This window comes from Populus alba, chromosome 10, assembly GCF_005239225.2.
Source record: "Populus alba chromosome 10, ASM523922v2, whole genome shotgun sequence".
NCBI lineage: Eukaryota > Viridiplantae > Streptophyta > Magnoliopsida > Malpighiales > Salicaceae > Populus > Populus alba.
Window position 1 is genome coordinate 3,937,525 of NC_133293.1, and position 53,369 is coordinate 3,990,893.

A 53,369-nucleotide genomic window follows, 5' to 3' on the forward strand; every position below is an offset into this window, starting at 1 on the left:
GTGCACGTTTTTCTTCCTCCTTTATGAGCTGTTTCTTTCTTCTTGTTGACCCAAAATAATGTCACAATGTCCCCTCCAGCTTTCCATCCATGTGCTTGCCCTCTTGAATCAATTAATTGCCCAAAATAAATCAAATATTATTTGTTGTGTGGACATGTAAGATCATGGATTGTGCTTGGGCTGATTTGGAGGCTGATTTGGGGGCTGATTTGAACATCAAATAAGTATACAATTGTACCTATTATTTGGGCTAAGATTGACATTGAAACCTTGAGTGTTTGATGGTTGAAGTTTGCACACAACATAAGGTAAGTTTGGGCTTGAAATGGATCATATGATATTATTTTCTAGAATTGGAAAATAATTGATTTTTTGGGCAAATTTGGAGCACTTATTTGAACCAAGATTTGCTTCAATCTTCAACTAAATTTCTCTTCAATTCTTTGTTCTGAATTCCGACGTTGAATTTTCTGAAATAATTCATTTAAGCTCCAAAAACCTATCGAAACATTAAAAGAAACTTCATTACTAAAAAGCACATCACTTATTATAAAAAATTCAAATAAAAACAATAAAATACATATGTAAAATAAAAGACTTAATGATACTTTTGATGCACAATCACACCCCCAACTTAGATTTTGCTAGTCCTCAAGCAAAACAAAACATAAAACCTTTGAAATAAAAAGAATAATAATAACATAATTAGGCTCGACTCATCACACTTAAAGGACCTATCATGCAAACATTGGTATCTTTAACTTAGTGTACACAATACCAAATAAAGAAAAATAAGCATACTCACATTCTCTAAATCAAACATCCATACAAAATTCCAAATTCAATCGTATTTATCATGCAACCAACATAATTGATTCACGCGAAAACTCAACTTGTAATCTTCCCTTTTCACTACTACAAACAAGGTAGCAAACTAAAAGAAATATCTATATATATTTTTTTCCTTTTTTTTTTTCTTTTTTTTTTTTTTTGAAGATATTATTTATTCTTTTTCTTTAAGTGGTCACTTCCCTTTTGACGCGAATACAAACATTTGTGATGAATGCACCCGGTTACTCACAAAGTCACAAACTTAAAGTGCTTTGCATACTCATATTTCAAGCTGCCTTTTGACGTAAAGATAAACATTTGTGATGAATACCCCTAGTTACTGAGCAACTCAAAACATTGGAGTAGATAGAACTTTGTACACATTTATTTATTTATTTGTGTAATAATTATTACTTTATTTACTTAAACCTTGTTTAGGACTAGATCAAAAGGGATAATCACAAGTAAAGCATCACACTCATCTTTCATGCATAATCGCACAACTCACACAACTTTTACAAGGAAAGATGTACTTCAATAATCTTTTAAAAAAAGAATGCTATATCTTGCTTTATAAGATATTATCTATCCCAAATTAAAGCATGCAATGTTCAACACAATAATAAATCCAAAAATGTAATGTTGATCCTAAACAAGTCTCATTCACATTCGAATGCAATTTTTTTTTTTTTTTTAAACAAGCATGGTTATCTCAAGCATTCAACATAATCAAATATCTAAAATTAAGTTTTACATTATCCTCAATAAAAAAAAAGAAAGAGAAGAAAAGTATAACGATTAGAAAACTGTTACTCCCCTTTTGTTTTTCAAGGATGAATGTCTGATTGACTTGGACATGAGCTGACTTCTTGCTTGATTTTTTTTTTTAACCTGCATATCACAACTAAAAGAAAACATTGATTTTTTTTTATTTTTTATTTTTTTGTGAAAATAAAGAACCTCACACCCCCCAACTGAAAATTATGCATTGTCCCTAATGCATGAACAAGAAAATATAAGAGATGGAAGAAAGAAAATAAAAATGAAAATGAAAAATAAAATAAAAATAAAAACTCATTACTTCTGATACTACAATGGTATTGGATCTTCAAGATCCAATGTCTCAACTTCAGCCACAACGTTTTCAAGATAAGGTTTCAATCGATGACCATTTACTTTGAAAACATTTCCATTCTTAGGATTTTCTACCTCAAATGCACCATGCTCAGAGATGGATTTAATCACAAATGGACCAATCCATTTTGTCCTCAACTTCCCAGGAAAGAGATGTAATCGTGAATTATACAAGAGAACCTTTTGACCAACATGAAAGGATTTTCTAAAAATATGTTTATCATGCAAAGCTTTCATCTTATGTTTTGAAATTTTTGCATTTTCAAATGCATCATTTCTCAGCTCCTCTAATTCATCCAATTGAAGCTTTCTATTTTTTTCAACCTCGTTTTCATTGTCATTGAATTGCCGGATGGCCCAATATGCACGATGCTCAATCTCGACAGGGAGATGACAAGGTTTTCCATAAACTAGCCTATAAGGAGACATTCCTAAAGAGGTCTTGTAAGCAGTGCGATATGCCCACAAAGCATCAACTAGTCGTAGGGACCAATCCTTACGGTTTGGATTGACTGTTTTCTCTAAAATGTTCTTGATCTCCCTATTTGCCAACTCAGCTTGGCCACTAGTCTGTGGGTGATATGGGGTACTGACCTTGTGAATTACACCATATTTTCTCATCAACATCCCAACGGGCTTGTTACAAAAATGCTTTCCCCCATCACTAATCATAGCCCGGGGCATGCCAAAACGAGAGAAAATATTTTCTTTCAAGAATTTGACAACAACTCGATGGTCATTGGTGCGAGATGCAATGGCCTCCACCCATTTAGACACATAATCAACAGCTACAAGGATGAAGTGGTAGCCAAATGAACTTGGAAAAGGTCCCATGAAATCAATCCCCCAACAATCAAATATTTCCAAAACAAGAATGGGGTTAAGGGGCATCATGTTACGCCTAGTGAGGTTACCTAGTCGTTGGCATCGGTCACATGCAACACAGAAGGCATGGACATCTTTGAACATAGTGGGCCAATAAAAACCACACTGCAAGATCTTGGCAGTGGTTTTCTTGGAAGAGAAATGCCCACCACAGGCTAATGCATGACAAAAATTAATGACACTTGGAATTTCATGATCAGGGATGCACCGCCTAACAATTTGGTCAGGGCAATATTTAAATAGGTAGGGGTCATCCCAAAAAAAAGTACGCACGTTGCGCAAGAATTTTTGTTTATCAAGTTTAGACCAATGAGAAGGAATCTGACTTGTGGCTAGGTAATTTGCTATGTCAGCATACCATGGAGAGCCAATGTAGGAAACAGTACCTACACAAAATAAATTTTCATCAACAAAGAATTCATTTATTGGAGATTCATCAGTTATGGTCTCATAGCTTGAAAGACGGGACAAATGATCAGCCACTACATTCTCTACTCCCTTTTTATCTCGAATTTCAAGGTTAAACTCTTGGAGTAGGAGGATCCATCGAATCAAACGTGGCTTGGCATCCTGTTTTGTGAGCAAGTATTTCAATGCTGCATGATCAGTGAAAACAATAACAAGAGATCCAACCAAATAAGACCTAAACTTGTCTAATGCAAAGACCACAGCTAAGAGTTCTTTTTCGGTTGTAGTGTAATTCAATTGAGCATCATTCAAAGTCTTGCTAGCATAATAAACGACATGAGGCTTCTTATCTTTTCTTTGCCCTAAAACAGCCCCTACCGCAAAATCACTAGCATCACACATCAGTTCAAATGGTAAAGACCAATCAGGAGCTTGCATGATTGGTGCAGTGGTCAACAACCCTTTAAGATTTTCAAAAGCTTCTTGACATTTTGATGTCCAATCAAATTGGACATCTTGTGACAACAAGTTACACAATGGTTTGGCAATGGTACTAAAAGAATGAATGAATCTTCGGTAAAAACCAGCGTGTCCTAAAAAGGATCTCACATCTTTCACATTCCTAGGGGCAGGTAATTTTTGAATGACTTCAACTTTTGACTTATCCACCTCTATCCCTTTTGAAGAGACAATGTGACCTAAGACAATGCCATGTGTCACCATAAAATGACACTTCTCCCAATTAAGTACAAGATTGCTCTCTTCACATCTTTCAAGAACTTTTTCTAAATGCATTAGACACAACTCATAAGAATCCCCATAAACTGAAAAATCATCCATGAAAACTTCCAAAAAATTTTCCACCATGTCACTAAAGATACTCATCATACACCTTTGAAAAGTGGCTGGTGCATTACACAAGCCAAAAGGCATTCTTCTATAAGCATAGGTACCAAAAGGACAAGTGAAAGTGGTTTTTTCTTGGTCTTCTAAAGAAATCTCAATTTGGTTGTAACCTGAGTATCCATCAAGAAAACAATAGAAAGCTCTTCCGGCTACTCTTTCAAGCACTTGGTCTAAAAATGGAAGCGGAAAATGGTCCTTCCTAGTCACCATGTTCAACTTACGATAATCAATGCACATACGCCATCCAGTTTGGATTCTAGTTGGTACTAGCTCATTATTTTCATTCTTCACTACCGTGACTCCAGATTTTTTAGGAACAACTTGGGTTGGACTAACCCATTTTGAGTTTGCAATGGGGTAAATGATACCCGCATCAAGCAGTTTAAACACTTCACCTCTCACTACTTCCTTCATGTTTGGGTTCAGTCGTCTTTGCATTTGCCTCACAGATTTAGCCTCTTCTTCAAGATAAATTCTATGTGTACATAAAAGAGGGCTAATTCCTTTCAAGTCAGTGATTGTCCACCCAATTGCTTTCTTGTGTTTTCTCACCACTCTCAAAAGTTCTTGTTCCTGCTCTATGCTAAGTTTTGATGAAATCACAATAGGATATGATTCATCTTCCCCTAGAAATGCATACTTAAGATCACTCGGTAAAGGCTTCCTTTCTGGTTTATAAGGTCGGACAAGAGATGCCTCCACTTTCACTTGGGGTGAAATCAAAGGCTCAAACGATGGGGTCCATTGACCTATTGACATAATAGGCATTGGATCCAGATAAGTCTCGAGTTCTTTTACTTCCTCATCAACACATTCCAAAGAATAAAGTCTTTCATCATGAATTAAAGTTCTTTCCAATGGATCCTTTACCCATTCTCTCTCAAAGTGTTCTTGACAAATTGTTTGGATCAAATCTACCTCTCTAATGTCCTCATGTTCACCAATTTGTTTGGAGACATTGAATATGTTCATCTCCACAGTCATATTCCCAAAAGACAATTTCATCACCCCATTCCTACAGTTAATTAAAGCATTGGATGTAGCTAGGAAAGGTCTACCTAAGATGACTGGGATGGGAGCATTAGAACCTTGAATAGGTGCGGTGTCTAACACTACAAAATCAAACAGGAAAGTAGAATTTATCTACTTGGACCAACACATCCTCAACAATACCCCTAGGAATCTTGATTGACCTATCAGCTAATTGAAGGGTGATTCGAGTAGGCTTGATTTTCTCCTAAACCTAACTGTTCGTAAACAGTGTAGGGTATCAAATTCACACTTGCTCCTAAATCCAACAAAGCTTGGTCTATCTTATGACTTCCAATAATGCATGAAAATGGTAGGACAACCAGGATCTTTGTATTTGGGAGGGGTCTTAAACTGGATGATGGCACTAGCATGCTCAGTTAGAAAGGCTCTTTCTTTCACATTCAATCTCCTTTTGACTGTGCATAAGTCCTTAAGGAACTTTGCATAAGATGGGACTTGTTTAATTGCATCAAGGAGTGGAATGTTGACTTTCACTTGTTTGAACAATTCATAGATTTCCGAGTTCACAAGATCATGTTTAGGTTTCCCTAACCTCTGTGGAAATGGTGCTCTAGGAACAAATTCTAAATCACTCACTTTGACTCCAATTTTTCTTGAATCATCTCCTTTCTCACTCATCTCTTTCTCATTTATCTCGCCTTCTTTGTCACTCAAACTCTCATTTGTCACTTGTGTTTTGATTCCCTCTTCACTCTCCCTAGATTTCTCCTCCACAATACCTTTAGGAATCCCAAAACCTATAGCTTTGTCAACAATCTTTCCACTTCTAAGGGTAGTGATGGCTTGGACTTGTTCATGGTTTGAAGGTTCACCAAGTGAAGATTCACTCATGTGTACCTGACCTCTAGGATTTGGCATTGGTTGAGCTGGGATCTTTCCCTTCTCTTGAATGCTTAGTGATTGAGTCAACTTGGTTAGTTGACTTCGAATGTCATCTAAGGTCCTATTGGTCTGGTCTTGAAATTTGTAAGCTTGGTTGTTGATTCCTCCTTGTGTTTGCATGAATTGTTGAAGAGTATCCTCTAGGGATCTCTTATGAGGTGGTTGGTACGTGTTATGTGTGGGAGTATGAAATGGTTGGGGTGGAGGTTGAAATGTTTGAGGTACTGAAGAGCCCTCATTTCTCCATCCAAAATTTGGATGGTTCCTCCATCCAGGATTATAGGTCTCAGAGTAGGGATTGCCTACTTGGTTTGAAAATGGCTTTCTAACATTACTTGAATCAGAAGTTTGGCCATATAGCACTTCCTTGAAGGCTGGAATGGTAGGACACTCAGTCGTCCTATGCCCTTTGCTCTCACAAACAACACAACTTTCCTCTTGTTGTTCACTCATGACATGCACTTTTTTAATCTCAAGAGACTCTACTTTCCTAGCCAATGAGGCTAATCTAGCATTAAGATCATCAGTCTCTTTTAATTGGAACTTCCCACTTGAATGAGAAATGGTGTTTCTAGACTCAACATGAAGTGGGAGAGAAGTCTCCCATTGCTTTGTGTTTTCAGCCAATTGATCAAAAAAATCGAAGGCTTCACTTGGTTCTTTGTCATAAAACTCACCATTACACATGGTTGACACTAGCTTTTTAAAATCTGCGGTAAGAGAGTCGTAGAAGAAACTCACTAACCTCCACATCTCAAAACCATGGTGGGGGCATGCATTTAACAAGTCTTTGAACCTTTCCCAAGCTTGGTGAAATGACTCATTTGGGACTACAAGAAAAATTCATCATTTGACGTTGTAAGGCTGCCGTCCTATGAGTGGGGAAGTATTTTTTCAAAAATTCAGCTTGCATTTTCTCTCCATGTACCTATAGACCTAGGACGTAAGGAGTTTAGCCAAAGCTTGGCTTTATCCTTTAGAGAGAATGGGAACAATTTAAGCCGAATAGTTTCCTCAGTGCATGTTCTATCAATAAAAAGTATTACATACCTCTTCAAAGTCCTTAATGTGTATGTATGGATTTTCAGAATCCATACCGTGAAATGTGGGAAGAAGTTGAATCATGCCCGGTTTCAAAATTGAAAGCTTGTTGGTTAAGAGGCAAGATAATACACGAAGGTGTACTTTGTCTAGCCGGGTGAAGATACTCTCTAAGAGTTCGAAAATTAGGTTGATCATTAAATTGTGGAGGTCCATTACCTTGAACACTCCCTTCACCCTCTAGATCTTCAACATTAGCCATGATAAAATAATAATAATAATAATAATATAACAATTATATGAATACGAAAGGAAAGGAGAGAAAAAAAAAACAAAAACAAAAAAAACAAATAAAAGATTGCAAATAAAGTAAATGAAACGTACAAGATAAAGTAATGGCTCAAAAAATAAAAATACAACAAATTAAGAAATTCACTCTCCAACTAATAAACAATATTAACAACAATAAACATTAAAAAGATAAGTATAACAAGCATGAATAAAGAGGCGGTAATACCGGCCAAGCACTTCAAACAATAAATATAAAAAGAAATAATAACAACAAATAACAACAAAATAAAATAAACAAGAGGCGGTAATACCGGCCAAGCACTTTAGACAATAAATATAAAAGAAAATAACAACAAAAAATAAAATAACAAGAGGCGGTAAAACCAGCCTTATAATATAAATAATAAATATTAGAAACTAACTAGAATAAACAATAAAAGAAAAATGGTTGAAACCAACCAAAATCCAACAATTAATAGTCCAATATCCAAAAAGTTGAGGTCAAATTTTTTTTTTTAGGCGGTAAAACCAGCCATTTGATTTTTTATTTATATGAATTTTTTTTATTTTTCAATAATCAAAATATAAATTTGGTTACCTTTGCTTGCTAGCTCCCCGGCAACGGCGCCAAAATTGCTTGACCGCTTTTTTGTGATCGCTTGTTTTAACTCGCAAGTGCACGAGTGTGCGATGTAGCAATTAACTCGGTAAGATCGAGGTCATATCCACAGAGAGCTAGATCTGGAAATTAAGCTAGGTAACAACAAAAAAAACTCAAGAGAAATTAAATTAACAATAACTTGGTTGAAAATAATTGATGGATTTGTTTTCAAAGATTGAAAAAGTGTAAATAGATTTTAAAAGACAAGAAAAAGTAAGTCTTGGTCCAAATCAATTTTAATGGTGATGTATTGGTGATTTCTTCAACATATATAAGATAACTCAACCTAATATCAACGATGGTGATATTAGATCGGAAGATATTACAATGAAGTTTTAAAAAGATGAAGATTAATTATTGCTTAAGAATGAACAAGTACTTTCAAATTAAGTAAGACATTGAATCAAAGCAATCTCTATACCAAAACTAAGGTTTGTGCATAAAAATTCAAGATTATAACATTACCTAAATGATTTCTAAAATTTCTTGCAATAATAAAATATTCATGAAGAAGATGAGAAGATAATCATTAACATTCATTCATATCTTAAAAGAACTCACCTCAATCACCATCATCCTTGATTTGGATCCAAGAAAAGAGATTAGCCAACCATGATTATATATAAGAACACTTTAATAAACATGAAATAACTTGAATCAAACTGAAATAATAAGTTTTACAAACTAAAGAACCGAAATCTACAAAGAAAGAACACAACAGAATTTCAGTAAAAAATTCGGACACAAATCTGACTCTAACTTTGGACAGCAATTCGACCCTCTTAGAAGCCTCTCCTGGAGATGGCTATTAGATACATATTTATAGGCAATTCTATGAAGCTTTCCAGATCATTAAAGAACAGCTCATTTGGAAATCTGAGTCAAAAGTTATGGGCAAAACACCGAAAGATGTTCTGGAAAAATTAAATCAGGCCAGCTTGGAGAACACTTTGGTGCACGTTTTTCTTCCTCCTTTATGAGCTGTTTCTTTCTTCTTGTTGACCCAAAATAATGTCACAATGTCCCCTCCAGCTTTCCATCCATGTGCTTGCCCTCTTGAATCAATTAATTGCCCAAAATAAATCAATATTATTTGTTGTGTGGACATGTAAGATCATGGATTGTGCTTGGGCTGATTTGGAGGCTGATTTGGGGGCTGATTTGAACATCAAATAAGTATACAATTGTACCTATTATTTGGGCTAAGATTGACATTGAAACCTTGAGTGTTTGATGGTTTTGAAGTTTGCACACAACATAAGGTAAGTTTGGGCTTGAAATGGATCATATGATATTATTTTCTAGAATTGGAAAATAATTGATTTTTTGGGCAAATTTGGAGCACTTATTTGAACCAAGATTTGCTTCAATCTTTCAACTAAATTTCTCTTCAATTCTTTGTTCTGAATTCCGACGTTGAATTTTCTGAAATAATTCATTTAAGCTCCAAAAACCTATCGAAACATTAAAAGAAACTTCATTACTAAAAAGCACATCACTTATTATAAAAAATTCAAATAAAAACAATAAATACATATGTAAAATAAAAGACTTAATGATACTTTTGATGCACAATCACCCTCCTTGGTCAGTATTCTTGCAAATTCGGTCTCTACTTACAACCCCTCCTCTACTGACAGTCCTATGCTTGCGGCTACTTCGTCATCATCCTCTCCAGCTGGTCTATAACTTATGGTTGATCTATCTTCTTATCAGTTGCCATAGGTATCCTCAATGCCACCATCTTCCCTTACGTCTCCACCAGCAAGCAGTAGACATCCTGTGATTCTCATACCACGACAGCAAATCTAGTTGCTTCAGCTACCGCCACCTCTACCTCTACACGGGTACTGCATTCTCCCTCTTCTTAGCCTATTGCATTTTCTGATGTTGACCGGTATGCAATTTGGCATAATGCTATATGTGATGAGATCGCCACTTTACACTCTAATCACACTTGGTCTTTAATTCCCTTTCATCCTTCGATGAACGTTGTTGGCAGTATATGGGTATATCAAATCAAATGTCGTGTTGATGGTAGTATTAAGCGTTATAAAGTGCATCTTGTTGCTAGAGGTTTTACCTAGCAGGAAGGCATTGATTATTCTGAAACTTTCAGTCCAGTTATTAAGCAGGCCACCATCTGATTGGTTTTCTCTATCACGGTTTTGCGAAATTGGAAGATTCATCAGCTTGATATTCATAATGCCTTCCTCAATGACGTTCTTACTAAAGAGGTCTACATGAAATAGCCTCCAGGTTTTGTTGACTCTTCTCTTCCATCTCATGTGTGTAGATTGCACAAATCATTGTACGGTTTAAAACAGGCACCGAGAGCATGGTACACTCGTCTTAATGATTTTTTGCTCTTCATTGGTTTCCGAGCTTACAAGGTTGACACATCCCTGTTTATCTTATCTGATGGTACTAATATCTTCTATCTCCTGGTATATGTTGATGATATTCTGCTTACAGGTAGCAACTATGATATGCTTCATCACCTAATATAGTTACTAAGCTATAAGTTCACGCTTCGTAACTTAGGTGTTGTTCACTACTTTCTAGGTATTGATGTTCAGTCTATCGGTATGGGTTTAATGTTGTGTCAACATAAATATATTCTTGACATCCTCACCCGAGCTAGTATGACTTCCTACAAACCCGTTGATACTCTAGTCTCCCCTTCAAAAGTCACTATATTACCGGATCACTCATTCTCTGATTGTGTCAAATCATGGGTGCTCTTCAATAACTTACCTTCACCCGTCCAGATATATGTTTAGCTATTAATAGAGTATGTCAGTTTATACATGCTCCTACAAATTCTTATTGGGCCACTGTTAAGCGTATTCTACGCTATCTTAAAGGTATGGTTTTCATATTACTCGAGGCTCCTCTTTTGCTCTACATGGATTTACAGATGTAGATTGGGCTAATAGTATTGATGATCGCAAGTCTATGGGTGGCTATCTTGTCTTTTTTGGTCAGACACCGATTTCTTGGAAATCCAGTAAGCAATGCACATTTGCTCACTCCTCTATTGAGGCTAAGTATAAAGCCCTAACTGATGGTACCGCTGAAGTCATTTGGCTTCAATACTTGTTAACATATCTGCAGGTTCCCTCAGTTTCTGCTCCTACCGTTTGGTGTGATAGTATTGGCACGACCTATCTCTCAGCAAATCCTATATTCCATGCTCGTACTACGCAAGTTGAAGTGGATTAACTCTTTGTCCGCGACCGCGTTTCCAAGAAAGAGATTCAGATTTATTTTGTTCCATCTCAGGATCAACTTGTCAATGTCTTCACTAAACTGCTTTCTGTTGCATCCTTTACTGCTTTTCGATTCAAGCTTTGGGTCGATCCCCTACCCTCAACTTGAGGGGGCATATTATAGAATATTTAGCATGTATATATCAGAATAGGAAATTAATATAGAATTATTCAAATGTTGTAATCCCTACAGTTACAGTCGTATTTTCCCACATAGATATAAATAGGAAGGTTGGTTAAGGCACAACCTAACATATTCTATTATTCTCAACTTAAAGATTCAAACTTTTATTTGGTTGGCCATTTAACATAAACTGTGTACAAGATCTTTCTTATGTAATCTTCATCTATAATCCTTGGATCAGTCTTTTTGTCCATTGTGTACAACAATTATAGAAACCTAGATCATATATTGATTCACTATCAATTTGCTTGAAAATTATCGACCAAATTTTTTTCATGGTGAGTAATCTTTTGGTATGTTTCATACACACTTGATGAGCTACTGCATCAATGGCCAATGATGATTAAAGACAGGTTTTAAAGGATCGAAGGCATTGCATCTCTCTTTTTTGGTGTTCCTTTGAGCATTTGCTTAACCAGAAAATTTTGGTTTTCAATGATGTTAAACCAAATTTAAACTTATCTTTTTCTCCAACACTCCATCGATTATCTGTTGGGTTAAGAGATTGTGAATGTCAATTTTTTTACACGAGTAATGATTTTCATATCAGTGCTAGCTGCATTTTAAGCTGGAAAAATATCAAAAGACAACGTTGTCTAATGTTTGTATAGTAACTCTTTTGTTTCTATTTCTTTTCTTTTTGGGCACTTCTTTATGTAAAATCTTTAACTTTTCATGGTGGCCATCGCCTAATAGGCTAGCATGAGGTTTTTAATAAATCTTTCTATCATTAAAAAAAAATAAAATCATATTTCAGTAATCTACTTGATTACTTTCATAATTGCAGTGATTCTTTATATGGAATGATGGGAGCTGCACTTGGACATAAAAGCTCCTATTTTTTCTTACTCTTAATCACTTATTTAACAGTTTAGAATTAAGTATTTTTCTTATACTTGTATCTGCATGAAGAAAATAAAGTAATTCAACTGAAAACAAATAGATAAAAGCAGACTGTGACGTGAAAAATATCAATAGAAAAAAAAAAAAAAAAAAGATGGTGCTGGGACCTCTTGGCATTTATCTCTTCGTTTCATGCACGGTCGATCACTTTAATCGACGAAAAAACCTATGTGCTCGAAAGCGAGGGGAGGCTTAGCTCATCAGCATCCAGAAACTTCTTGCATGCCCAGAAGAAGTTTCTGACTTGCAAGAAATGCAGTCTATGCTTGCTCTGCTATATATTATTCTTGATAAATCTTGCCATCCAAATTTAGTTTGCTAATAATTAAGTTGATGGCTCTGTGAAAGGTCCATTCTTGATGAATTTGATGCGAATGTTAATGCAGTCTGAAAAAGGGAATTCCTCAAAATGCACTTTGGATATATAGGAGTTTGAAAATAAAAAAGAAAAAGAAAAAAAGTGTGCATGTGTAAGAAAGATTACATGCATGGCGTCACTACTATGATAAATGTAAAGCAACCGTACAAAAAACACGTCTCCATTTCCGTATGAAAGATTCTTTAAGGATATTTGCGGTGTTTGAAATAATATTTTAAAATAATATTTTTTTTATTTTTTAAAATCTTATCCAATCCCTATTTACAACGCAATACCAAAAAAGTGGCATCGTGCAGTTACTTTTGATACGGTGAAACGCTTGCATTTGTGTCATGCAACAACCAATTGGTGATTTTCGAAACCGACCCAAATATCTAAGAGAACATTCTTCTTTTTCTTCAAAATCAAATCTTTTTCTCTTTGCTACGTTCCTGCCAACGCCAATCCACCCAAACAACGCTTTCCCCAGAATTTTACCCTATATATACACATACGAGTCTCATGGAGTCAAGCACCTCGCAACAGCTTCCTAGCTCACACTGTTCTCTAGCCACATCATTTCTGACCACTGTTTCATTGGGCATTATTGTGCTCAGCTTTTTAACCTAACTTCCTGCTCGACGGCCGATTTGGAAATGGAGAGGGTGACAAAGTTGGCATCGGAGAGGCCAGTGGTGATCTTTAGCAAGACCACATGCTGTATGTGCCACACCATCAAGACTCTCTTCTGTGACTTTGGGGTGAACCCGGCTGTCCATGAGCTTGATGAGATGCCCGGAGGAAGGGAAATCGAGCAAGCACTCTCAAGGGCTGGATGCCCAACGTTGCCGGCCGTGTTCATCGGCGGTGAGATTGTTGGTGGAGCCAATGAGGTGATGAGTCTTCACCTTAGTCGTTCCTTAATCCCAATGCTTAAACATGCCGGAGCATTATGGGTTTGACCCATCGGATTATTACCTTCTTATCAGGCACAAACCAAATAAATGAGACGTGTTTTAGCTACTCTATACTATGTACGACGAGATTATTAATAACACACACGCACACATGCTAGTAATAATATTACTCAATAAATTATAGCAGGTGTCGGATGTGGATGTATTCGGAGACAATGTAGTTAGTAGTAGATCAAAGTGAGAATCCGTGTAATTGAATTTTGTAATTGAATTTACAAGATGGCATGCCCGTGCGTTACCGCAAGTTTATAAAACAAATATAATTGATAGTGTTATAATTATGAATTAACACTAGATAAATAATAAAAACTAAAAGTATAATGGAGCCAATATTTAATGACGAAAAAAAAGTTGTGTTGGTGAACAAAAACTATGAGACTAAACAAAATGATTTGTAGTAATCCATAGTGTTTTATGAGAAAAGATATTGTGCTTTCACTATATGATTTAGCTTTTCTGTTAAAAAAAAGCAAAAAAAATTACAAAGCTAAATTCTCTACCAACTTAATATTAAAAAAAAACCAACAAAGATAATTTTGAAAGGAAAAATATTGTAGCAATTGACAATGTTTTGTGAGGAAAAGTATAGTTCTTTCTCCAATAAAATCGACATAGATAATTTTAGAAAAAATCATAAAAAAAAATCATTTAGAAAAATATTATAGCAATTCACAGTGTTTTATGAGAAAAGCTACGACACTTTTCTCATATGATTTAGCTTTATTATAATTATAATTCTTAACCCAACTCAATATTAAAAAAAAAAATCAACAAAGATAATTTTTGAAAAATATCATATGGGAAAACACTACAATAATTCATAGTATTTTAAAGAAAAAAAAAAAAATTACAAAGCGAAATTTCTCAAGATGCTCAATATTAAAAAATAAAATCAACAGAGACAATTTTAGAAAAAAAAAAGGAAAAAAAAAATATGTTGGAAACACTGTACCAATTCACAGTGTTTTGTAATGAAAACTATAGTGCTTTCCCACATGATTTAACTTTATTTGTAATGACTTATAATTATAATTCTCAACTAACTCAATATTAAAAAAATAAAATTGACAAAGATAATTTTGAAAAAATCTTAAGAAAAAAAAATCATGTTGAGAGACACTCTAGTAATCCATAATGTTTTGTGAGGATAGCTACAATACTTTCCCCACATGATTAAGCTTTATTACAAAGTTAAATTCTAACCAACTCAATATTAAAAAAAATAAAATTGACAAAAATAATTTTGGGAAAAAATATTACAAAAAAAGAAAACACAAAAGAAACTGGAAAAAAAAACCATGAGGGAAAAAAATACTATGGCAATTCAAAGTAATTTGTGAGGAAAGGTACAGTGCTTTTCTCACATATTATAACTATAATTTTTAACCATTTTTAATATTAAAAAATAAAATAAAAAAAGATAATTTTAAAGAAAATCATCAAAAAAAAACCATGTAGAGAAACATTGTAGCAATCAACAATGTTTTAAAGAAAAAAATTACAAAACTAAATTCTCAATGAGCTCAATATTAAAAGAATAAAATCAAAAAGTATAATTTTGAAAAATAAAAAAAATAAAATAGAAAAACCATGTGGGAAAACACCTTAGCAATCCACACTATTTTAAAGGAAATAATTATAAAACAAAATTTTTAACTAGCTTGATATTAAAAAAGTAAAGATAACAAAGATAATTCTGAAAATAAAATGAACAAAAAAAGGGAAAGTTGGAAAAAAAAAAAGGAAAGTAATTTTGAAAAAAAAAAGAAGCAGAAACTATTGGGTATTGATGAATAGTGAATTCCTCACACCCTTTAAATTATTACTTAATATGTATTAATAAATAAATATATAAAAATAAGTTAATAACAATGATTGAAGTTCAATGTGAAATGTTAAAAGATAGATATAGATCATGATATATGATCTCGTAAAAAATAATATGAATTCGATTGTATTTAAAGATTTCTTTCAACTAATTTCTTATTAAATCAAACAATTATTAAAAAAGATACTTACAAAGAGAAAAACAACTATTTAAAATATAAGAGAGAAAAAAATAAAAACCATATAAGGACGTTGATGATTTCATCACAAGGATGCACCCTCCCTTGTTATAATTAATTATTAATTGCAATGATATCCATATTATTATACTGCAGATATACCATATTCAAAAGCATATTTTTATTGGCGTTTGGAATTCTCAAAGAGCTGGTGTTCCACTCTATGTTATCTTTGCAAAGGCCCCTTTCTGGGGCTTTGTTGCAGGCATTTCCCATTGCTGGAAATTTACTGGAAGCTTAAACAATTTGTGTGATGTTACTTTGTCCATTGTTTACGATTAACCTAAATTACTTTAGTTAACAATTGATATTTGCAATATTGCAAGGTCTTCTTTCTTCATTACACGACTGTCGACATAATTTACAGAACAGGAAGGGCCAAAAATGTCTGCTAGCTAAATGATCATATGTTCCTCTCCCTTTCACTTTATCTATACATCTTTTGCACATGAAGGAATATATATGGAGAATACAGCCATTTCTAAAGTGTGCCTCAACAACACAAAAACCCTAATCTGTGAATGTGATGCCACGATCCGTCCTCGCGGGCGATCCATCGCTTGCATTTTGCTTTCTTCTTTATCGTTAGTGCATAAAGCTTACATTCTTTTTCCACTCGCCGCCTACACTATTTCTCTCTCTCTCTCTCTCTCTCTCTCTCTCTCTCTCTCGCTGTCTCTGTCTCTCACGTTAGCCGTATATGCTGGCCAAGTATGTAATGCATGTGCATACATATTCTTGCACCCCAACATTCACAATGCATACATGTGCACTGGTATAATAGACATCCATCACCTATAATGATCAACCTTCTATTTGTTTTGAATAAATTTGTAAGATTTTAGGGCACACCTTAAAACTACTTCCTATGCAGGTAGTTTCAATTTTTTATCAAAACTATTTTTTATATTAAATTTACTATCAATTTTTCAAAAATTCTCAATTGAAAACATCCATCAAATTAGAGCTTTCATGCTAAAATCATGTAATGGTTTGAAAAGGATTTCAGACCTTTATAAGTCTTAGAGGTTGTATTGGCGGGATACATTCAACACATGACGTCTAGGCGTTTCACACAATAATCAAAGTCCAGTGCAAATAATCAGAATCCGCTTATTCACGGTTCTGTTCATTTCCCATGCGAAGCAAATGGTAGAATTGTTTTTTATTACATCCATTTTTTATTAGTCTTTTTTATAAAATATTAACTGATAAATATTTTTTATCTTGCAGGCCACGATTCTTAGACGTGAGCCAAGCCCAATCGAGGTATGTTGGTTTTCAACCTTTTTTTCTTATCTTATTATTTCCTTGAATTTGATGAATTTATTTTTTTCTTTCCAAGATCCACAACAAGAATTCACAGTTTTACCGATGGAAATATTTCGTCGGTATGTGATTGATAGTACGGTCGATAAAATAATTTACCGATAAATTACCGAAGGAATACGTCCGTCGGCTTACCTTTCGTCGGTGATTCCCATTCCATCGCTATATATCGGTCGGGCAAAACAAAAAAAACCAATTTACCGACGGTTTTAACAGACGGATTTGCGTGCCAAAAAAACTTTTCTCGCTTCAATAATACCGACGGATTGTTATTCCGTCAGTGATATCACAATTCACCGACAGTTACGTTCCGTCGGTAACTTAGTCGGTGAATTGTTGAAACACCGACAGAATATACCGTCTGTGAATTCGTCGGTAATATATAATACTGATGGAATTACTCCGTCGGTAAATCTGTTGGTGAGTCATGAAAACACCGACCGAATTTATCCGTCTGGAAATTTGTCGGTGATGGTCGCGACTACTATCTAATGCCGACGGATGTATTCCGTCGGTAAATCCCTTTGTAATTTTTATTTTTTTATTTTTTTTTATAATTATTTAGAATACATAAATATAAAATGATATAAATTAATGGTAATAAAAACCAATTATGCAAATTAAAATTTTATATTAAGCATCAAAACAAAAAATGAAAGATAAATATATTCATTACAAAAATGAAATGTTTCAAAAAAACATTAAATGAAATTTTAAATGTAAATAATGTTTATCAAAAATTAATATAAAGGAGGATGAGGAGGATCAGGAGGAGGAGGAGGCTGGCTGTTATGCGGCCAACTTGGATTGGGTGCACATGTTCCACCTTGTGACATGTTTATGACCATTTGACGAAGCTCTTCATAGGCTGCTCTTGGTTGTGCAAATTCTGCTGTGTATTGTTCTTTGAGTTTTGTGTACGCCTCTGATAGGTGGCCGCACCTTTGCTGCAAGGCCACAAGCTCCTTAGATTGGGAGCTCGATACTGATTGGGAGCTCCCAACGGTTGAAGCAGTACAGGTCGTCCACAAGTTGTCGGCCCTAGTGTTGGAGAGCCCGTAAACCCAATTCTTATCGGGTCCACCTGACGATCCAACCTCCATCCACAAATTCCGGATCGAATTCTGGATGGGTCGAAAGATCGTCCCCGTATGTCTCCCTCAACCGATTATTATAGGTCTCCTGAAAATAAAACAAGTAATCATCATATTCAATTCAATAAACATAATAATAACTTACAAAATAAAATGGATGAATAAACATACCACAAAATGTTGAGCGCGACTGTCAATGAACTGTTGCACCCCCTTTTGGTGGTCTTGACTTCACACGTGCGTCTCCACAAACAGCTCCATAGGGCTCGGCTCACATCCAAGAGACGTAGCCTATAATGAAAAAAAATTATTAACAACAAATTAATTGAACGATATATTTTGTTTAAATTAATCTTACCATCCGTTTCGCATGTGTAGCAAACGGAACGGAGCCGCCGGTGTGCGTTGTCACCGAGCCATGAATTGGCCGATTCCGGTTGCCAGCACCGGACTGTGAGCATCGTGTGAACCGTTCAGACGTCACGTGCTCAAGATAGTGCGGCCATATATCCTCCGGATGTATATCGGTTTGAAATCCCTCCAAAACGCAACATCGTTCTAGCCTTGGAACCCCCTATCCCTCGCAGTTTTTTTGTCTTTTTTTGGGCTTTGTACCAAAAATCACGCAACCTACTTAACGCAATCAAAAATTACATTTCAAAACATAAATTTTTTTGTAAAAAAAAGTTGTATTGTTTTCGATGTTACTTAGTTGCCGCGTGATTTTCCCATACCCTCCTCACAACATTGTTATGTTCGTCGTCCTAGCAGAATCGATTCTGTGTATAAAAAATAATTTTTAAAAATGTTAATAATCTATTTACAATTATATTAAGAATTTATTAGAAATAAGCTGAAAATTATATATTAACACGAACCTCAAATCTGGAAAACCATGCATTGATTTGAGGCATCCATTCAGGATGCCTGGATATCTGACTCCATTGAAACAATGGAATCTCCTTCAACGCTTTAAACGCCGATGATATTACTCGGGCGGCCTCAATGTTTGTGAACCTGAAAAAAAATGAAATTAATTAAAAAAAAATTAAAACCTTAACAAACTTACATTGAAAGATCGTCCTTCCATTGTGCCTCGTACTTGCGGGTCCATCGATTCTGCTGCGAAGGCATGCCGCTTCTGCGACGTGAAACATCGCTGGAAGAGGCAGCATCAGCTGACAGCGCAAGTGGTGTAGGTGCGTCTTCTTGAGAGGCACCTAAGGAAATGTCTCCATCGCTGCTAGACGAACTAGATGCGACCGTACGCGTACGTGCAGCTCTGGTTTTCATTCTCTGCATCTAACCAATTTTATATAAGTAATTATATAATTCAATTGAAATGTTAAAAAAAATTCGGCAGCACCTCCCCTGTACTTGGATGCTACCCAAATCCACAAACCTACAAATATTAACAATAGCCACAACAAATTGACCCAATCTATACTAATTATTCCAACATATTCAATTACTAATCCTAAGGTAAATTCTACATTAACAATTACAATTTAACAAATTATTCAATAATTATGTCAATACAAAAAAATTATAAATTCAAAATAAATAGAAACAATTAAATACAAATCATCAAGTTAGAGTAAAATTAATAATTCTTCCAACATATTCAATTACTAAATCTAAGATAAATTCAACATTAACAATATTAATTCAACAAATTATTAAATATTCATTATGGCAATACAATAATAAAATATATTTAATAAATTTAAAAAAATATAAACTAACAATTAAAAACATATGCAATTACTAATTATTCAACAAATGCAATTACTAATTCTAAGGTAAATTCAACATTAACAATATTAATTCAACAAATTAATCAATAATTATATATGGCAATACAACAATAAATTATATTCAATAAATTAAAAAATATATATAGACTAACAATTAAAATCAATGGAAATAATTAAATACAAATCATGCAATAATAAAGTAAAAATTACTAATTATTCTAACATAGTCAATTACTAATTCTAAGTTAAATTCAACTTTAACAACAAATATCCAATAAATTAACTAATGCCAATTATAACAACACAACAATAAAAAATATTCAAAAAAAAAAAAACCTACATCAAGAAAAGGAACGAAAATATGCATACCTTAATAATATGTCCAATTCAAAACTTTATCTACATTACAAAAAAAATACACCAAAACAACAAAATAACAAAAATAAAAAAAACTACAACTAAAATAAAAGAAAATAAAATAAAATAGAAAAAACCACATACCTTTATTCAAGTCTTGCAAGAGATTCAAGGTGAAGGCCTTGAAGGATTGAGAGCAAAAAACTGAAAATTATAGGGCAGTGGAGGAGAAGAAAAACGGAGGAGAAGAAAAAATGAGGGGAAGCGGCGGGCGCTGGAAGTTATAGGTTATATGATAGATTTACCGACGGATTTATCGACGGATATTTAAAAAATATTATTAATTTTTTAAATCCGTTGGTAAAAGGTCAACAATCCGTCGGTAATTTTTTAATTTCGCACCGAATTTTTTAATTGCCCTCCAAATTTTTCGTGGTCCGTCAGTGATTCCGTCGGTAATATGACACAGTCAAAGGTGCATTCAATTCACACCCTTTGGAATTCGCGCATTCCGTCGGTATTTTTGTCGATAAAATTTGCCCACCGACAACTTACCGACGGAATTAAGCCATCGGTATAAACGTCGATAAAGTCGTCGGTGATTGTGGCATTTCGGTGTAATTATTTTTGAAATCTCTATGAGATTCCGACGAACTACGTTTCGTCGGTATGGACGTCGGTGATTGTGGCATTTCAATGTAATTATTTTCGAACTCTCTATGAGATGTCGACGGACTCATTTCCGTCGGTGAAGACATCGGTATAAACGTCAGTGATTGTGGCATTTCAGTGTAAATATTTTTGAACTCTCTGTGAGATGCCGACGGACTACGTTCTGTCGATATGGATGTCGATGATTGTGGCATTTCGGTGTTATTATTTTTGAACTCTCTGTGAGATGCCGACGGACTATGTTCCGTCGGTATGGACATCGGTGATTGTGGCATTTCGGTGTAATTATTTTCGAACTCTCTGTGAGATGCCGACGGACTCCTTTTCATCGGTGACAACGTCGCTAAAGTCGTCGGTATAAACGTCGATGATTGTGGCATTTCGGTGTAATTATTTTCGAACTCTCTATGAGATGCCAACGGACTCCTTTTCGTCGGTGACAATGTCGCTAAAGTCATCGGTATAAACGTCGGTGATTGTGGCATTTTGGTGTAATTATTTTTGAACTCTCTATGAGATGCCGACGGACTAGTATCCATCGGAATGGACGTCGGTGATTGTGGCATTTCAGTGTAATTATTTTCAAACTCTCTGTGAGATGCCGACGGACTATGTTCCGTCGGTATGGACGTCGGTGATTGTTCAATGTCCATTAGGTGTTGTGTTTGTATTTTCTGTTTACCTTCCTGCAAAAAATTCAATGACAAACTGTCCATCGCACAAAACAATAGCAACAGTGCTTAAATAATAAATATATATTTCATGTTTCAAAATATATCATCCATAATGTAAATTACATTAAGAAAAGGGTTTTACACAGAATTAGTCAGAATTATGGATATCATCTTCTTCGTCATCAATTGAATAGCCATCACCTTCATCGCAATCTTCAATATGGATATCATCTTCTTCATCGACATTTGCTTGTCCGCTAGAGCTCAAAACAACGTTCAACTCCTCTACGTCAACATCAACAAGACTATCATCGGAAACACGAAAATTTGAATTTTCTTCCAATTCAATCAAAGGAGCAACTCGATATGGTTCAACCAACTCACTAACTTGAAAGACTTCATCTCGCACACTTGTTTCTTCGTTCTCATCCTGAACAACCTCGACACGACCCCGTGGTTTCGTTTTTAAAACAGAAAACCAATCAACTCTTGATCGATCCTTTCTAAATGAAGGGGTGTATGTGTAATAAACTTGTTGACATTGCTTTGCGAAAACAAAGACGTCGTTTATGTTGCGGAGTCTAGCTTTTAAGTTGATTTCGACCAAACCATGGTGCGTATCAACTCTGATTCCTATGTTTGTCGTGTCATACCAATAGCATTTGAATAAAAACACAGTATTATGCTCGCTATGATATTGTAGTTCGACAACCTCTTCTAAGCTACCATAGTAGTCAACTTCTAACTCACTACTTGTGGATCCTTTAACACAAACACCACAGTTGTATGTCTTTCTTCCTTGCCCGTATTCTTCAGTACGGAAAACATATCCATTAACAAAATACTCGTTGTAGCACTTAAATTTTCTTTCAGGCCCAAGGCTTAGTGAAGACAATGACTTAGACGCACTTCTTCCCATTTGATAAACCTTGTATACATGTAATGTACTTCAATAAACGGTAAATGAACAAGAATCTCGTAATGGCATGCATACGTACAATAATTTTGCAAGTTAGAATGAGTTTGTGATAGTGCTTACATGTGTTCTGAACCATGTGGCAAATTGTTCATCTTGTAATTGAAAGATCTGGGAGTCAGTCAGCTGCGAGTTATTGGAGAGCAAATATTGTCGATGTTGCCTGCAAGTGATAATGAGTGTATGATTTCACAATATATAATTACCAATATTTGACTGACAAAGTTTAATTAGTATTACACATATATAAACTTACTGAATAAATGGTCTCAGCTCATCACAGTTAAATAAAACATAGTTGTGTGCTTGTTTAAATTCTATTTTTGACAAATATCTTCCTCGTACGGCATTTTTAGGTGTGGGTCGTCCAATATTGGAGAATATTGACAAGTTCCCACTGGAAGGCACTTCATCGCCATCGTCATGCCGTGGAACGCGATTGATTCTTGTTCTCAGATGAGGTTCAAAATTGTACGAGATAAATGTTGATATCTCTTCAACAATATAGGCCTCACATATCGAAGCCTCAACATGCGTCTTGTTCTTAACCTTTTTTCTTGAGATTAAACAAGTACCTGCATTGAATTACAATTCAAGTATTTCCAATTAAGAAAAAACATAGAAAAAACTTTTAGATATGAATTCCATTGCAACTGTAATATCTCACCGTTCGAATGGGTACATCCATCTATACTGGACCGGTCCTCCAGCTTTTGCCTCGAACGGTAGATGTATAGGGAGATGCTTCATTGAGTTAAAAAATAGAGGGAATATCATCTCAAGTTTGCATAGTGTCTCGATGATATTCGTTTGAAGCCTCTCAATGTGCTCAACATTGAACTTGCTAGAGCATATATCTCTGAAGAAATGATTGATCTCCGTCAGTGCATCCCATATTCCCTTTGGCAACAAATCACGAAAAGCTAATGGGATGAGTGTTTGCATAAACATGTGGCAGTCATGACTCTTCATTCCATACAATTTGCAGTCCTCTATGTTAACAAGCCTTGATATGTTCGATGCATGTCCATCTGGAAAACACAGACTCTTAAGCCATTTGTAGACTAGCAGTTGTGTGTTTTTCTCTAACACGAGGCTTGCCCTTGGTTTTGCGACCCGTGACTCCTCATAAACCAACTCCATATTTTTACGATTACAGTATAAAGCTATATCCAATCTAGACTTGATGTTGTCCTTTGTCTTCCCCTTCACATCCATGACGGTGTTGAAAATATTCTCAAACACGTTCTTTTCGATGTGCATGACGTCAAGGTTATGGCGGAGAAGTTTGGTCTTCCAATAAGGAAGCTCCCAAAAGATACTTCGCTTTACCCAATTATGGGTAAAACCAAAACCAGGAAACTTTTGCTTACCTGATTGAAGGCCAAACACAATGTCACCGTACTCTGATACAACATGATGCAATTCTTCACCAGAAAGATGCGGGGATGCAACATCTTGTTCAACTCTGCCAACAAAGAAATCTTTTCTGTTCTTTCTGAACCTGTGATTAAGTGGCAAGAAGCGACGGTGACAGTCAAAAAAAGAAGTTTTACCTCCGTTTGCTAGCGTGAATGCCTTGTTGTTTTCCATGCAGTATAGACATGCGAGTTTCTCATGCGTGCTCCAACCAGAAAGCATTCCATAAGCTGGAAAATCATTAATAGTCTACATCAAAGCCGCCCTCATAAGGAAATTTTGTTTCCTCGATATATCATAAGTCAGAGCTCCAGAGGACCACAACTGCGCCAGCTCATCTATCAACGGTCGAAGACAAACATCTATATTCCGCCCCGGGCTGCTTGGACCGGGTATGACAGTAGATAGAAACATGAACTCCGGCCTCATACACATTCCTGGTGGCAAGTTATAAATTGTGAGTATGACTGGCCAACAAGAATAGGGAGCAACAAATGACCCAAATGGGTTGAATTCGTCTATACACAACCCAAGACGGACATTCCTTGATTCAGCTGAAAAGTTAGGATGCACACTGTTAAAGCATTTCCACGCTTCGCCGTCACAAGGATGCACCATCACACCATCAACCGCATCATGTGTTTGGTGCCATGTCATGTGCTCAGCAGTCCTTCGTGACATGAATAACCTCTACAGTCTAGGTGTGATCAAGAAATATCTAAGTTTTTTATACGCCACTAAAGTCTTTCCCCTGCCAGTTCTGGGTTTGTAACGCGAATGCCCGCATGTCATGCACTAGGTCATCTCAGCATTTTCAAGGTAGTGTAACATGCAGAAGTTAGGCACATGTCAATTTTCTAGTATCCTAAACCGAGGGGTTTCATCATGGACTTCGCAGCATAGAAGTTCTCTTTGAGTCTGTTCCCTTCAGGTAAAATGCTTCTTGCCTAATCAATAATTTTGTCATACCCGGCCTCACTCAGCCCATGATCTGACTTGATGGTGAACACTTATGCCACGGCCGATAATTTACTGTGGTTTGTGCAGCCATCCCATAATGGTTCATCAGAATCTTTCAACAAATCAAAAAACCTAGTTGCCTCTGCATTAGGTTCTTCTTCTACGATTGGACATTAACTAACATTACCTTGATTCATTCTCATTGCATCCATAACCATGTTTATGTAAGGATTAGTGTTGTCATTTGCCGCTTCATGCACGTTGCTAGCACTAGAAGTTGACCGAACCACTGTTTCTCCCATTCTCCTATTACTAACAAATACCTCTCCATGTGCATACCAACACTCGTAATCCTCCACAAACCCTTTGTGTAGAAGATGCATCATTACAACATCTGGATGCAGATACTTTTTATTTTGACACTTCCTGCATGGACACCTAATACCGCCTCCAGTAAAATTTCTGGGAATAGATGTTGCGAAATTAATAAAACCCCGAACCTCGTTACAATAATCCATCCTCCGCAATTCTTGGGGTGAATCTAGATACATCCATGAACGATCATCCATGACTTCTATCGAACCTCTATAAAATTATGATGACATCATGTATATATTAATTAACTAAGTTAGGTAAATAAACTTGTAAATATATTACTTTACCTCGAGATTATCCAACAAACCAATGACAACTTCTCATAAATATTAAATATTCATTATCATTTATCAACGTCCATACAAATTAATATATATATATAAAAATTAACAGAAATTACCACTCTGCAATACCATCGATAAAACTTAAAAAGGACCTATTAAGCAAGCTATTAATTATTTCAAAACATAACATGTAATTCGGTAATTCCATAAAGTTTTAACAATTTACAAACAAATATAATCTTACAAAATCTAAAACAAACTATAACAGGTATAAAATTATACATTCATAAGCTACAACTTTGTTTGAGAAATAACAATAAAACATGAACATCTACTAATAAAAATACATATATTAAAAAAACAATAAAATTGACATTTAAATGTTAAAATTTAAAAAGATAGAATTACTTACAAAAATTGATAAAATCCGTCGGTAAATCAAAACACGGATGCTGTGACCACAAAACTTCAAGAAATACAACTGCTGAGATGAGAAAGATTTTTGTTTGGGGCGAGGGGGGGCTAGTTATTTGCAAATGGGGAGACTTAGGATTAGGAAGAAAAAGGAGAAATGGGGGAGGAGAGTGTCGGCAGGGCGGCCATATATTTACTTTTTCCGACGGACTAACACCGTCGGTGATTTCGTCAGTGAGTCCATCATGAATTATGACAGGGAATCGACACGTCACCGCATGGACCAGCTTTTTTAAATCCCTCGGTGATTTCGTCGGTATTTTTTTACGGTGCACCTGTCACGTCACCCGTACAGACCTGGCATTCAAATCCGTCGGTGATTCCGTCGATATTGTTGACGGTGAACCGGTCACGTCACCCGTACGAGTCCTAGGTTTTGAATCCGTCGGTGATTCTGTCGGAAAAATCACCCGCCAAAACCTCCGCCTCAGGTACCCGCCCTTTTTTCATTAATTCTGAACTTTCCGTCCGTAATTCGGTCGGTAATTACCAACGATTTCTAACCGTCGGTAATTACCGACCGAATTACGGATGGAAATATTCCGTCGGTAATTTCAACCCAAAAATACCAACAGAAATATGTCGTCGGGGATTCTGTTGGTATTTAGCGAGTTTCTGGTAGTGACACGTATAATAGCTGATTGAATAAGAGATACAGGGACGATCCTTCCATCCTTTTAGATCTCGATCCGGATTTGTGGTTGAAGACATGATCATCCTATTGACTTAATAGAAATCAGGAGTACAAACTCTCTAACACTATGGTCGAGAACTTGCAAACGGCTTATAGTTCGACCGTTGGATGTTAGCAATCGATTTCAAGCACTCAAACTCTGAAATTCACGCCGATATTAGACCAACAAGTATAGGCTCGGACAACCCATCTTAATAAAAAAAATATGAATAGCTCACTGTTAGTTATGAAAAACTCCGTTGATTAGTAATGGAAATGAGATCACAGATGGGTGGTACATGTGCACCCCTAATTGGCCTCATGATTCTGGCGACGACAAGCCTCCTCGTCCTCCAACTTCGTCTTTATTTTAGATTTATTGTATTTGAACATCCAAATGTTTAAATTTGTAATAAATATTTAATTTTTATATTATTTTAATTATTTTTCTACTTCTATTTAATATGTTTTTTCTTAAATATATTTTTAAACTATTACTGGCGAGGTTACTAACTAAACAACTTCGTCAGTGTATTCTAAAGAGAGTTGGAAAAGAATTACTACAAATGTCACTGCTACTATTAACTCACCAACAGAATTATACATGATATTATATCGATGATATGTTATATTTATCAATGGACAAATAAAAACATCGATGGCATTATATATGATTTTCCTGTCGATGATATGTTAAATTTACCTATAGAGATACTGAAGGAATGAAGCACGTATTTTATTTTATTTTTGCATGCTTTGTCTGTTTGTAATCCATCATTATATTTTTAACCGACATACCATAAATTACGTGATCCCGTTAGTAAAATATGTATCGATGAATTATGAGCGTAAATACTAACAGAAATTTTCTTCGGTAAAACTGTTAAATCTAATAGTGAGTGTAGTGAATCATATTTTTTTCATTCATAGGTTTGAAAGTCTGCGGCTCCTCCAAAGATTCTAACTATTATTTGGTTGGCCATTTAACATAAACTATGTACAAGATCTTTCTTATTTAATCGTCATCTCTAATCCTTGGATCAGTCTTTTTGTCCATTATGTACAACAATTATAGAAACCTCAGATCATATATTGATTCGCTGTCAATTTGCATTAAAATTATGGACCAAATTTTTTTCATGGTGAGGAATCTATTGGTATGTTTCACACACGCTTGATGAGCTGCTGCAGCAATGGCCAATGATGATTAAAGACAGGTTTTAAAGGAAGGCATTGCATCAACTCTTTTTTGGTGTTCCTTTGAGCATTTGCTTAACCAGAAAATTTTGGTTTTCAATGATGTTAAACCAAATTTAAACTTATATTTTTCTCTGACACTTCATTGATTATCTGTTTGGTTAAGAGATTGAGAATCTCAATTTTTTTACACGGGTAAAGATTTTCATATCAGTGCTGGCTGCATTTTAAGCTGGAAAAATATCAAAAGACAATGTTGTCGAATGTTTCTATAGTAACTCTTTTGTTTCTATTTCTTTTCTTTTTTGGCACTTCTTTATGTAAAATCTTTAACTTTTCATGGTGGCCATCGCCTAATAGGCTAGCATGAGGTTTTTAATAAATCTTTCTATCATTATATATTAAAAAAAAATCATATTTCATTAATCTACTTGATTACTTTCATAATTGCAGTGATTCTTTATATGGAATGATGGGAGCTGCCTTTGGACATAAAAGCTCCTATTTTTTCTTACTCTTAATCACTTAATTAACAGTTTAGAATTAAGTATTTTTCTTATACTTGTATCTGCATGAAGAAAATAAAGTAATTCAACTGGCAACAAATAGATAAAAGCAGACTGTGACGTGAAAAATATCATTAGAAAAAAAAAAAAAAAAAAGGATGGTGCTGGGACCTCTTGGCATTTATCTCTTCGTTTCCTACACGTACGGTCGATCACTTTAATCGACGAAAAAACCTATGTGCTCGAAAGCGAGGGGAGGCTTAGCTCATCAGCATCCAGAAACTTCTTGCATGCCCAGAAGAAGTTTCTGACTTGCAAGAAATGCAGTCTATGCTTGCTCTGCTATATATTATTCTTGATAAATCTTGCCATCCAAATTTAGTTTGCTAATAATTAAGTTGATGGCTCTGTGAAAGGTCCATTCTTGATGAATTTGATGCGAATGTTAATGCAGTCTGAAAAAGGGAATTCCTCAAAATGCACTTTGGATATCTAAGAGAACATTCTTCTTTTTCTTCAAAATCAAATCTTTTTCTCTTTGCTACGTTCCTGCCAACGCCAATCCACCCAAACAACGCTTTCCCCAGAATTTTACCCTATATATACACATACGAGTCTCATGGAGTCAAGCACCTCGCAACAGCTTCCTAGCTCACACTGTTCTCTAGCCACATCATTTCTGACCACTGTTTCATTGGGCATTATTGTGCTCAGCTTTTTAACCTAACTTCCTGCTCGACGGCCGATTTGGAAATGGAGAGGGTGACAAAGTTGGCATCGGAGAGGCCAGTGGTGATCTTTAGCAAGACCACATGCTGTATGTGACTTTGGGGTGAACCCGGCTGTCCATGAGCTTGATGAGATGCCCGGAGGAAGGGAAATCGAGCAAGCACTCTCAAGGGCTGGATGCCCAACATTGCCGGCCGTGTTCATCGGCGGTGAGATTGTTGGTGGAGCCAATGAGGTGATGAGCCTTCACCTTAGTCGTTCCTTAATCCCAATGCTTAAACATGCCGGAGCATTATGGGTTTGACCCATCGGATTATTACCTTCTTATCAGGCACAAACCAAATAAATGAGACGTGTTTTAGCTACTCTATACTATGTACGAGGAGATTATTAATAACACACACGCGCACATGCTAGTAATAATATTACTCAATAAATTATAGCAGGTGTCGGATGTGGATGTATTCTGAGACAATGTGGTTAGTTGTTGATCAAAGTGAGAATCCTCGTAATTGAATTTACGAGATGGCATGCTCACGTGTTGCCGTATACTATAAAACAAATATAATTGATAGCGCTATAATTATGAATTAGCACTAGATAAGTAATAAAAACTAAAAGTATAATGGAACCAATATTTCATGACGGAAAAAAAAAAATTATGTTGGTGATCAAAAACTTTGAGACTGAACAAAATGATTTGTAGCAATCCACAGTGTTTTGTGAAAAAGGATACAGTGCTTTCGCCATATGATTATTATAGAATAGGATTCTAATATAGGATGTTGTAATCATTACAGTTACTCATGTATCTATCAGAATAGGATTCTAATATAGGATGTTGTAATCATTACAGTTACTGCAGTGTTCTACTGCCTCTATATAAATAGGAAGGTTGGCTAAGGCACAACCTAACACATTCTATTATTCTCAACTTGGTATCAGAGCAACAAAACCCTAAAATAAATTAAACCTAATTTTCTCATAGCCTCCCAACCTCCCTTTTTCAATGGAACAGCCACCACATACATCTTCAAATTCTGCAGCACCAGCAGTCCAGCTTTCTTCTTCTCCAACAGTGCAGCCCTCTTCTATTGCAGCGCCTCCTCTGCTTTCCTCTACTACGTCACCACCTGGATTCTCCTCTGCCATGGCTGGTGAACGCCTCCTCTTGCAGCCCACGTTTGCTGCCTCTACTGCCGCAAGCATTATCTCTCTTTCTCACACTCATCAAGTCATCTCCCTCAAATTAACAAACACCAATTATTTATATTGGCGTATGCAAATGCTACCTTATCTCCTAGGCCAAGGAGTTTTTGGTTTTGTTGATGGCTCCAACACATGTCCATCAACACATGTTCTTGCCCATGATGGTATCTCTCTTCAGGTAAATCCGCTTTTTCAAACCTGGAAACAACAGGACCAACTCATTCTAAGTGCTCTTCTTTCCTCCCTATCTATGGATGTTTTGCATCTTGTTGTTGGTTGTCAAAGTTCTTGTTCAGCTTGGGGCACTCTTGAGCGAGCTCTCGCTTCCACCTCCAACTCTCATATTATGAAACTTCACGGCTCTCTTCAGGATCTTCGACAGGGTGATGAATCAGTAACTCAATTTATGCAAAAAGCGAAGGCCTTATTTGATGAATTGGCCGCTGCTGGTCGACCAGTTTCACTTGAAGATTTCAATTTATATGTGTTTCGTGGTCTTCGGGGAGAGTTTAAAGACTTAGTTACCAGTCTTATTACCAAGGCTGAACCTTTATCATATGCAGATCTTCACAGCCATCTCCTCACACATGAATTTCTTCACAAATCTTCTGCTTCCATACATGCTCCTCTGCTGCCCACACCCAGCATTCCATCTTCTGCTCTTGTTGCACAACGCCAGACTTTTTGCAATTTTGGTCGTAGTAGGGGCCGCTTCAATGATGGCTGGCGTCCCAACCAGTCCAACAACAGAGGCAACCGATTTGCTAGCTCCAGACCTGATCACCGCAGCTTCCAAAACTCCTCCTTCGGTGACAATAGGCAAGGCTCTTGGCAGCGTAATAGGGGGCAGAATCCACGCTGTCAACTGTGTCAAAATTTCGGCCATACAGCTCCCCATTGCCCTCAATTCTAGCAACGAGGTTATGGCCAACAACCTACTGCCAACCTGGTGCAGCGCAATCTCTCCTCAACCGGTTCTGTTGATTGGTTTCCAGATACCGGTGCCAATCAACACGTCACACCTGATCTTGCCACCTTGACCGCTTCAGAACCGTACCTTGGTAATGATAATTTGCATGTTGGTGATGGTAAGGGCCTTCCTATATCTCATCTTGGTCATACAAAAATATATACACCACATCGTTCTTTCACCTTATCTAATGTTCTTCATGTTCCTGCAATCACAAAACCTCTGCTCTCTGTTCAGAAATTTTGTCTTGATAATAATGTTTATTTTGAATTTCACCCTCGTGTGTTTTATGTCAAGGATTTCAACACCCATGAAGTCCTTCTCTCAGGTCAGAGTAAAGATGGTCTCTATGCCCTGACCAAGTCTTCCGTCATGTCAGTTCCTCAAGCTTATTGGTCTCCTTGCACTTCTGCCTCTGCCGATTTATGGCATCGCCGACTAGGTCATCCTACTTCATGTATCTTTCAATTGTTAATCTTGAAAAATAAGATTATTTGTAACAACAAATGTCTTAATTTTCAATGTCAAAGTTGTCCTTTAGGAAAATTATCGCGTTTGTCTTTAGGACCTACTGGTCACAAAATTTCTGCTCCACTTGAATTAATTTTTAGTGATGTATGGGGCTCTTTTTTCTTCAGATGGCTATCGTTATTTTGTTATCTTCATTGATGCTTATACTAAATATGTATGGTATTATCCTCTAGTTGCCAAGTCTGATGTTTACTCTGTTTTTCATCAATTTCAAACTCTTGTCGAAAGTCAATTTTCCTTAAAAATAAAATCTGTTCAAACTGATTGGGGTGGTGAATACCGAAAACTATCCACATTTTTTCAGACCATTGGTATTCATCATCGTCTGATTTGTCCCCACACTCATGAACAAAATGGAACAGTAGAGCGTCGTCATAGGCATATTGTGGAAACAGGTCTTACTCTTTTAGGGCAATGTAAAGCACCTTTTCGATTCTGGAATTATGCTTTTGAAACCTCTGTTTATCTTATAAATCGCATGCCTACTCCTATTCTTGCCCATCGCTCTCCGTTTGATTGTTTATTTCAACGGTCTCCTGATTATCATTTTTTGCGTACCTTTGGATGTCTTTGTTTTCCTTTTCTGCGTCCATATAATAATCATAAATTGGATTTTCGTTCCTCTCCATGTGTGTTTTTTGGATATAGTTCCTCGCATCTTGGTTATCGATGTCTTGACATTGCATCTCACCGTATTTATATTTCCCGTCATGTCCGCTTCCATGAACATGTGTTTCCATTTGATAATTCTGAACAGATTGCAAAGGTCTCCACCACAACCCCCACCCCATCCACTACTGTCACCCTCCCAAATTTGCAAAATCACCCATCGCTACCCGTTTTCACTAGCCACCCAAACAGCCCACAACACTCCGCTTTGCCACTCCAAACAGCCACCCGACCACAGCCTCCACCCATCCCTTGGCCATCATCCCATGCTTGTTTATCTAACCCTTATGATGCAGGTTTAGATCGTCAATTGGTCTCCTCTCCTCATGATCTTGGGGCACTTTATAGTCCCTCCTCTGCTTCACCCTCCCTGGCTAGCACTCCTGCCGCTTCAATCTCTACCTCCAGCCCCTCCTCTACTGACAGTCCTATGCTTGAGGCTACTTCTTTATCATCCTCTCCCGCTGGTCTGCAACTTATGGTTGATTTGTCTTCTTATCAGCTGCCACAAGTCTCCTCGCCACAACCGTCTTCCCCTGCGTCTCCCCTAGCACATAGCAAACATCCTATGACTCTTAGACCGCAGCAGCCGAAGAAAGCTAATCTAGTTGCTTCCACTGCCGCTACTTCTACCTCCACACGGGTATTGTATTCTCCCTCTTCTGAGCCTTTTGCATTCTCTGATGCTGACCGATATGCAGTTTGGCATAATGCTATGTGTGATGAGATCGCCGCTTTACGCGAAAATCGCACTTGGTCTTTGGTTCCATTTCATCATTCGATGAACGTTGTTGGTAGTAGATGGGTATATCGGATCAAACGTCGTGTTGATGGTAGTATTGAGTGTTATAAAGCGCGCCTTGTTGCTAGAGGTTTTACCCAGCAAGAAGGTATTGATTATTCTGAAACCTTCAGTCCAGTTATTAAGCAAGCCATTGTCCGATTGGTTTTCTCTATTGCGGTTTCGCGAAATTGGAAGATTCATCAGCTTGATATTCATAATGCCTTCCTCAATGGTGTTCTTACTGAAGAGGTCTATATGAAACAGCCTCCAGTTTTCGTTGACTCTTCTCTTCCATCTCATGTGTGTAGATTGCACAAATCATTGTATGGTTTGAAACATGCACCGAGAGCATGGTACACTCGTCTAAGTGATTTTTTGCTCTCCATCGGTTTCCGAGCTTCCAAGGTTGACACCTCCCTGTTTATCTTATCTAATGGTACTAATATCTTTTATCTCCTGGTGTATGTTGATGATATTCTGCTCACGGGTAGCAACTCTGCTATGCTTCATCACCTTATACAGTTACTCAGCTTTGAGTTCAAGCTTCGTGACTTAGGTGTTGTTCACTACTTTCTGGGTATTGAAGTTCAGTCTACCAGTATGGGTTTAATGTTGCGTCAACATAAATATATTCTTGACATCCTCACTCGAGCTGGTATGACTTCCTACAAACCAGTTGATACTCCAGTCTCCCCTTCGAAAGTCATTTTATTATCGGATCATTCATTCTCTGATCCTACACGATTTCGTCAAATCGTGGGTGCTCTTCAATATCTTACCTTCACCCGTCCAGATATATGTTTTGTTGTTAACAGAGTCTGTCAGTTTATGCATGCTCCTACAGATTCTCATTGGGCCACTGTCAAACGTATTTTACGTTATCTTAAAGGTACGGTATCTTATGGTTTCCATATCACTCGAGGCTCCTCTTTTGCTCTACATGGCTTTACAGATGCAGATTGGGCTGGTAGTATTGATGATCGCAAGTCTACGGGCGGCTATCTTGTCTTTTTTGGTTAGACGCCGATTTCTTAGAAATCCGGCAAGCAACGCATTGTTGCTCGCTCCTCTACTGAGGCTGAGTATAAAGCCCTTGCTGATGGTACCGCTGAAGTCATTTGGCTTCAATACTTGTTAACAGATTTGCAGGTTCCCTCAGTCTCTGCCCCTACCATTTGGTGTGATAATCTTGGTGCTACCTATCTCTCAGCAAATCCTATCTTCCATGCTCGTACTAAGCATGTTGAAGTGGATTATCACCTTGTTCGTGACCGTGTTGCCAAGAAAGAAATTCAGATTCGTTTTATTCCCTCTCGAGATCAACTTGCCGATGTCTTCACTAAACCGCTTCCTATTGCATCCTTTACTGCTTTTCGATTCAAGCTTCGGGTTGATCCCCCACCCTCAGCTTGAGGGGGCATATTATAGAATAGGATTCTAATATAGGATGTTGTAATCATTACAGTTACTCATGTATCTATCAGAATAGGATTCTAATATAGGATGTTGTAATCATTACAGTTACTGCAGTGTTCTACTGCCTCTATATAAATAGGAAGGTTGGCTAAGGCACAACCTAACACATTCTATTATTCTCAACTATGATTTAACTTTTCTGCTAATAAAAAGCAAAAAAAATTACAAAGCTAAATTTTTTACCAACTTAATATTAAAAAAAAAAACAACAAAGATAATTTTGGAAGGAAAAAAACAATGAGAAAAAAATGTCGTAGCAATTGACAATGTTTTGTAAGAAAAGATAGTTTTTTCTCCAATAAAATCAACATAGACAATTTTAGAAAAAATCATAAAAAGAAATCATTTAGAGAAATATTATAGCAATTCACAGTGTTTTGTGAAAAAAGCTACAACACTTTTCTCATATTATTTAGCTTTATTACAATTATAATTCTTAACCAACTCAATATTCAAAAAAAATCGGCAAAGATAATTTCAAAAAAATATCATAAAAAAATCATATGGGAAAACACTACAACAATTCACATTATTTTAAAGGAAAAACAAATTACAAAGCGAAATTCTCATGAAGCTCAATATTAAAAAAAATAAAATCAACATAAACAAATTTATAAAAAAATAACAAAAAAAAAGGAAAAAAAAAAAACATGTTGGAAACACTATAGCAATTCACAGTATTTTGTGATGAAAGCTATAATGTTTCCCCATATATTATGGAATGTTATTATGTATATATATTTATCTTGTATTTACCATATATAGATTCTGATCATGTGTAGTATACTACATGGTTAGTATCATGTACAACCCTACATCTATATATATATTACATACGGGAGTGCTGCACACATTCAATACAGCCTCCATAATATTCTCCAATTCTCCTTCTCCCTTAAACTTCAACTTGGTATCAGAGCTTATACTCAAAAGAGTTTCCATCGGTGCCTTCCTCTTCTTCTCATGGATTCTACAGCAGCACAATCTTCTTCTCCTCTTACAGCAAACATGCCAGCTGCAGCATCCTCTGTTCTCCCTGCTAATTCTTCACATATGCAACCTGCGTCAGGTTTTTTCAACAGCTCCTCCACCTGGATTTTTTGCAGTCTGCACTTCCTTCTCGTTGGATGCAGCTTTCCTCTAACAATGGCAGCAATACTCTTCCTTGCACCGATTGTTTCGGTACTTCTTGGACTCCCCTCTGCAGCGTCAATTATTCCCAACACACATCTTCATGGTGTTGCCGTAGTCCCTCTCTCAAATACTCATTAGGTTATCTCCTTGAAACTGACCACCAATAACTATTTATACTGGAGAATGCAAATAAAACCATATTTGTTGGATCAAGGTGTGTATGCTTTTGTGGATGGATCCTATCCTTGTCCTGCACTTTACGTTACTGCCACCGATACAGCAGCCCCTGGAATAAATCCATTCTTTCTCTCATGGAAGCAGCAGGACCAATTAATTATGAGTGCGCTCCTCTCTTCTTTATCTACTGAAATTCTACATCTTGTGGTTGACTGTGACACATCTCATAGCATATGGCAGACACTTGAAAAATCCTTTGCTTCACCGTCACATTCAAGGATTATGTAGTTACATGGTTCCTTTCAGGACTTGCATCAGGGAGATGATTCAGTTAGCACTTATCTCCAGCGAGCTAAAGTCCTCTTTGATGAGTTGGCTGCTGTTGGTCGGCCTCTCTCCTTAGAGGATTTTAATCTTTATGTATTTCGGGGCTTGCGCAGTGATTTCAAAGACTTAGTGACCAGCTTATCTACACGGGCAAAACCTTTATCATACTCTGATCTTCACAGTTACCTGCTCACTCATGAATACCTGAATAAGAGCTCCCTTCAATCCACTCTTGGTTCTCCTATGACAGCACCTTTGCTGCCCACACCTTCACATTCCACAGCTTCAGCATTCTCAGTTCAGCGTGGTGGTTTTGGTAATCCTTCTGGCCATTCCTATCGTGGGCGTGGGCGACACCGAGGTGGATGGAGAGGCCATCGTGGTGGTACCCATGGCACCTCTACATCTGGTTGGCAGCAGATGTCCCGTGAGTCTGGGACTGGTTGGCAGCAGCATTCCCGTGGAGTTTCTAACTCAAACCAAAATTTTCGAAATGTCAAATGTCAATTGTGTTATGGTTTTGGGCATTCTGCAAAATACTGTTCTCAATTTACCTCACAGCATTTGCAGGCTACTGCCAATTTGGCATTTCAGAATCCTCAGCTCTCCTCTGCAGGTTGGTTTCCTGATACGGGTGCTAATCAACATGTGACACCGGACCTCGCTAATATGACGAGTTCAGAGCCCTATCTTGGCAGTGATCAATTACATGTCGGTGATGGTAAGGGACTTGTTATATCACATATTTCTCAATCTAAACTCTATACTCCCAAACACACTTTTACCCTATCAAATGTTCTGTATGTTCCACATATTAAAAAACCATTATTGTCTGTTCAGAAATTTTGCATTGAGAATAATGTATTTTTTGAATTTCATTCATCTGTGTTTTATGTTAAGGATCTAATAACCAAGGAGGTGCTCCTTTCCGGTCAGAGTAATGATGGTCTATATGTCTTATCCGAGTCTTCTGCAACATCCGTACCTCAAGCTTTCCTATCAACGTCTGTGTCCTCCACTGCTGATGTTTGGCATCGTCGCCTTGGACATCCTAGCTCTCGTATTTTAGGGTCTCTAGTATCAAATAATAAAGTTGCATGTTCTTCTAGAGTTTTTAATTTTAATTGTTCATTTTGTCCTTTAGGAAAAGCATTGCGTCTGTCATTAGGCCTTACTGGTCATAAAACTTGTGCTCCTCTTGAGCTTGTTTTCAATGATGTTTGGGGACCTTCTCCTATGTTCTCTACTGATGGTTATCGGTATTTTGTGATTTTTGTGGATGCCTATACTAAGTATATCTTGTTTTTTCCTTTAGTTGCTAAGTCTGATGTGTTTAAAATTTTTCTTCAATTTCAAGCCCTTGTTGAACGGCAATTTGCCACCAAAATTAAATCTGTCCAAACATATTGGGGTGGTGAATATAGGAAGTTAAACACATATTTTAAAACCATTGGCATTCATCACCGACTCATATGTCCTTATACACATGAACAAAATGGTATTGTTGAGCGTCGTCATCGTCATATTGTTGAAACTGGTCTTACACTTCTTGGTCAGTGTAAGGCTCCATTAAAATTTTGGAGTTATGCTTTTGAAACGACTGTCTATCTCATAAATTGTATGCCTACTGCTGTTCTCAATGGTTGTACACCTTTTGAATGTTTGTTTAAATCTTACCTTGATTACAGTTTTCTTCGTATTTTTGGGTGCTTATGTTTTCCTTTACTTCGTCCTTATAATCGACATAAACTAGACTTTTCGCTCTCCCGTGTGTGTTTCTTGGCTATAGTTCCTTCATTTGGGTTATCGTTGCTTTGATTTATCATCATCCTTCATGGTATTGTATATTGCAGCGACATGTTAAATTTCATGAAAATACATTTCCTTTTTGCATATTCTGAACAGACAACAAACCTTATCTTCTCCATCTCTACAAAACAGCCCCTCCCGCATTGACCGTTTTTCCTACTCCCATGCCTTCTCATCTACCCCTTTTTTGCCACCTTCTCCAACACCTGATATAGGGTTGTTGCCTAGCTTTTCCTTCACCTGGTCCGGTGAGTAACAGTCCCTCTACTTCATCTCCATTTTTAACTCTGCTACGATTCACTCTCCAAGTATGGTTTTCTGTTTCTCTAGGTACGATGATCCCATTGTCAGCAGCCACCTCTCATATTGTGGCTTCCTCTCGACCTCCTAGGCAGTCCCACATTGAGTTCCTTCCTCTGGCTTCTCCTCCAGGCTTGCGTCTGGTAGTTGATTTTATTAATTTGATCTTCAGCAGGTTTCTCATAGTTCCTCAACTCTGCCAGCTGACTCCTCTCGCAGCCACCACATGACATTCGTCCTCAGCCTGCCCAAACAGGCGCATCTTAGTGTGTCTCAGTCCCCTCCTAACCGTGAGCTCTACTTCTCCTGAAACATGAACCTCTCACGTACAAAGACGCCTCTCTACAATTCGGCATGGCACAAGCTATGCAAGATGAGATTCAGGCTTTGCAATCAAATGGGTACGTGGACTCTAGTTCCTTATTATTCCTCTATGAATGTTGTTTGGCAGTCGCTGGGTCTATAAAATCAAGCGGCGCGCGGATGGTAGTATTGACAGGTATAAAGCCCGTCTTGTTGCGCTAGAGGGTTCACTCAACAAGAAGGAATAGACTAACCTTGAGACTTTCAGTCCAGTTGTTAAGCCTGCAACTGTGAGGTTAGTACTTACTATTGTTGTGACCCGTGGGTGGTTTATTCATCAGCTTGATGTTCACAATGCTTTCTTAAATGGGATTCTTCAAGAAGAGGTGTATATGGAGCAACCACCTGGTTTTTCTCATCCTACTCTATCATCTCATGTTTGTCACCTGCATAAATCTATCTATGGTTTAAAACAGGCTCCTCGGGCATGGTATACCAGACTCAGTGATTATCTCATTTCTCTTGGTTTTCGGGCCTCCACTGCTGACACCTCTTTGTTTATTTATTCTAATGGTCATGATCTCATTTACTTGCTTGTGTATGTGGATGACATTCTGCTTACTAGGAACAATTCAACTCTGCTATGCCACTTGATCACCTTACTGAATTCCGAATTCAAAATCAGGGATTTAGGCTCTGTGCATTATTTCTTGGGGATTGAAGTCACCAAAACTGCCATGGGACTTATGCTCTCACAGCATAAATATACTCTTGATATCATTCGGCGAGCCGGTATGGTTTCATGTAAAGCTGCCGACACGCCTGCTTCATCCTCGTCTAAGCTATTGTTGACCTCGGATACTATGTACTCTGATCCTACCCGTTACCGACAGATTGTTGGTGCTTTGCAGTATCTCACTTTTACTCGCCCAGATATATGTTATGCTGTAAATAAAGTTTGTCAGTTTATGCACTCGCCTACCGAAGGTCATTGGTCTCTTGTTAAAAGAATTGTCCGGTACCTTCAAGGCACGACATCTTATGGTCTACACATCACTTGGGGGTCCTCTCTTTCCTTACATGGTTTTACAGATGCTGATTGGGCTGGTAGTCTTGATGACAGAAAATCCACTAGTGGCTATTTGGTATATCTTGGCAGCACACATATTTCTTGGAAGTCAGGAAAAAACGCACCAGTGGCTCGTTCATCGACTTGAAGCAGAATATAAGGCTCTTGCAGATGGTACTGCTGAAATTTTGTGGATTCGAGCTCTGCTATCAGATCTCCATTTTTCCTCTGATCCTATGACTATCCTCTGGTGTGATAATTTGGGTGCTACCTGCTTGTCTGTTAACCCTATATTTCATGCTCGCACTAAGCATGTTGAAGTCGATTATCACTTTGTTCGTGATCGCGTTGCCAAAAAGGAAATTGCGGTTCGGTTCATCTCATCACAGGATCAACTTGCTGATGTACTTACCAAACCTCTTCCTCGCGCGCCATTCACTTATTTTCGGTCCAAGCTTCATGTGGATTCTCCTCCTTCAGCTTGAGGGGGCATATTATGGAATGTTATTATGTATATATATTTATCTTGTATTTTACCCATAATATAGATTCTGATCATGTGTAGTATACTACATGGTTAGATCATGTACAACCCTACATCTATATATATATTACATACGGGAGTGCTGCACACATTCAATACAGCCTCCATAATATTCTCCAATTCTCCTTCTCCCTTAAACTTCAACTCCACATGATTTAATTTTATTTATAATGACTTGTAATTTTAATTCTCAACCAACTCAATATTAAAAAAATAAAATTAACAAAGATAATTTTGAAAAAAAATCATAAGAAAAAAAAAAATCATGTTGAGAAGACACTGTAGCAATCCATAGTGTTTTGTAAGGATAACTACAATGTTTTTCCTACATGATTAAGCTTTATTACAAAGTTAAATTCTAACCAACTCAATATTAAAAAAATAAAATTGACAAAAATAATTTTGAGAAAAAATATTACAAAAAAAAAACACAAAAGAAACTGGAAAAAAAAAAAACCATGAGAGAAAAAAAAAAACTATGGCAATTCACAGTAATTTGTGAGGAAAGTTACAGTGTTTTTTCTCTCATAATATAACTGTAACTTTAAACCAGTTTAATATTAAAAAATAAAATCAAAAAACAATAATTTCAAAGAAAATAATAAGAAAAAAAAAACCATACAGAAAAACACTATAACAATCAACAATGTTTTAAAGAAAAAAATTACAAAACTAAATTCTCAATGAGCTCAATATTAAAAAAATTAAATCAACAAATATAATTTTTGAAAAAAAAAATTAAGATAGAAAAAACCATGTGGAAAAACACCATAGCAATCCACAGTATTTTTAAAGGAAATAATTATAAAGCAAAATTTTTAACCAGTTCAATATTAAAAAAGTAAAATCGATAAAGATAATTCTGAAAATAAAATAAACAAAAAAAAAAAAGAGGGGAAAGTTGGAAAAAAAAAAAAAGGAAAGTAATTTTGAAAAAAGAAAAAGAAAAAATAAACCAAAAAAAAAAAGAAAAAATGGGAAAGTTGGAAAAAAAAGGTGAAAAAAAAAAGATGAAAAAGTAATAAAAAAATTTAAAAAGAGAGAGAGAGAGAGAGGAATGCACAATGCATTCAGTGAGGGTGAACAGTAAATTCCCCACACCCTCTAGCTTATTACTTAATATATATTAATAAATAAATATATAAAAATAAGTTAATAACGATGATTAAAGTTCAAAGTGAAAAGTTAAAAAATAGATATAGATCATGATATATGATCTTGTAAAAAATAATATGAATTCGATTGTATTTAAAGATTTTTTTAAACTAATTTCTTATTAATTCAAACAATAATTAAAAAAGATACTTACAAAGAGAAAAAAAACTAATTAAAATATAAGAGAAAAAAAGTATTACGTAGAGTTGCACAAATCAATGTTTTACGAATATTAGAAAAAATATTATAATCTTGTTAGAAAAGCATTTAAAAACAAGACAATATCTTGTCAAAAAATATAACAATTTTTTTTTTTTATCTATTTCAATCAATCTCAATTGAAATTAAATACCCACAAGCATCAAACACATACATCTAATCAATCCCTTTAAATTAATTTAAAATAAAATTAGAGGGGAAAAGAAAGAAAATACCAAAGCTGAAAAAAAAATAAAACCCATATAAGGACGTTGATGATTTGATCAAAAGGATGCACCCTCCCTTGTTATAATTAATTATTAATTGCAATGATATCCATATTATTATACTGCAGATATACCAGATTCAAAAGCATATTTTTATTGGAGTTTGGAATTCTCAAAGAGCTGGTGTTCCACTCTATGTTATCTTTGCAAAGGCCCCTTTCTGGGGCTCTGTTGCAGGCATCTCCCATTGCTGGAAACTTACTGGAAGCTTAAACAATTTGTGTGATGTTACTTTGTCCATTGTTAACGATTAACCTAAATTACTTTAGTTAACAATTGATATTTGCAATATTGCAAGGTCTTCTTTCTCCATTACACGACTGTCGACATAATTTACAGAACAGGAAGGGCCAAAAATGTCTGCTAGCTAAATGATCATATGTTCCTCTCCCTTTCACTTTATCTATACATCTTTTTCACATGAAGGAATATATATGGAGAATGCAGCAATTTGTAACGTTTGTGCCTCAACAACACAAAAACCCTAATCTGTGAATGTGGTGCCACGATCCGTCCTCGCGGGCGATCTATCGCTTGCATTTTGCTTTCTTCTTTATCGTTTGTGCATAAAGCTTACATTCTTTTTCCACTCGCCGCCTACACTATTTCTTCCTGAGGATCTTATCCTCTCTCTCTCTCTCTCTCTCTCTCTCTCTCTCTCTCACACACACACACACACACACGTTAGCCGTATATGCTGGCCAAGTATGTAATGCATGTGCATACATATTCTTGTACCCCAACATTCACAATGCATACATGTGCACTGGTATAATATACATCCATCACCTATAATTATTATAGAATGTATATCATGTATATCTATACATAGGATATTAATGTAATGTAGGATTAATCCAATGTTGTAATCCCTACGGTTACTACCGTATTCTGCCCTACATATATAAATAGAAAAGGTTGGCTAAGGCCAAACCCAAGACATTCAGTTATTCTCAACTTGGTATCAGAGCTCTAAATAAACTAAAACACTTCTTCTCCTTCTTTGCAATGGATTCTTCTCAGTCGGCAGCTTTCTCCTCCTCTGCAGCAGCACCGGTTGTCCCATCTCCTTCTTTGCAAATTGCTTCTTCAGCCGCAAGACAGCTTTCTTCTCCAGCCGCAGGACAGCTTTCTTCTTCAGCCTCAATTCTGCAGTGGCCACAACATACTAATATTGGCCATGCTCTTCTCAATCCGAACAATGCTCCTCTGCTGCCATCTTCTTCTGCTGAAGCCACAGCAATCTCTGCCGTTGCAATTGTGTCCCTCTCCCACAATCATCAGATCATCTCTCTGAAATTAACAAACACCAATTATTTGTATTGGCGAATGCAGATGAAGCCATATCTCTTAGGCCAAGGAGTTTTCGGCTTTGTTGATGGTTCAAACTCCTGCCCCTCTCCACATATTCTTGCTGCCGATGGTGCTACTCTTCAGGTATCTCAATCCTTTCTTCGTTGAAAACAACAGGATCAACTAATTCTAAGTGCCTTGCTCTCTTCACTATCCATGGAAGTTCTTCATCTTGTTGTTGATTGTCCAACCTCATGTTCGGTCTGGCTCACACTTGAGCAAGCTCTAGCCTCTACATCCAATTCCCGTATTATGCAATTACATGGCTCTCTTCAAGACCTTCGACAAGGTGATGATTTGGTAACTCAATTTTTGCAAAAAGCTAAGACTTTATTTGATGAGCTAGCAGCTGCTGGCCGGCCTATCTCGCTAACCGATTTTAATCTCTATGTATTTCGTGGCCTTCGCGGAGAATTTAAGGACTTAGTAACAAGTCTTATTACAAGGGCAGATCCTCTATCATATGCAGATTTGCTTAGTCATCTGCTAACTCATGAATTTATTCATAAATCCTCTCATTTGTCTATGGGATCTGCTGCCATTCACGCACCATTGCTGCCCACGCCAAACATCCCACCTTCAGCACTACTGTCTCAACGTCAGCCTTCTGCTCAATTTGGACGAAATAGGGGGCGTTCTTATGGCAGCTGGCGTCCTCCACAAACCTCTCACAGAGGGTTTCGAAATACTGGCTCCAGGTCTGATTTTCATAAGTTTCAAAACACTTACAATTCTGCAGCTGGCAACGAAAATCGACACAGCAGCTGGCAAGGAAATTGGCAGCGCCGAGGATCCAATTCTCGCTGCCAACTATGCCAGGCCTTCGAACACACTGCTCCTCAGTGTTCCCAACTTCAGCAACGTAGCTATGGTCAGCAACATAGTGCCAATTTGGCACTCCATAATCCTGCAGGTACAGCTGAATGGTTTTCGGACACCGGTGCAAACCAACACGTCACACCCGACCTTGCAACCTTGACTGCTTCAGAACCATATGGTAATGATGATAATTTGCATGTTGGTGATGGTAAGGGACTTTCCATATCTAATATTGGCCATACAAAAATATATAACCCACATCGTTCATTCACTTTATCCAATGTTCTACATGTTCCTACAATCACGAAACCTCTGCTTTATGTTCAGAAATTTTGTCTCGATAATAATGTTTATTTTTAATTTCACCCTTTTCTATTTTATGTCAAGGATCTCAACACCAATGAAGTACTTCTCTCAGGTCAGAGTAAAGATGGTCTCTATACTTTGTCCAAGTTCAGGTCTTCCGTCCTGTCAACTCCTCAAGCCTATTGGTCTCCCTGCACCTCTGCCTCTGCTGATTTGTGGCATTGTCGCCTAGGTCATCCTACCTCCCGCATTTTTAAATTTTTAGTCTCGAAAAATAAGATCATTTGTAACAACAAAAGTCTTAATTTTCAATGTCAAAGTTCTCCCTTAGGAAAATCGTCACGCTTGTCTTTACGACCTACTGGTCACAAAACTTCTGCTCCGCTTGAATTAATTTTTAGTGATGTGTGGGGTCCTGCTCCCCTTTTTTCTTCGGATGGTTATCGTTATTTTGTTATATCTGTTGATGCGCACACAAAATATATATGGTATTATCCATTTGTTGCAAAATTTGATGTTTATTCTGTTTTTCATCAATTTCAAACTCTTGTCGAACGTCAGTTTTCTTTAAAAATAAAATCTGTTCAAACTGATTGGGGCGGTGAGTATCGCAAACTCTCCACTTTCTTCCAAACTATTGGTATTCATCACCATCTGATATGTCCACATACTCACGAACAAAATGGGATGGTAGAAAGACGTCATAGGCATATTGTGGAAACCGGTCTTACTCTTCTAGGTCAATGTAAAGCTCCTTTTTGTTTTTGGAATTATGCATTTGATACTTCGGTTTATCTCATTAATCGTATGCCTACTCTTGTTCTTGATAATCGATCTCCTTTTGATTGTTTGTTTCAACGGTCTCCTGATTATCAATTTTTACGTACTTTTGGATGTCTATGTTTTCCTTTCTTGCGTCCCTATAATAATCACAAATTGGATTTTCGGTCTTCTCCTTGTGTATTTTTTGGCTATAGTCCCTCTCACCTTGGTTATAGATGTTTTGATATTGAATCTCATCGCATGTATATCTCTCGTCATGTCTGTTTTCATGAAAATGTTTTTTCGTTTGATAAATCTGAACAGATTGCACAGGTTCCCACTCAAACCCATACACCATCTCCTATTACCATCCTCCCAAATCTCACCCACTCACCACTGTTTACAACTCAAAATCCATCCCATCCAGCCTCTGCCCCTACCCTGCCCTTATTGCCAATTCAAACACCACAGCCTCCATATTTCCCTTGCCACTCACCCCATGCATCTTTATCTAACCATACTGTTGCAGATACAGGTTGCAGCTTAGTGTTTCCTGCTCTCCAACACGAAGTCCTTGCGAATAGTGGGAGATCCTCTGACTCGTCTTCAGCTTCTCTTTATTCTGCCACTAATCCGGTTTCTGCAGACTCTGCCTCTACTGCCAACTCTCCACTTGCAGCAGCCTCTTCCCCGGATTCGTCTCCTGGACTGAATCTGGTGGTGGATCTCTCAGCCTATCCACTGCATCATGACACCTCTGTCATGCCTCCTTCACCTGTGTCACAGCCAGTGCTCAGCCGACACCCTATGATCCTTCGATCACGGCAGCCCAAAAATGCCAATATGGTGTCCTCTGCTGCCGCTAATACAGCTCTCACTCGGGTATTGCTCTCTCCTTCCTTTGAACCTGTTGCCTTTTCTGATGCAGATAAATATGTGGCTTGGCATAATGCCATGTGTGATGAGATCAAGGCTTTACGATCCAATCATACTTGGTCTCTAGTGCCCTTTCATCCATCGATGAATGTTGTGGGCAGCCGATGGGTATATCGCATCAAACGTCGTGTTGATGGCAGCATCGAACGTTATAAAGCTCGTCTAGTTGCTAGAGGCTTTACTCAACAGGAAGGCATTGATTATTCTGAAACTTTCAGCCCAGTTATTAAGCAGGTCACCGTCAGATTAGTCTTTTCCAATGCAGTTTCCCGCAATTGGAAGATTCATCAGCTTGATATTCATAATGCCTTTCTCAATGGTGTTCTTACTGAAGAGGTCTACATGAAATAACCTCCAGGTTTTGTTGATTCTACTCTTCCATCTCATGTGTGCAGGTTGTACAAGTCACTATATGGTTTAAAACAGGCACCAAGGGCATGGTACACTCGTCTGAGTGATTTTTTACTCTCTATTGGTTTCCTTGCCTCCAAGGTTGACACTTTCCTGTTTATCTTATCTGATGGCACTAATATCTTCTATCTTCTCGTCTATGTTGATGATATTCTGCTTACAGGCAGCAACTCTGCCATGCTCCATCATCTAGTCCAGTTACTGAGCTCTGAATTCAAGCTACGTGACTTAGGTGATGTTCACTACTTTCTAGGTATTGAAGTTCAGTCTACAGGTATGGGTCTGATGTTGCGCCAACAAAAATATATTCTTGACATCTTCACTCGAGCTGGTATGACTTCCTGCAAACCGGTTGACACTCCAGTTTCTCCCTCTAAACTTGATCTACAGCCGGATCATCCATTTTCTGATCCCACACGGTTTCGTCAAATTGTGGGTGCTCTTCAGTATCTTACATTCACTCATCCAGATATCTGTTTTGCTGTTAACAGAGTCTGTCAGTACATGCATGCTCTTACAGATTTCCATTGGGCTGCTGTTAAACGCATACTCCGCTATCTCAAAGGAACGGCATCTTATGGTTTTCATATCACTCGAGGTACCTCCTTTGCTCTTCATGGTTTTACAGATGCTGATTGGGCTGGGAGTATTGATGATCGCAAGTCTACGGGTGGTTATCTTGTTTTCTTTGGTCAAACACCGATTTCATGAAAATCCGGCAAGCAACGTATAATTGCTCGCTCTTCCACTGAGGCTGAGTATAAAGCCTTAGCAGATGGTACTGCTGAGGTCATCTGGCTTCAATATTTGTTAACAGATCTTCAGGTTCCCTCCATCTCGGCTCCTACTATTTGGTGTGATAATCTTGGTGCTACTTATCTCTCGGCAAATCCTATCTTTCATGCTCGTACTAAGCATGTTGAGGTAGACTATCATTTTGTCCGTGACCGGGTAGCAAAAAAGGAAATTCAGATTCGGTTTATCCCCTCTCAGGATCAACTTGCTGATGTCTTCACCAAACCACTTTCCGCTGCGTCCTTTACTGCTTTCAGGTTCAAGCTTCGAGTCGATCCTCCACCCTCAGCTTGAGGGGGCATATTATAGAATGTATATCATGTATATCTATACATAGGATATTAATGTAATGTAGGATTAATCCAATGTTGTAATCCCCACGGTTACTACAGTATTCTACTCTACATATATAAATAGGAAAGGTTGGCTAAGGCCAAACCCAAGACATTCAGTTATTCTCAACTATAATGATCAACCTTCTATTTGTTTTGAATAAATTTGTAAGATTTTAGGGCACACCTTAAACTACTTCCTATGTAGGTAGTTTCAATTTTTTATCAAAACTATTTTTTATATTAAATTTACTATCAATTTTTCAAAAATTCTCAATTAAAACTTCCATCAATTAGAGCTTTCAGGCTAGAATCACGTGGTTTGAAAGGATTTCAGACCTTCATCAGTCTTAGAGGTTGTATGGGCGGGATACATTCAACACATGACGTCCACGTGTTTCACGCAATAATCATTGTCCGGTGCGGATAATCAGAATCCGCTTGTTCACGCTTCTGTTCGTTTCGCATGCGAAGTAAATGGTAGGATTTTTTTTATTACATCCATTTTTATTAGTTTTTTTTATAAATATATTTAACTGATAACATTTTTATCTTGCAGGCCACGATTCTTAAACGCGAGCCAAGCCCGATGGAGCTTTTTGTTGAAATGAATGTATGGAGTGATGACCGCTAAAAAGGGGTACAGCAGTTCATTGATAGCCAAGCTAAACACTTTATGGTATGTTAGTTTTCAACCTTTTTTTCTTATGTTATTATTTCCTTGAATTTGATGAATTTATTTTTTTCTTTCCAGGACATATATAACAGCTGATTAAAGGAGAATATACAGGGACGATTCTTCCATCCTTTTAGATCTCGATCCGGATTTGTGGTTGAAGGCATTATCATCCTATTGACCTAATAGAAATCAGGTGTACGGACTCTCTAACACTATAGTCGAGAACTTGCAGACGGCTCGTAGTTCGACCGTGGGATGTTCACAATTGATTTCTAGCACTCAAACTCTAAAGTTCACGGCGATATTAGACTAACAAGTACAGGCTCGGACGACCCATCTTAATAAAAAAAATATGAACAACTCACTGTTGGTTATGAAAAACTCTATTGATTAGTAATGGAGATGAGATCACAGATGGGTGGTACATGTGCACCCCTAATTGGCCTCATGATTCTAGCGACGACACGCCTCCTCGTCCTCCAGCTTCGTCTTTATTTTAGATTTATTGTATTTGAATGTCCAAATGTTTAAATTTGTAATAAATATTTAATTTTTATATTATTTTAATTATTTTTCTACTTCTGTTTAATACGTTTTTTCTTAAATATATTTTTAAACTATTACTGATGGGGTTACTAACGAAACAATTTCGTCAGTGTATTCTAGAGAGAATTGGAAAAGAATCACTACAAATGTCACTGATACTATTAACTCACCAACGAAATTATAGATAATATTATATCGATGATATATTATATTTACCGATGAATACACCAACGAACATATAAAAATATCGATGGCATTATATATGATTTTCATGTCGATGATATGTTAAATTTACCTATAGAGATACTGATGGAATGAGGTGGGTATTTTATTTTATTTTTCTGTGTGCTTTGTCTGTCTATAATCCATCGGTATATTTTTTACCGACAAACCATAAATTACATGATCCCGTCGGTAATATATGTATCGATGAATTATGAGCATAAATACCAACAAAAAAAATTTTCGGTAAAACTATTAAATTTGGTTGTGAATGTAGTGGATCATGTTTTTTTCATTCATAGGTTTGAAAGTCTACGACTCCTCTAAAGATTCAAACTCTTATTTGGTTGGCCATTTAACATAAACTATGAACAAGATCTTTTTTTATGTAATCGTCTTCTCTAATCCTTGGATCAGTCTTTTTGTCCATTATGTAAAACAATTATAGAAACCTCAAATCATATATTGATTCACTGTCAATTTGCATGAAAATTATGGACCAAATTTTTTTCATGGTGAGGAATCTATTGGTATGTTTCATACACACTTGATGAGCTACTGCAGCAATGGCCAATGATGATTAAAGACAGGTTTTAAAGGAAGGCATTGCATCTACTCTTTTTTGGTGTTCCTTTGAGCATTTGCTTAACCAGAAAATTTTGGTTTTCAATGAGGTTAAACCAAATTTAAACTTATCTTTTTCTCCAACACTCCATCGATTATCTGTTTGGTTAAGAGATTGTGAATGTCAATTTTTTTACACGAGTAATGATTTTCTTATCAGTGCTCGCTGCATTTTAAGCTGGAAAAATATCAAAAGACAACGTTGTCAAATGTTTGTATAGTAACTCTTTTGTTTCTATTTCTTTTCTTTTTTGGCACTTCTTTATGTAAAATCTTTAACTTTTCATGGTGGCCATCGCCTAATAGGCTAGCATGAGGTTTTTAATAAATCTTTCTATCATTAAAAAAAAAAATCATATTTCAGTAATCTACTTGATTACTTTCATAATTGCAGTGATTCTTTATATGGAATGATGGGAGCTGCACTTGGACATAAAAGCTCCTATTTTTTCTTACTCTTAATCACTCAATTAACAGTTTAGAATTAAGTATTTTTCTTATACTTGTATCTGCATGAAGAAAATAAAGTAATTCAACTGACAACAAATAGATAAAAGCAGACTGTGACGTGAAAAATATCAATAGAAAAAAAAAAAGAATGGTGCTGGGACCTCTTGGCATTTATCTCTTCGTTTCCTACACGTACGGTCGATCACTTTAATCGACGAAAAAACCTATGTGCTCGAAAGCGAGGGGAGGCTTAGCTCATCAGCATCCAGAAACTTCTTGCATGCCCAGAAGAAATTTCTGCCTTGCAAGAAATGTAGTCTATGCATGCTCTGCTGTATATTATTCTTGATAAATCTTGCCATCCAAATTTAGTTTGCTAATAATTAAGTTGATGGCTCTGTGAAAGGTCCATTCTTGTTGAATTTGATGTGAATTTTAATGCAGTCTGAGAAAGGTCCCAACTGGATAGATTCAGCTCCTTTCTCCGGCTCGGCACATATGCCTCCATGCTAAGGGAATTCCTCAAAATGCACTTTGGATATATTGGAGTTTGAAAATAAAAAAGAAAAAGAAAAAAGTGTGCATGTGTAAGAAAGATTACATGCATGGCGTCACTACTATGATAAATGTTAAGCAACCGTACAAAGAACACGTCTCCATTTCCGTAAGAAAGATTCTTTAAGGATATTTGCGGTGTTTGAAAGTGTGATATGACTTAATTTTTTTAATTTTTTATTTTTAAAAAAATAATATTTTTTTATTTTTTAAATTTTATCCAATCCTTGTTTACAATGCAATATCAAAAATGACATCGTGCAATTACTTTTTGATACAATGTAACGCTTGCATTTGTGTCATGCAATAATCAATTAGTGATTTTCAAATCCAATTCAAATATCTAAGAGAACATTCTTTTTTTTTTCTTCAAAATCAAATCTTTTTCTTTTTGTTACTGTTAAAAAATAATATAAATTATATCTTGAGACCTCACTTAATAGCTTAAGTTATGGGGTTGAAATAGTTATTTGACATGGTATTAGAGCCTTGATAACTAAGCGGTTATAAATTCGAATCTCAGCATCCTCATTTATTTGATAAAAATTAAGCACGAGCTAGTATGGGTTTGTGCAAGTTTCAAGTCCAAAGAACTTTCATTTAAGAAGGTATGTTAAAGAATGTTATAAATCATATCCTAAAACTTTATCTAATAACTTAAACTATTGAATTAAGATGGTTCTTTAACAGCTATCTTCCTACCAACACCAATCCACCCAACAACGCCTTCCCCAGAATTTTACCCTATATATGCACATACGAGTCTCATGGAGTCAAGCACCTCGCAACAGCTTCCTAGCTCACACTGCTCTCTAGCTAGCTACATCATTTCTGACCACTGTTTCATTGGGCATTATTGTGCTCAGCTTTTTAACCTAATTTCCTGCTCGACGGCTGATTTAGAAATGGAGAGGGTGACAAAGTTGGCATCGGAGAGGCCAGTGGTGATCTTTAGCAAGAGCACATGCTGTATGTGCCACACCATCAAGACTCTCTTCTGTGACTTTGGGGTGAACCCGGCTGTCCATGAGCTTGATGAGATGCCCGGAGGAAGGGAAATCGAGCAAGAACTCTCAAGAGGTGGATGCCCAACGTTGCCGGCCGTGTTCATCGGCGGTGAGATTGTTGGTGGAGCCAATGAAGTGATGAGCCTTCACCTTAGTCGTTCCTTAATCCCAATGCTTAAACATGCCGGAGCATTATGGGTTTGACCCGTCGGCTAATTACCTTCTTATCAGGCACTAACCAAATAAATGAGACGTGTTTTAGCTACTCTATACTATGTACGAGGAGATCATTAATAACACACGCACACATGCTAGTAATAATATTACTCCATATATTATAGCAGGTGTCGGATGTGGATGCATTCGGAGACAATGTAGTTGGTAGTAGATCAAAGTGAGATTCCGTATATTTAAATTATATGTATTAATAAATAAATAAATAAATAAAAATCAATCATTAACCATGATTAAAGTTTAAAGTAAAAAGTTAAAAGATAAATATAAATCAAAATATATGATCTCATAAAAAATAATATGAATTTGATTGTATTTAAAGATTTGTTTTTAGCTAATTTCTTATTAAATCAAACAATAATTAAAATAGATATTTACAAAAAAAAAAAAAACTAATTAAAATATAAGAAAAAAAAAAGTATTACGTAGAGGTGCACAAAACAGTGTTTACCAATATTAGAAAAAATATTATAATCTCGTTAGAAAAACATTTAAAAACTAGACAATATCTTGTCAAAAAATATAATATTTTTTTTTATCTATTTCAATCAATCTCAATTGAAATTAAATACCACAAGCATCAAATACATACACCTAATCAATCCCTTTAAATTAATTTAAAATCAAATTAGAGGGAAAAAGAAAGAAAATCCTAAAGCTGAAAAAAAATAAAAACCATATAAGGACGTTGATGATTCAAAAGCATATTTTTATTGGAGTTTGGAATTCTCAAAGAGCTGGTGTTCCACTCCATGTTATCTTTGCAGAGGCCCCTTTCTGGGGCTTTGTTGCAGGCATCTCCCATTGCTGGAAATTTACTGGAAGCTTAAACTATTTGTGTGATGTTACATTCTGCGACAACAACATGAAGTTTTGTCCATTGTCTACGATTAACCTAAATTATATCCGAGCTAGGAATTTTTCATATCCTGAATATTAAACAAATATATAATTATTTTTTAAGATCAATTATTAATTAATATATATGAATTTTTTAAGTTAACAATAAATCAAAAACACTATCTAAAATATTAAAAAATCTAAAATATTAAAAAAAAATTAAAGTAC

At 36.5% G+C, this 53,369-nt stretch overlaps 2 protein-coding genes and 1 pseudogene across 2 annotated transcripts; all 3 read left to right on the forward strand.

The window, feature by feature from the left end:
* Positions 1–13,357: 13,357 nt before the first annotated feature.
* LOC118034577 (monothiol glutaredoxin-S2) lies at positions 13,358–14,013 on the forward strand. The gene has a single exon (XM_035039921.2). The coding sequence runs from the start codon at positions 13,466–13,468 to the stop codon at positions 13,769–13,771; it is 306 nt and encodes a 101-aa protein (XP_034895812.1). The 5' UTR covers positions 13,358–13,465; the 3' UTR covers positions 13,772–14,013.
* Positions 14,014–29,252: 15,239 nt separating this feature from the next.
* LOC118034576 (monothiol glutaredoxin-S2-like) lies at positions 29,253–29,733 on the forward strand (annotated as a pseudogene).
* A 22,121-nt stretch (positions 29,734–51,854) lies between these two features.
* Positions 51,855–52,292, forward strand: LOC118034575 (monothiol glutaredoxin-S2). Its single transcript, XM_035039920.2, has one exon. It carries the CDS (start codon positions 51,966–51,968, stop codon positions 52,269–52,271), a length of 306 nt encoding a protein of 101 aa, XP_034895811.1. The 5' UTR covers positions 51,855–51,965; the 3' UTR covers positions 52,272–52,292.
* The last annotated feature ends 1,077 nt before the right edge of the window (positions 52,293–53,369 follow it).

What these genes read in the sequence shown, in the direction of transcription:
- LOC118034575 (XM_035039920.2), top strand. Translation starts at nt 51,966, where the DNA reads ATGGAGAGGGTGACAAAGTTGGCATCGGAGAGGCCAGTGGTGATCTTT.
- LOC118034577 (XM_035039921.2), top strand. Translation starts at nt 13,466, where the DNA reads ATGGAGAGGGTGACAAAGTTGGCATCGGAGAGGCCAGTGGTGATCTTT.